Source organism: Diadema antillarum, unplaced genomic scaffold (genome assembly GCF_040938485.1).
Source record: "Diadema antillarum isolate AM-2024a unplaced genomic scaffold, OU_Dant_1.0 seq00000419_RagTag, whole genome shotgun sequence".
In the NCBI taxonomy this organism is placed as follows: domain Eukaryota; kingdom Metazoa; phylum Echinodermata; class Echinoidea; order Diadematoida; family Diadematidae; genus Diadema; species Diadema antillarum.
Window position 1 is genome coordinate 8,250 of NW_027271404.1, and position 72,089 is coordinate 80,338.

The 72,089-nt window shown below is 39.0% G+C and overlaps 2 protein-coding genes and 1 long non-coding RNA gene across 3 annotated transcripts; 2 read left to right on the forward strand and 1 right to left on the reverse strand.

Annotated features, from left to right (window-relative positions):
* Positions 1–11,234: 11,234 nt before the first annotated feature.
* LOC139732394 (uncharacterized) lies at positions 11,235–14,071 on the forward strand. The gene is made up of 4 exons (XR_011711021.1): positions 11,235–11,865; positions 12,319–12,465; positions 13,232–13,324; positions 13,962–14,071. It is a non-coding gene; the product is annotated as an uncharacterized lncRNA (long non-coding RNA).
* Positions 14,072–25,767: 11,696 nt separating this feature from the next.
* LOC139732397 (serine hydroxymethyltransferase, mitochondrial-like) lies at positions 25,768–48,842 on the forward strand. Its single transcript, XM_071643262.1, has 12 exons — positions 25,768–25,943; positions 26,880–27,041; positions 35,116–35,195; positions 37,083–37,283; positions 38,722–38,803; positions 39,885–40,007; positions 40,625–40,764; positions 43,832–43,997; positions 45,233–45,332; positions 46,665–46,820; positions 47,191–47,298; positions 48,599–48,842. Exons 1-12 carry the CDS (start codon positions 25,905–25,907, stop codon positions 48,718–48,720), a joined length of 1,479 nt encoding a protein of 492 aa, XP_071499363.1. The 5' UTR covers positions 25,768–25,904; the 3' UTR covers positions 48,721–48,842.
* A 10,513-nt stretch (positions 48,843–59,355) lies between these two features.
* On the reverse strand, positions 59,356–61,530 carry LOC139732395 (guanosine-3',5'-bis(diphosphate) 3'-pyrophosphohydrolase MESH1-like). The gene is made up of 3 exons (XM_071643259.1): positions 61,425–61,530; positions 60,440–60,495; positions 59,356–59,733 (listed from the first exon to the last, which is right to left on the reverse strand). Exons 1-3 carry the CDS (start codon positions 61,528–61,530, stop codon positions 59,356–59,358), a joined length of 540 nt encoding a protein of 179 aa, XP_071499360.1.
* Positions 61,531–72,089: the final 10,559 nt, after the last annotated feature.

Below are 72,089 nucleotides of genomic sequence, written 5' to 3' on the forward strand. Positions count from 1 at the left end.
AAGTTAGTGGTAAGACGGCTTTTCACAGAGAAGGGTTGCATTAAATTTGTCAGTCATGTTTGTGTGATTGTGACTGAGCTAGGAATCCGTAGAATTGCATGCAATGAACGTAAAAGCCAATTTATTCATGGCTGATTTAGCGGTTCAGCAAAATTTTTGTGGCCGCTATACGCAGGCAGATATTCACCCCCCCCCCCCATACAAAATGAGTGGCAGCTGGTCGCGTTAGGCAGGTGACCGCTATGTAAAGGGTCTATAATACAGCAATTTCATGCGGGGATTTTTTTTTTCAGTGGCAGCTATAAGCAGGTGACCGCTATAGACAGGTGGCCGCTAACAGGTTTGACTGTATGTTTAGATATTGTTTCTCCTAAATCTCACGCGTGTAGAGCAACATCACCCATCTTCATCTTTTATTCTGATGGTATAATGCACCGATCCTGCTATAGAATCACAGCTTATTCCTGAAATCTAAATTTCTTTTTGGCGGGCTAGACTGTGCTTCGTCGAAGCAGTGAGTATGAAAAAATCTAACATACGATATTGCAGTATACGAGTATAATAATATTGCCTACACTGTATAATCATTGATGAAACCGTGGTACATATAAACACACCAAAGTGAAATAAAAGTTCATGTAGACCACATAGAGTTTAAACTCGATTTCAGTGTATAATTGTATTATTATTTGGCTATTATTCGTACTTTGGAAAATATAGGGCCTATATATATATATATATATATATATATATATATATATATATTATACATATATATTTCAAATCATATTGCTTAGACTCTAAATTACAGGGTTGAAGTGGAACAGTAACGTTAAACTCGATTGCAACGCTGGAATCAAGGGCAGTGTCCATTATGCAAATAAGATGGGATATGTATGATTTTGGCACTTGTATAGCCCTATACATGTATATCTCATATAAATCGATTTATCTTGTCGAGTACGGAACCTGATTCGATGGAACCGGAAATCTGGGTGGCATATATAGCTATCATGACCTCTCAATTAAATTCGTAATACTTTTTACTGTTACTAATTAACCCCGTAAGTCCCATTTAGAATGCATTATTTCGCGGGTCTGGTGCTGTATTCCTCCTCATTATCATCACTGGAGATTAAAAAAAAATAACAACTTTAATACAATGGCCCTTTGTTCTCGTTTTCCGTTGCAGAGTTGTCAAAACTCTCTTTTGATTGTGAAAAAGGCCTTTATAAATGATTATCAAAATTGCCAACATAATTCAAAAGAACATACATACATCTCAATGCAGTATTTTTTCTGAGTTTGAGCATCGTAAGATGTCATTAATTCAGCTGTAGTTTTATCAATTATAATTTTCTCCAATGCAAGATATGCATGGAAATTTAAAGGTATTTCTGTCGCATCCACGGGCAGATCCTCATTTTGGTGGCTTCCTTAAATTCTAAACTTCGAAACACGTTTAAAAGGACATGGTGAAACAAATTGCTTTTAAACCTCCTCAAAACCAAACAATGTTTTTACTAAGTAGGCCCTAATTTACTTCCTAATAGTCTCTGAAATGATACAGTATTTTAATTGACACACCTATACCGACGGAGTTGCATCAACGGAGTTCTGGTTGCCCAGTTGAGAAAAAAAAAACACGTTCTTGAATTAAAGCCATCCGCACATTTGATCTTGTTTGTCACGCAATATCTCCTAATATTAGTGTCATCAACAAACTTAAATTCTACTTTCCCGACACCACGTTGTTAATGTTATATTCAGTTCAAATCACATACCCTACGTATATCTCAACTATATGGTATTATAACCTATACTATTTGGGGAAGTACTCATTCAAATTATCGGATAAATTTATGATTGTTTTGTCTCTAGGCAGGAAAATGAAAACCTTCATGCACAATACGCAACGTGTGTTTGAATTATTCTAATTTGTTACAAACTGTTTTATTTCCTTAAGTGAACTAAGAGATGACGACGGATATAATTGACCCTGACAGGTTTCATCGCTTTAGTAATGTTCACATTTATAGCTCATATGTAAGAAAATGTATACATCTACATTTTAAACGTTTCAGATTGCATAAGTATTTGTATTGAAACCATCAAGGTTATTGTAATTGGTGATGTTTGTCAGACTTGCCAAAGAAGTACACTTGTATATTGCCAAAAGTAATGCTGTCTCATAACAAGAAATAGGCACACAAAGTCATAATTAAATCTGAAAGACTTATTTACATTAAATAAAAATTACAATGCAAATTTCTCAATGAGAAAGAAAAAACTATAGTTCATTCATTTTATAACCAAAACATGAAGGGCATTATTATGGAAGGAGCTCTTTTCAAACCAAAGAAGGAAAATTCATAAACGCAATACAGGTTTATGAATAATAATGTGCAACATGTCTTTTATTCAACGAAAACCAGTCTTCATAAACATGGCAATGAATCATGTATATCTTATATCATGACAATGATAAGTTAGATAAATAACAAACTTCGAACACCTAACCCCCCCCCCCCCGAAAAAGAAGTTCTTATTGGTCTCCTTTTCACTCATGTCCTTATCATATACAATCATAACTGAACTCCACATGGCTGCAACATGTACATACTTTATTCAACAATAACCATATCTTTTTTTTTTATAAACATGGCAAAGAACATGTAAATAAAATTGATTTTATCATGACAACGATAGGTCTGATAAGAAATGAAATCCAAACCCCTAATACAAAAAAGAAGAAGTTTGTATTCCGTTTTCTATTCAGTCATGTACCGTATCAAGTCCCACCTCCTATACAAAAATCTAAAACATGGCAAAGATGGTAAAGATTATTATGTAGGCTCCCACATGTCACACAATGGCTCTGATCAGTATAAAATTTCTACACCTGAAAATGAACAATAATAATGTAAAAATGAAGTTATATTCGCGTCCTTTTCAGTCATGTATTCATGGGTGTTAATATGTCAAGGCCTAAACTACAAAATCTACAAATGGCTATCCTAAATTACTCCTCATTACTATGATGAATATAGTGTTCTAGGACCCTGGCTCGACATTTGGTACAATGTATTCTAATCGTCCTGGCACTGTGAAGACTTGGTTAATGCTGTTGCTGCTGGGACATCTCAAATGTCTCGTATTCCAGATGCCTAAAGAACAATTGAGCTTGTCATCCTCTAGTCACTTCAATCCCTGGTAGCTCAGCCTGCTGAGGGGAAGGGGAGAGCGTGCAATGTTGCAATCTGGCTGCAGGGTGGTTTAGGAGGGTGCCAGTCGGTCATTCATCCCAGGCACCCCTTCTGCCAAGTAGAAGTACTGCATGGAGTGCCAGACGCTGGTTGAGACCAGGTTGGTAGGCCAGAGGTGGGGAATGGCTGGCCATCCATCTCGACAGGGAATGTGATTGAAACTTGAACTGGTACCGGGCTGTGCTGGTGGAGGATTTAAATGAGCGGTCACAGTGCTGTGGGTCGGTGTCTCACGGACTGAGATTTTTGACGTCTGGTGCTGGCCTCATCTTGTATGTCCAGAAGCACGTTACTGAGAAGCCTGTTCGCCTTCCTATACAAGTCATCAGGGAGTTGCTGTAACACCGACCCCACATAGTTGGTGAAATGCTCGCGATCAGGGTGCTGTGGCTGAGGTCTGTCGAGCGTACGCAACACCTGGGCAGAAAGGGCCATCAGCTGCTCGCTGTTTTGCTGGTTCTTCAGAAGCTGGTTCAGCACATCTGTCTCCTGCTGTATCAAGGACCTCCGTGCTGCCCTACCCCTGCTACCTCCACCCCAGGGGACTGGAGTACAATCACTGCTAGCTCCATCAAAAGACTGTTCACTCATGGCAGCCACTTCTCGGTCCTCTGCCTGGACCTCTTGTTCAGCTCCTCCTTCCTGGTAATCCTCTTCCACCTCCTCCTGAAGTGTTTGTCCTCTGGCCTCACCTTCCAATAGCTGAAAATAGAACATGCAAAGAACTTATGAATCAAAGATAGTAAGATCAGTAAACAAAATTAATGAAAAATAAAATACGTATAATCTTTTCAACAATATATTAGCATGTATTTCATACATTCTTTTTAAGTACTTACACTAACCATGTTCCTCCTTTGAACCGCATACATGTGGGGGGTCAGGAAGTCAAAGAGCTGCAGCAGGCGCCTGTTGGCATCAGTAAGGACCTCAGCTCCAAACCCACTCTTCTGTGCTTTCTTTTTTAACCGACCAAGCTTTGTTCTCAGGCTCTCGTACCACTGCTGCAATTCCCCTCCCGTCCTGTTCATGACATGACCTTGCTGATCCCACAGACGTGTTCTTGCCTGGGTGTCTTTCCAAAGGTCTCTTGATTTGTTGTACAAGCTATCATTCTCTTTGAGGAATTCAGCCATCTCTGCCATTTCTTCTTCGGATAAGAGGACGGGAGGCCTCGGGGCTCTGCGTCTTCGCTTTGCTGGGGGCTGGGTGCTTTCAAATTCGTCATCAGTGATGTCTTTTTCTTGATCCGGCTCATCTCCATCGTCTTCGTCTGCTGCATTAGCAGAAGCTGCAGTTGTGGTGGTGGTTCTCGAGGTGGAAACGGCAGCAGAGGTGGTGGAAGTCGTGATGGTGGCAGCAACAGTCCTGTGAAAGCTGCCTAGCCTTAAGGTGCCTGAAAAAATGCAATGAAAGATGTACGAGTCTTGGGGCCAACATGGCCGACGGAAATGAGGGGTAAAACGGACCCCTGTGGTAAGACCAAAGAGATCTGACTGTCAAGTCTCTTTGTGTAAGACGGACGGACCCATCCCATATATAGTCTCAGTGAATCGGCGGCGCTGTATAGGCCGAAACGTGCCATTGCTCAATTTATTTTTGAAGGGAGAGGAGCGAGCAAAACGTACTTAAAATCATATCCATGTGAGAAAATATTGTCTCTACAATGGCAAAAACAAAAGAAAATGTACTTAGGACCATGATGTCTCATTGATTTGTGTGCTAACAAAGATCAAGGGTATAGGAATGGTGGAAGTTGGATGATCGTCGCGCAGGGTAATCCCTGTTAAATGTTAACTGTACTTGCATTGTTAGCGAAAAATATTTCAAATGAAGATGGAAGTAAACGTGTGACATCAAAAAGGCCGTTTGGAATATGTGGATATCTTCAACTTTGAGTGTCTTCCTGTCTTTGAAAATGGGAGTGATAATAATTATGATCAAAGTAATTGGACTGTGGGCATATTCTGAGATCATGTTTCGATCTGATGGTTTTGCAGCAGTTCCCAAAAACAATGTTGCAATAATTCAGATGCGGAAAAATAAAGGCATTGCATAGGACATTAAAAAATACTATACAGATATCAAATCTTAAAGGGAACGCAAACCCAGGCAATGTGGATTGAATGAAAGCAGGAACATTAGTAGAAAGCTCAGTGAAAGTTTGAATAAAATCGGACGATCGATGCAAAAGTTCATGAATTTTTTAAGTTTTGGTGTTGGAACCGCTGGATGAGGAGACTATATACTGTACTAGAGGCTATGACGTATGTGTGGACAACAATATAAAGAAAATATAAAGAAGATTGCACAAGAATTCACTTTTCTAGCATAATGAAAGAGCACTTGACTAACCGCTTTCAGAAAGCAGGGGGAATAATTTGCTACCCTTAACATAATTACATTACAGGGCCGGCGCAGTGTTTTCAAAAGTGTGGGGGCCCACTTCCGGGTTTCATGAGCTAACAAGCAAAAAAGCCCCCACGGCCCCCACGGCTGCGCCGCCCCTGTATTATGTCAGTATAAAGTTGATGAATTGTGTAATTTTCATGAAAAATGATTTTTTGTGGAATTCCCTTTATATTTTCTTTATATTGTTGTCCACACATTATTTTGTACGTCATAATCTCTAGTAGTTTCCTCACCCAGCTGTTCCAACATCAAAACTTTAAAAATTCATAACTTCTGCATCGATTGTCTGATTTTCCTCAAACTTCTACTGATGTGTTCTACTAATGTTGCTGCTTTCACTCAATCCACATTTCTCTTTGGGTTTGGGTTTCCTTTAATTTGTACAATATACCTATTATTGAGCTGGATACGTTGTTGACATGATCATACCAAGTCACATTCACATTTATAGTGTAGGCCTATATGTCTCCATTCCTTTTTTTATTTAATGGTATGCACCGATTGACCGCAAATGTGATTGTATAATACACGTGTATATACATTATTATACATGGTATATGTATCATTATCGGCATTTGAGCATCCACTTTTTTGATGGTATACATCGATTGCCCCTATGTGTATGTATTATGCATGTTTTTGGTTTTTTTTTTTATAATCGAGGTTTGAGTATCCACTGCGCAAGAACAAGGGTGAAACCTGTATTACCAGATTCTCAGCTTATCGTCCAAGCATATAGGTCCATGTCGATCCATTACAAATATACCTTGGGCCTTGAGCAGAAATTTTTGCAATCAGGTAAATCAGTCAATCACATCAGAATCAATGGAAAATCTGTGGTCCGTTTTGCCCATACACCTGACCCGCATGGGTCTCTTTTATGCACCATATTGCACCATAATTCGCTGTTTTCCTTTTTATCAAGAGTCATTCTTTTTTTATTAAAGAGAAAATAACTTGCCAAAGTTAGGTGGTCGTTTTAATCCACTTTTCCCTTAATGAAAAGCCAAAACCATGATCTTTGAAGTTTTGATTTAAGAAAGTTGTATCTAAAAAAAAAAAATCCAAAACAACAATATTTCTATCATAAGCAGATTTCATTTTCTTACTTTTCATTGTGATTTTCTGAACTCAACTTTACACTTATTATAGGCTTACCATTAACGCCGAGTGATCCCTGGGATTCAGCAGCAGTGGCACTATTTATAGGGGTGCAGAAGGGGGCGTGATCATCCTCCCTCTCTAAATCCTTGGGAGCTTTGGCCGCTGGTACTTGAGGTAGAGGCACAGGAGAGTCTGCTGGCTTGTGCGATGCTGGAAGGGGGCTTGAACACCGACTCCTCGAGGGGCTCTCTATCTTAAGTCCTCGACTTGTCTTGTTCTTCCTTTGATTCATCTTCACAATCAGTATCTTAAATGGTGAAACGCTAATTATTGCGCGGTTGTCAAGAAACTTGGCTCATGACCCTGAGATCAGTGCACGTGCACCCTTCTTTTACCCACCGTTCGCAGTCAGTTGTTGTTATAGGGTCACCACTCTTATGCGAGAAGCGTCGAGCTGCAGTTGAATTATGAGCTACAACCCTCCGATTTCACAACGGATACCAGACGGTTGAGAAGAATCATTAGCTCTCCGATGAGTGTTGAACTTGTGCTGGGCGGCTATTGAACATGTCGGGTAGACCTCAGATTATATTCACAATCACAATCATTAAGAGTCCGATGACTGCTATGCATCAGATCTAATAGACTGCATGCACTGTCATTGTACACACCCGATAGCAGCACAACACAAAGCTGACGCACATCAGACTGACTCGACACTTATCCACCGCTGACTGACTCGACTTCCGACCGAAAATGGCGTCTAATGGCGAACTGAACTTAGTTCCTTCATCGGACGCACTCGCCTTATTGGATATAGTCTGGCTTCCAGACCATCTGCCAGCCTTTCCATACTAATAAACCCTCTGTATATAAGTTAATGAGAGAATTAGCCGAGTAAGCAGCTGCTGGCTGGTCCCGCATGTACAGTATCAGACGCCTCAGCTCATGCTCTGAGCTGAGTTAAGTGGCGACTTCGTCGTTGCGGAGTGCGCATTTTGTTGAAGGGTCTGCAAACCAGACTACGTTGGATTACGCCCAGTGACCTGCTATTCGACCAACCCGAGTCGGATTCACTGGGCTGTGATACGATACTGGTACAATGAGGTCGTGGGTACGGGTGCCCTTTACAGAAAACAAAAACTTTACTTCCTTTGGAGATGAGTAAAAAGCTCTGTGGAAGGGGTTACTGGCAGATTTCTCTTGCATTGCTGGGATAGCATTCACTGCGCAGCACTGTAACTACTTGACAGTGCGTAAAATTAATCATCGCAACTCCAGAGAAAGCCTAATCGCCTATAATTCCCCCTGTCTGTAATTTGACTATGATATATATATATATATATATATATATATATATATATATATATAAGAATGCATTTCTCTGCCTCTGTCTCTGTTCTCTCTTCGATGTATGACGATCTAGAGTAAATTTCACGAATTGCTGTGTTTTAATACTAATCATTGATTTCATCGTGGGTTGCTATTATACTCTCACAATCCCCTTTTCTTTTGTGCGATCTCCAGTGATTTCTTCTCAACACAGTCGATCCTCATTCCCTAATTCACTATAGTGCCGATAAAATGAACTCCTCAAATGACCAGGGGTTAAAACAATCGTACAAACATATAGCATATACATATTTATACATGTATATTGTTACTCTGCTCTTCACACACATCATTGCACTTACCTGTTTTTAGGATACGCGGGATGTTTATAGGCCTATAGTATATACTTAATAAAATACGCAGACCGCAATGTTAAAATCGAAATCTGATTATGTAGGCCTAAACATGCAAATGACCATGAGGCGTATCAGACAAAGGCTGTTCGCTGAAATAGTAGGGCCTATAAGAGGTGCACGGAATTTTTAAAATTGCAAAGTTAAAAAACACTTGATATACCATTGGAACGGCACTATATGGGCATAAGTCATGTACATGAGACAGAGAAAGAGAGAGAGAGAGAAAAAAAAAGTATGTGAAGCTAGTCAAGGCAAGCACTGAGGGATCATCAGATAAATCTAAAACTTCTTCTTCTTCACCAGAAACTAATCACAAAAACGTGACAGACATAAACGATTGTAATATATTGGTGATGGGTATTAGAGTTACCCAGGCTTATCGCATCGTTTTAATCGTTCTTTCTCTTAATTTAGATCCTTACGACATAGAGCTGATGATAATCATGCCAAATTTAATTGACAGCCACCTTCTGTAAGATAATATTAACATTCAAGTCTTTTTTTTTTTTAAAGACACATTTCCACTTCTCCATCAGCACAGTGAAAGAGCGTACCCCTTGACTTACTTTACGTCTCCTTCAGAATCAACGTAGTTAGTGGGAGGACTTTTACATAATTGCTTTTGAAAATGATATCACATGTCAGTAGTAAATCTGACCTTTTCGGCTAAATTCCCATTTAATTAATCTACACTATTTGTATATGACTATCACTGCAGATTATAATATACAAAGATGAATTCTGGTTTGTTTGCGCTGTGCAGGAAGGAGTGTTATCATTCGAAAGTTAGGTGATGAAACGTATCCTGATGATGCGGCCAGGGGATTTGGGAATACGCAGGGAGGTGCTCTCTTCCCACCTCCCTGGAATATGACACGACACCTATAGCCTTGTATAGAGCAAAACCAACAAGCAGTCTGGTTCAATATAGGTTTCATCAAAATCGATCATCAAATATAAGGCGTAGCGTGGAATTTTTCGGTTTCACATGAATCATTACACACACACACACGCACACACACATATTTATATACACATATATACATATATATATATATATATATCACTATTATTATTATTATTATGATTATTACCATTATTACTATTATCATTGTTATTATTATTATCATTATTATTATTATTATTATTATCATTATTATTGTATACATTGTAGCGTGTGGTTACTAAAATTTGTAGGCCCTACTCATCTTATTGTATTTGAGAAGAATCTTCTGTACCCCCGAGCATATTAATAGTTTTTTTTTCTGTTTTTTTTTTTTTTTTTTTTTTTTTTTTTAGTTTAGTTTGGTCTAACGTTGTACCCGTGCTCTTCATCCTGTTGTTCACACTATAGGCTTTTGTTGGCACCTACTCTCTAAAAAATTTCGAGTGAATAATTCACTCCTCGCAAGGAGTGAATAAAATTTCACTCGATTAAGAGTGACTTTCACTCGTTGTCGAGTGAATTTCACTCTTGTAACGAGTGAAATTTGTGTGAAACTTATTCGCCGAGTGAATTCCGAGTGAAAATTAAGCCGAGTGAATTCCGAGTGAATACATAATTAAACGCATTTGGCTAGGCCAATAGGAATTGAGAATTCCCTTGTCATGTGTTTACTCTAAGCCAATCACCAGCCGCAATTTCCCCTGGCTTGGGCGCGGGCATGGTTTACCTGAAGAGCGACGCGTCGCCTGTGCGTGGACTGTGTGCAATTGCGTGCATGCTGTGTGTGTGCTAGCTGTGCGTGTATTATGCATAGGATCACAGATTTACGTGCGTGTGGTATTCGTGAGAATCAGAGCCTAGCTGGATGTCGTGATGGACGTGAGAAAATTTCTGTCTTCAAATTGAGTGGGGCGGGGATATCATTCACATTTTTGAAGGTAAGCAAACCATAAAAGACCGATCTAATTATAACTTGTTGAGTTTTTCCAGTATTACGGGCTAGTCTAACGTTATACCTCTCCGTAAACGAACATGTAAGTTGCCTTACGAATAACCCTGGGCCCGGGGCTTTCCTTACACAGTTAGCTATGGGGCTGGTCGAAGAACACCTTACGAACAGCTAGTTGTAGAATCCGAGGCCGAAACTCATATGGTGGGTGTTGGGATGTAATAATACGTTGAGTCTTTAATTGTACACGTTGGGATCTAGGGCTTGAACTATTCGCGGACTATGTAAAGTCTTTAACTTTTTTAGAAACTAATTTTCAAACAAAATAGACCAGTTAGTTTGAGTTCTGATTTCAAAAAAAAAAAAAAATGAGTGATGAGTGAAACGTTGGTCGTTATAGTCATTGAATTGACATTGTACAAGCATACTCATCACACAGAGATTAATGTAGTCGAGTGAAAATAAAGATAAAACTTATAAATACTATAACTGTTACTAAGCTGTGCTAAAGCAAGCACCTAGCGCTAGACACGTACTCTACATTGCTATTGTTGAGTTGACAGCCGAATCACTGACACTGTGTTGCCAGATGAGATGGTGATCTCGATCAGTACGGTAATGAAAAATGGTGAAATTTGGTGATTTATAATTATTGTTCATGATATACACTGTATGTAGTAAAAAGGACTTTTATTTGCCACTACATTCGAGTATCCAAACAGCTGGAAGAATATACTAGTACCACGTACACTCCCACGTCATGTGTGGTGATCATCTACTACTGACGTACTACTAGGTAAGAAGTACGATGCGTGTACTGTTCGTGTTAAGTGTTGGTCCACTGTGACATATCACACTTCTAGCTGAAGATCAGCGTGCTCATCACACGTCATGGAGATCGATCCCCCTTGTAGCAGACGATGACGGGTACTATGTTTCAACATTGTTTTTATGAAAGTTACAGGTGACCTTATTAGGTATTGAAATTTGGCAGAGATCATCTTTGGGTCTTTCTAACGTTAAATATGCTGATGTAGCTAAAAAAGTAATTAGGCCTACTAGCTTTTGTATTGGTGCTCACTTAGTATTTGTGTGGACAAAACAACTGCATATTGTCTTGTGGAAATGATCGAGTTCTAAATCCATTTCTGAACCTTGTGTTTTCATACTTTCCTCCAGCTTTAGATACATGACAGCTCTTTGGGAGTGGTGGTGATTTAAAGGAACTCGGTGTAGGGGTCATCATTTGGAGCACAAAGACGGATATTGATAGCTGTACAGTCTCTGTCACACGAAGAGGGTGCAGATCACCAGATTGCAAAGTACCAGATGTGGTCAACGACTAGCCATTGAATTCAGGGTTGACGAATGCTGGAAACACCGGGCCAACATCAGCGAAGGAGCCTCTGAGATATGGACTTCCATTGCATTAACCCTGCTGTAAGCTATTCTGTTGTTTTTCACGATGATTAATGAAGGGAGACTAGTTTGAAATTGATTGACATTTATTTTACATTCTAGAGTCTCAGTAATTACATAAGAGGCTACATTAAGAGACTGAATGCTTGGTTGGTTTTATTTTGTTTGAAGAAATGATTTTCAAGATACTTCATGGAGCAGTTTTGGAGCTGTCCTTCCCTCTGAAAATGGATTTCTTGACAGGTTAGTACTTGTATTTAAGAAAAAAATGTGTACTGGGTACTTGCCGTATCGACAGAAGTGAAAACCATGTTATGGTCAGTCTTGAGTTGTGTAAGTAGAGCTGTTGCTTATGTCAAATATGTATGTTGAATGATTTTGCACTTCAAGTTTATAATGTAAACTAGAGGGACCTACTATCCTCATGCCATTTGTATGATTCATAAAACCATTAAATTTTACTTATTTGCCCAGGAATTCAACACACACACATCACTTCAAGGGGGAGGAGATACTTCAAAAGCTGAGGGAAGGAGTTCTGACTGTTCCGAGGAGACATCTGCACATCCAGATCATTGTAGCATATTTATTGTTGAAAATGGAAGCAGAAAACTGTACAGCGTAAGTTCAATTATTTAAGATATTATTATTATAATTATTGAAAATTGGTCTGGAATACCAGTTTCCCATTGTCATGTCTTGTACTACATTTCCATCCAATATATAACAATGTAATTTGCCTGTTCATTTTTTTTTTAATTGTCTTCTCAAGTATAGAGAACAACAGACTAAAATTTGCCCCCCCCCCCAAAAAAAAAAAAGAAAAAAAAAAGAAAGAAAGAAAGAAAGAAAGAAAGAAAGAAAGTAGAAGGGACCGGTAAGTATAACATTGTTAATGAAGTGATGGTTATAGATTTAAAAATAAAGACTGATATACTTGTATGAAACATGTAAACAGAGTTAACGTACAAGACTCCACGCTGACTTATTTTCTTGGTAGCCCCATCAGGCCACATGTATATTGATTTGGTAATAGTCCTAATACTTATGATATGATCATCACAATGATGAATAAAAAAGTTGGAGTTGATGTGCCATGAAGTTCAATGGATAATCACATCTTGTATAAGTTTTTCTACTAACTGTGCACATTCACACTTAACCTATATGCATGAAATTTTCATATGTATTAACTGATATCTGGCTCAAGTAGCAATAAATGTACTTGAAACAGTGGTACTGAATAGCAATAGAAATTAATGCCAAGAAAAAAACATAAAAATAGTTCAGTCCCTTAAAAGATTAAGATGAGGGCCAAATTTTTGATGTTATATATTTGCGTCGTATAATATGATTAACATTCTTCTTGCTTTCTTTTTAAATTCAGATACCCAAGTAGTGAGCAAAAGACGTTGTAGCCAAGGCAGTTGCAATGCAGTACCCCACTTTGTGAGACGCCACACAAGGTGCAAAAGGACATGTAAGTTTATACTCATAAGTTTATGTGATCTACAACTTTTTTTAGCCCTTTTTAGCAGAAAGCTTAAGTGACATACATGGTATCTTATTCATCTAGCTTGCAAAAACTTCAATATTTTCAACTTTTCTCCAGAGCTAGTGGACAGAATTAAGCAGCCAAACTAGGAGTTGATCATCCTTGTTTAGTTAGGGGGCAAGGACCCAAAGGTTTTCAGGTCATGGGCATGACCCCCCCCCCAAAAAAAAAAAAAAAAAAAAATGGCCTTTACAGGGAAATTGCATCTATTTCTTAATTAAATCATTGTGCAAATATACAGGCAATGTGGGGACTTTTTATGATCTTTGATGTACCTTCTCATAGATGTCTAAAAAGTTTGTGTGCAGATTGGCCTGATTCCATGACTTAGGTTCAATGAACGATAACTTTAACGTAACGTAATGTAACTTGATAACCTCCAACATGCCAGTTGTGCCGTTCATTTATGATAAACCTGTTCTCGTTTTCTTCCATAAGAGTGCCACTACATGTATTTCTACTGCTACCAGATCTTCATCAGTTATAGTCAACTCTGTGCCAAAGTCAAATTTGTTGAGACTCAAGAAAAAACTTTGACTTACAATGCATTCTTATATTTCAGGAGTATACCTGTATGGCAAGGATCATGGATTCATTGAGTATCGTTTGAAGACCTTGAGGAGCTATGACACCACTCATCACCTCAGGCAGAGAGAGAGAGAGAGAGAGAGAGTAGTTGCAGCTCCCACCAATCCCCTGACCGAGCACCATTCCAACGTAAGATTAGAAGCCCAATGAGAAGAGACAGCTACCATCGGTGTATAGGTCTAAATACCCTTGCTCTTTTTCCTCTTTTGAGATACAGTATATGCTCCTCTGACGTTGGAACTTACATTCTTGTTGAAGAGTCAGCCTCATCAGGCTCAGCGGTAGTTTAGCATGAAGCTGTTACCAGGATGTACTGCAGCACTTCAACATAAAAAGTAGAACAGGACTCGCCGATGAAAAGAGTTTCTTAATGCTTTAAATTGTTGATTGTTGTACTAGTAACTGAAAATAGTTTTGACTTATATTGTCAAGAAAAAATCTCCTCTTCATGGCCACATGTTAATCAATACATTCATCTGTGAGGTGTTCCAAGCATATCAAAGAATGTTTGGCTTGGCATTCCGCATGATACGAACCTGGCTGCGCTCATGATTAAGCACCCCCTTCTCTCCAGGCAATTCTGACTTGCTTGAATAAAATCTTTTTATGGTCTCATGTTCAAGAGAGAAGTTAACTGTTGACAGACACTTGCATGTAATTTTTTCGATCTTATTAATTATCATTATTTTTTTTTTTTGGGGGGGGGGGGATGCTACAAATAGCAGCTAAATAGTAGAATCTTCCAATGGTCATCCATGCTCTTGGGATGAAGATCATGTCTCCATGTTGTGATTAAGTTACCACATACATTTGCAGCACAATATGCATGTGCTCAAATTTATTGCATCCATCTTCTTTGGAGTAGGGGGAAAAAAATAAACAAAATTGATGGGAATCATTGATCCCTAGGGTTACGGGACCCAGAGTTATTTTGTACATTTTCACCTCTATGTAATTGATGTACTGTACTTTGAAAAACTTGAGGGTAGAAGCTCAACTGGTTCAACTTCTTTTTCCACAAAACATCTGCAGCCCATCATTGATAAATATATGGCGTTGGAGTAGATGGAGCCAAATAGATTAGTTCACTAATGTGCCAAGTCAAACTTATGGATAATTCTTCCCTTGACCTCGTAACAAATTATTAAGATAACCTGCAACTGACAATCATATTTTGATGTGGGTAATTCCATGAAGTTGGGGCAGTGTCCATGTAGCATCATGATATTTAAAAAATACATTTCAGCATAACTCAATATTAATTATGCTATACATTTTTTGTTTGTAGGCTTTGCATTTGCATTGAGGCCACACATTTTCCTGGAAATTTTGTGCCATTCAGACTCGATTTTGATGAAGTTATTAAACAATATGAAACAGTGTCCTGTAGCATCGTGATATTTTAAAATTTGGTCCTAAGAGACAAATAATGGCAATTAGCTTGACCAAAATTTGATGCAATATGCATTTACAAGATATGAATGAGATAGCTAAATATCTCAAATTTGCTGTACACAGTTTGAATTTTAAAAGAAAATCACAAAATGTATCATGATGCTATGCGGTGTCCTTTTTTGCAACATTTGGTGGCCACCGCTTAGCATAGTGACACATTGTGTAATTTTCTTGTAAAAGTAAAACGGTGGAAAGGAGGGTTAAGATATTTAGCTGTCTGACTAATCTAGTAATTATGCATATATCAAATTTTGGTCAAGCTAATTGCATTAATTTGTCTTTTAGGATCAGATTTTAACTATCACGATGCTACATGGACGCGTCACGATGCTACAGAACACCGTTACATATCGTTTTAATAACTTCATCAAAATTGAGTCTGAATGGCACAAAATTTCCAGGAAAATGTATATTCTCAATACAAATGTAAAGCCTATAAACAATATATGTATAGCATAATTAGTATTGAGTTATGCTAAAATGTAACACTTTGTGCCCCAACTTCACGGAATTACTCTATAGAGTGTTTGCAGTGATGTCACAATTGCCCACCATAATGAAGTCAATTGCCTAAACTGACTAGAAATCAAGCCTGCATACAAAAGCTGCAGCAATGTTTACTTCAGGGAAACCTAAGGCAAAAGAACACCTTTGTTAGAGAGGCATGCATGAGTGAATATTGATCGCCTTTGCTATGGAAGCCACCATTATGGTGGCCAACATGACGTCACATGAAATCACTCTATAAGAAATTCAGTTTGCATGCATTAGTTGTTGCTACATCTGGCAAAACTCAGAAGGATTACAAGTGTTCAATATTGTACAATGATGCCTTATGTAAGTGAAGAAGATCAATGATATGATGCATGTTGTGTCAACTGTATTGATTGCAATTCTTTTTCCATAAATAGTAGGCCCGGTTGAGGGGGGGGGGGGAGGGGGGAGGGGCTACGAGCCCTCCTCCCCCTTTGACATTCCATGCCAAATTTCATGAAGGTATGATTATTTTGGGGGGTTATTGATTGTAATCAATAACATAAATATTTTCATGCTGAACGTGTCGCTGACAAATTTCATTGAAAAGGCAGCGAAAATCAAAAAGTAAAAAACAGAGAAATACATGAGCAAATAGAAAAAATAGATACTTCAGAATTTTTTGATGGCACATTTTTTTTTTCTCTTACATTTGCTATGGATACTAAAAAGAATATTTACACCAAAAAAATGTGCCTTTTTGGAACTTTACAGTAAATGGTCTGATTCATGCTCAAATTAGCATAATTTAGCCAAGTGACTTTTTTTTTTGAAAATCAATATTACCTTTTTATAAATTGTGTCACAGGCAATTTGTGTGTGGATTTTGTAATGATCGCACAGTTGATGGCCGAGGTCTGGGGGGGGGGGGGGGGTTCCAGGGAGGCCCCCCTCTGGCTCTATCATCTACATAAATACTCCACCTAAAGACTTAAAGTCAAGACCATGCTTCTCTGATCGAGTATGTTTAGGTGTTTGTACAATGTACTTGTAGAGCATAATATAGATAATGGTGACTCTACTTTGCAAGTCTTTTGTAGCTTATCATTGAACATGCCATATTGACTTGTAGTCGAAAATTGAACATGTTCAGGAAGGGTACTTGTAAAATTTGTCACTTTTGCACAAACTTTATGAATTTGGCATATTTTCAGGGAAATGTGTGATGTTAATATTTCAAGAGTTTGTTCACAAAAACTGATAAGTCCATTTTTTGAGATTTTGAAGTACAGTCTCTGTCATAAAGTACAAAATAATACATTTTAAATGATATATTGGTCACTACATATAAAGGTACATTTTTGAAGTTATGATCAAAAGAAGCAAACATTTTCTTATTATTCTCTACATTTTTCTTGACCTTAAATCACAAATATCTCCATTTGGCACATATGGACTTATCAGTTTTTGCAAACAAACTCTTCATTTGTAGAGCTTTGGGAATGACAGCTAGAATAGCATATTTACAGGGACTTTGTGATGATTATGGTGACAGTTGTTCTTAAATGATAAAAATATGTAAAATTATTATTGGCCACATAATTCATGGAAAACCAGATACTCAGCACATGAAGACTGTTTGTAATGGTGTACTGCTCTGTAGTTGAAGTGTAGATATTTCAAGAGGTATATTCCTTTCTTTTTTTCAGGTGATCCAGTGGACATCACACATTTATGAAATATAGAGAATCAGCTCATAAAAAAAGCATAACATGCGTAGCATTTAGTACATTATCTTCTTATATCCCCCTCAATGCTACTTAAAGAAAGAATAAATTAATAAGAAAGAATGAAACTACAGCCATTTGGATTACTAGCTTATATTTATTCAGTTTCATGTATTGATCCAGCTCGGGTAGGAATGACTTTCAAAACTGGAACACAAAGTTGGCAATGCACTGGGCTACCAGTGGTGGATGGTTTGCTTCAAAATACATGCATTAATATTAACAAATATCTATATTATGAACGTTACTTTTTGTTTTTGTTTGTATTAGTTTGATTGGTATTCATTATCCAGAAATGGCTCCAGACCACCTACATTATTCCCAAATCCATCACCATATTGTCACTTTTTCTTCCAGGGTTGAATAACTAGTGCACTGAGTGCTGTGATAGAGATGTGTGCTCATGTAGAGTGTAATTCCGTTTGGGATTGAAAAAAGAATGAAAAAGGAGTGAAAAACCTCCTGAGTAACAAAAGAAGAGGGAAATACAATAGGAGTGAATTGAGAGTGAGAAAGGAGTGAATATCCAAGCAGAAATATTTCCGTCTTTTTTCACTCCTGGAGTGAAAAAGGAGTGAATATCCAACCAGAAATATTTCCGTCTTTTTTCACTCCGGAGTGAAAAACGACTGACAAAAGAGTGAAATACGACAGGAGTGAATTTAGAGTGAGAAAGGAGTGAACATCCCACCAAAAAAATTTCCGTCTTTTTTCACTCTCTTTTGGAGTGAAATTTCTGTTCACTCGAAATTCACTCCACTTCTAGTGATCCTTGACGTCACTACCAAGGGGAGTGAAAATCGAGTGAAAATTCACTCTTTCTTTTTTAGAGAGTACACTGAACAAGCTTTACTTTTTAGCATAAGTTCCATCGTATTTCTCTATAGCATTCTTTTACTTTGATTGAAACTGACACATGCAGTGTCCTAAGTTTTTTTTTTTTTTGTATACAATTATATATTATCTATAAGCTGAACATTATGTATCATCATACCTGTATTTATTATATTTCATGTATTTTCCATCGAGAAATACCGAAATAAGATTGAAATTGAAATCGATATGATCGCATGCAGTTAAATTTCAAACATTTTATTCATCAATATTCGTTAAAGTTAACTTTAGCTTGGTGCGGAATTGCACTTAGTGAATTCGAGGAGAGAACATCGCTGCGTGCAAAGGCGGATGTAGGCTATTATCGACGTTATTTCCTCCTGGTTTACTTTACATTGAAACCGTTCAGTATAATTTGCTGTTGTTGTTTTTTAATCCATGGTTAATCCGCGTGCTGTATATAGTCTACCAAAGGATGTTACTCTTCAGCTGATCGTCTAAAATTCACGCTGTTTGATTTTTAAAGTCTGTATCCTTTCCACTTCGTCTATAGAGTATCGCCTGTGATTATTATGCCTCCTTGGTCTGGCATGTGATAATTATAATGGAGCTGTGCGTGCGTGCAGGGATTATGCGGCCATCAGCATTTTCTAACCGCTACTCATTACATGTATATATACATGTTCTTCAATAATGCAAGCATGACAAATCAGATTTATTTACATAAATTGTATTTTACAATGAGTCAAGTAACAGCAGAAGAATTTAGTGATTAGTATTTTGTGAATAATATAGGTCTCCATTTGGCTAATAGAATCGCGCCCCCTCCAAAGCCGTTTCATATTTCTTTTTTTCTTTCTTTTTTTTTTGGGCATGATCCCATATACAATCACGTACCTGAAGCTATATTTTTGACCCCACGAATGAACATGAAGTATTGAACAATAATAAAACAGCTTTAAAAAATAACAGGCATGGTTTTTGTTTTGATATAATTTTTTGAAAGATGTTGCTCCTAAAAATAATCTATGCTTTGATATATATTTTCAAACTATCAATTATACTGCCACTGCGTATATACCATTGAAATGAAAATTGCTATATGTATTAGGATTAAACTATATACAAAATAAATGAATGCCAATTTTCAAAATGGGGATCCTTTAACCGTCTCTGTAATCTAAAGCTCCTATACTTGCATCTTTTTCGAAGATAATACTTGACAAAATAAGATAATAAGAACAGCTATGTTTATAAAAAGAAAGACAAAATATGTTACTTAAAACACAATTTGATTTTCGTGAGAATCACTCAACCTATCAATTTTCTTCTGCTCTATATACATGGATAATCATGAGGACACCGTGGGTATTCTTCTGGACTTCTCCAATAAGCCTTCGACACTCTGAACCATTGATGTGGTATTGTGGGAGGGCCATGGAGTGGTTCAGAAGTTACCTGTCGGGCAAACAGCAGTATGGATAGGTATTTGTTTTGATTTTTTTTTTAAATGAGTTTTCTTCCAAATACATTTTATTTGGTGTATGCCCTTATCATTGATCCGAATCTTATCCTTATGGTGAAATCATCAGGTTGTATCTAATCGAAAACGAATTGATTAGATTCAACGAAGTTTTGGTGACTTTTCATTAATTTATAAACTTTAATAAACTTATTTCGAGATTTTGAGGGGTTACTTACAAACTATAACAATCTTCAAAAATATCAAAATATTATTGATATCATATTTAACTATGATATGAATATCATGCATGCTTGAATTAGTGAGTAGCCTACTTTAGGCCTACATGGGAAAGCTAGGCCAGCTCTAGGATCAACATTGATAAGATATTGATATCCAAAAAAGAAAGGTTTATGTGTACATGTAAGGCATTTGATGGTTGTAATTTACTTGTGCACACTGATTTTTTTTTTCTTTTTTTGTGAGAAAGTAAAATTCTTCAAATAGATTATGAATATCAATGAACGTGGGAGTTTTGATGTATGAATTGAATAAGAGTGTAAAATGCCTGAAATTTTAGAGTCCTAAAAATAAAAAAATACAAAAACACGTATTATCATCAGAGTGATATGTACACATATCGTACCATGCATACCACATGAGTGCGAATATTGCCAAGTTGGTTTATGGCCCCAAACTTTATATGAACTCCCATAATAAACACATTTTTTGTGCATATACAGTATAGTCAGGTAACAGCATAAATCAATGGATGATTTGAAGTGAGTTCGATTAGACTGCTCGACATGGTGCAATAAAAGATAATAGATACTCTGTATAGAATGGTTGTTGAACAGGTCCACAGGATTTTATCTACAATGTCTAAGTTTATGTTATTGTTTTTTCCCTCGCAGCTACAGGCACCCATTTATATAGCTGTCCCTTGTCTCATTGGTACAGGGGCGTCACCAGCTTTTTTTCAAGGGGGGTGCGTTTTGACACTAAATGTTTACGAGATTTTTTTGACAGACATTTGGAATATAGGAAGCTCTCTATCCCTAGACTTTTACTGTTTTTTGAGGGAAACCAAGCGGGGAAAGGGCACCGGCGTAGCTAAGATTTCATCTTGGGGGGGGGGGGGGGGGGGGGGGTGTTAGTATGCGAGGGAGCGAGCAAGGGTGGGGGAGGGTGTGGAAGTGCCGGAGGGGCTTGTCCCCCCTATAAATGGATTATGGAATGACGGTGTGAAACGACAAATTACTGGCAGCGATATCAGGAGAATGGCATAACGACTACATGCGAGCGAGCGGAGCGAGCGAGCTTGAAAATTTTGACAGTTCACAGTCCAAAAACTGCCGTTTGTAGCCATATTTCTTTGCTTTGTAAATTAAGGGGGGGGGGGGGAGGGACGCACCGGGCACAACTGCTGGCAATTACTGGCAGCAACATCAGGAGAATGGCATAATAATTAAATGCGAGCGAGCAAAGACAGCGAGCTTGAAAATTTTGACATTTTACAGTCCAAGAACTGCCGTTTGTAGCCATATTTTTTTGCTTTGGAAATTAAAGGGGGCGCACCGGGCGCAATTGCTGGCAATTACTGGCAGCAACATCAGGAGAATTGCATAACTTTCTATTAAATGCGAGCGAGCGAAGAGAGCGAGCTTGAAAATTTTGACATTTTACAGTCCAAAAACTGCCATTTGGAGCCATATTTTTTCGCTTTGGAAATAAAGGGGGGGGGGGAGGGGGTGTGCACCGGGCGCAACTGCCGGCAATTACTGGCAGCAACATCAGGAGAATTGCATAACAATTAAATGCGAGCGAGCGAGCGAGCGAGCTTGAAAATTTTGACATTTTACAGTAAAAAACAAACAAACTGCCGTTTGTAGCTATATTTCTTCGCTTTAGAATTTAAGGGGGGCATCGGGCGCAACTGCTGGCAAATACTGGCAGCAATATCAGGAGAGCATAATGATTACATTCGAGCGAGCGGAACGAGCGAGCTTGAAAATGTTGACATCTTACAGTAAAAAAAAACAAAAAAAAAAACTGCCGTTTGTAGCTATATTTTTTCCGGTTTGGAAATTAAGGGGGCGCACCGGGCGCAACTGCTGGCAATTGCTAGCAGCAATATCAGGAGAATTTAAATGCGAGCGAGCGGAGCGAGCGAACTTGAAAAATTTGACATTTTACAGTCCCCAAACTGCCGTTTGTAGCTTTATTTTTTCGCTTTGGAAATCGAGGGGGGCGCACCAGGCGCAACTGCCGGCAATTACTGGCAGCTACTTCAGGAAAATGGCATTACGACTAAATGCGAGCGAGCGAGCTTGAAAATTTTGACATTTTACTGTCCAAAAACTGCCGTTTGAAGCTATATTTTTTTTTTTCGCTTTGGAAATTAAAGGGGGGGGGGGGGGAGACGCCCGGTGCGCCCTTCCCCTGGATCCGCCACTGGTAGTCAAGGGTGTGGGTTTATGTTCATGACTGGGGGAGGTATGACCAGCGAGGTGGCGTCGAAGTGACCAAGCGGGGGAAGGATGTCCAAAATCTGCACTTTAGAGCATCCCCTAAACTAATTGTGCGTGTTTGTTTGTGTGTGTGTATTATATACATGGAAAAGTTAGGAATTAGCCCAGGTCAAGTCTTTTTATTGGCAATGCAACACATTTTTATATAGACTAGTATGTAAAGCAACACTGCAAAATCAATGATCTAGCTTTAAACGAAGCGTAAGGTACAAAGGACAGTGGTGTACATTCTACATCACATTGCGCAACATTGTAGCGACTCTTCGTTCGGATGTACTGAGTACACTGCGCATATCCTGCTTATATGCAGAATGCCAACCAGGAATCACGTTGAATCACAATCTTTTGTCGGGTCCCGGGTTTTTGAACAATGTTTCACGCTATATATACCTATTTAATTATGGTTAAAAGAAATCATAGAAAAATATCCTATTTCTTGATCATCCTTTCATTCAAAAGCAGTTTACAAACACTTGAATTACTATTTCGGTAAGTCTTTTTTTTTTTTTACCAGCGGATTGGGAGGGGGGCGCACCCCCCCCCCTCCCCTCTAAGTAGTTACGCCACTGCTTTTGGGTGAAATGATTGGACAGATTTCTTGAATTCTAACAAAAAAGCAAGAAAATCTTTTCATCGCGGGAATTATGATTATGTGGGGTGGGGCAAATGGTGCGCTTGCTTTCCAATATTTTTATGGGGGCAACATTTTTGTTTTCTTTCAAAAGCAAGAAAATCTTCTCATTTAATTATGGGGGGGGGGGGCAAAATTAAAATATGCTTGCCCCTCCAATATTTTTATGGGTTAACTTTTTGTTTTCTGTCAAAAAAAAAAAGATAAGAAAATCTTCTCTGGAATTATGGAGGGGGGGTGGGCAAAATGATATGCTTGCCCCTTCATTTCTTTTTTTTTCCATTTTTTTTTTCTAATGAGGCTAAGGCTCGCTCTTGGGCTGGCAATATGGATTGGTCAGAAGTAACGTACATAGACCCTACATACTTGTAAGTAGCACACGTACATGCAAACGTGTATAAGTGCTCCGTATCGTACGGATGTACAGTACGGTCGATATTAATAGTAAACACTGTAGAATACTAGCAGATATGTATAAAATCAGTGCTGCGAGAACCAGGGGTGCGAATTGTTTTTGCCGACGATTTCTTTTTATTTATTTTTTTTTTTAGGCCCTGGTGCAAAAAAAAAAGAAAAAAGAAAAGAATAATTATTTAGCGTCCGGCGTTGAGGTCGCTCGCAGACTGATTTTTTTTTTTTTTTTTTTTTAAGGATCTGAAGGGGGGTGCGTTCGCACCCAACGCACCCCCCCTGGTGACGCCCATGTTGGTACTAGTATTTTCTCTTATTTTTCTTTGGTGTGTGTGTATGTGTGTGTGTGTGTGTGTGTGTGTGTATGTATGTGTGTGTTTGTGTGTGTGTGTGTGTGTGCATGCTTGGCCAGATGCACCGCGTATGCGTGACCGTGCGGTGTGTGTATGTGCGTAATCTGGTAATGTGCCCATTGCCTTGAGCAAACTACAGTATACTCGCAGTATCGTGTCCTCGTTTGAGGTCACTTCGCGAGAATACTAGTAGCTATGTGTGTTAAAAAAGAAAGAAACAAAAACCGGATTTCGTTCTTGGTGAAATGAGTCATAATGAAAGATTTACATATAGTAATTCTGTACAATGTTTGTGTAGGCCCTATAATGCATTTTGTCTTTGTAAAATGTTTTGTTTTGTTTTTGTGAATGCGAATTTTGTGGCATTGAACGAAATGCGAATATAAAAGAATGAAAAAAAGGAAGTGTGAAGAGCAGGGAGGGGGAAGGCTCTCTTCCACCTCCCTCTTCCACCTCCCTGGTAAGAGTGAGTTATGTGTTTGACTTCTTTTCCGAGGTCCTATAATTGAAGCATCTGCTTTTCTGAAATCCCCGCGCATCACCTTAATTTTCCGATTGAAATATACTTTAGACCGCGATTTAGACTCATTCTGTATTTATGAAATACATGTATATTGTTACGTTAAGTCTGCGGTATACACTCGATTTTCGCATATTTGATTCTATCGATCTGTAGATGAATATTACAAAAGTAAGTCGTGTGGAAAACTTAATAACTGAATGAATTAATTAATTGATATGGTATATTTTATTTCATTTGCTTTGATCATGTTGTTGGCAAATTCTTAGTTGTAATGTGTCAGGTATCACATACGGATGTAAAGAGAAGTAACCCCTCCCAAAAAAAAATAACAACAACAAACAAACAAAAAACAAAAACAAAAACAAAAACAAAAACAAAAACAAAACGGAGTCAAATAAAGAAAAATTCAGAAACTCTTCTGGATGTGTCGATGCCTGTTCCGCTCTAAATCCAATACCCCCAAGCTGTTGATTATTATTATTTGATTTATGCAATCCGTCCAACTCAGTTGATGTCATCCAGAGCGCATATTCCTCTCCTCCCTACGAATTCGGGAGTTTTGTGCGAGGATTTGTTACTTTTCATCTGCAACTTCCTTTCCCAGTCCCAAATAGTCTATAAGGGGACCCTGTGAAGGGCCAAAGCCGGTTTTAGTTTTGTCGTCACGATGTGTTGTCACTTCTATATAGGCCTACTAGGGCCTATGCGTTTCTCTGCCCGAACACGGTAAAATTTTTTGTACCTTACTATTAAATTATGGTTTTAAGGGGATTGGCTACAAGATCTGCTTTTTAGCTTCCCCTCCATTTTTTCAGTTAGTAACAGCCTAGAAACTGAATATTGTTGTTGTTATTTTGGTTTTAATGGCTTGATAGGCTCCTATCACTCAGAATTGAGTAGTTAGTAAGTTACGCCTTGTTTTACAGCTCTGTAGCCCTGCCTTATCATCACAGACGTCTCCCCGTACGCCAGCTGTCGCGACACTTGTGCTTTTCAGTAGGAAAATGTGTGAGCACTGATGTATTTTTATAAGGCTATGGTTTGAATCGGAACGCATAACTTGGCATGCAACGACAGCTGTGCTGAGTATACCGAGCCTTTGTGAAAAGCCTATCGTTGCGTCAGAAAAGGGGTTCAGTTTGGGCCTGGCGCCGGCGGTGTGCTGCATGCGCGTGCGGCGCCGAGACTCGCGTGCAAAATCAAGTGCGGCTGAGCTTCGACTTGTGCAACGGTTTTTCACGCAGAGGCTGATCCACCTACGACTTGTAGAGTCGACTGTGTATGTACGTGTGCACATGTGTGACACGCACAACCGACGAACGAGCCATCCGGATCCCGCTGGTGAAACGTCAACGTCAGCTGTTCATTCCCGATCATCCCCACGGACGATAAAGGCACAAAAGAACAGATCTTCGTTCTAAATCTCCATTACGTCACCTGTCAATAGTTCAACAAAATGTTGTCAAGACAATTCATTCGTTCCGCTCTTAGACAGGTATGGTTACACTTCTTAAAATCGTTTTCACATATCGATGACCTCAATCTGTAGTCCGTAGTAAGTAGGCTGTTATGGTGTACACGGTGTGGAGTACGAGTAGCTCCGACCAGCCCGATCCGTGCCCATCATACCCGAAGCGCTCCGGCCGGTGTCGGGGTTACTAAATACAAAGAAAGTAGTAGGCTGGTTGGGTTGCTAGCTAAATTGCACTGTTTAACCATATGGAGGTCTACCTCCATGGTTTAAATTTGTACCAATATGTAGACTGCAAACTTCACGTCTAAAAATCCAGTTCTGTGCCATATTGGAGAGAGAATTAAGGAAAAAATAATGAAGCAACAGCAGCAGTCGGCACTCTCTGATGTCAATACGAATTACGATGTATTTCCTTCCTACAATCCTAGTCTTCTAGACTACAAACAATGTGTAATCTGAAGTCCACATACACACTATACAAAATATGTTAATTTTAATTCTACCTCTTGTCTAGGTGCCGTATAGGCCTACACTGTAATTTACTTACTATGGACATGGTAAGCATGGTAAGTAAAACACCAGTAAAACACAGGTGTAGATTAGGTTGGCCTTTTATACCCAGCCACATTTTTTTTTTCCTATATAGTAGAGAAATTGTACATTCAGGCAAAGTTCAAAGAGACTACTTTGGGAACAATCCAAGATCAAGCTTCCAAAGTTTTGATTATTTATACATGCACTAGTTGTACCTTGGTAGTACTTGTACAGATTACAGATTTTGGAACAATCAATCTGTTGTGTTGTCAGACTGATTGGATGCGCATGGCTTTAAACAGAAAACATCAGTGAGCCTACAAGATGCTTGCAATGCTTGGAATTGCCTTGCTGTAAAGAGTTCCATAATTCTCTCGATCATGACTTTGTTTCTCTGCTCATGTCTTAACAATGAATCTCAAGTTGAGCACCGCCACCTCGCAGTCACCCAAAGCAGCTGCAACGCAAGCAGCATCAGATTGGGGAGGAAATGACCCACTGGTGGATGTGGATCCAGAAATTTACAACATCATTCAGCAGGAAAAAGATCGGCAAGTCCGTGGCTTGGAGCTGATTGCATCAGAGGTATTTCAAAACTGACTTTAAAAAAAAAAGTATTTGCATGTTAGTTGGATGTGTATCTATGTGTTTGTCAGTAATGATGTTGTTTGTTTGTTTGTGTGTGTGTTGCTGTGGGTGTTTTTTTTTTTGGGGGGGGGTAGTTGTGTTGTGATGGGGTATCGTATGGAAAGGTGAGATATTGATAAGCACACAACACAGGTACCATTTACACAGGACCCTTTGATCAATAATTTGTACAGTCTACATAGTATCACCAGATGATACAGTAAATCTGTCAGCTGCCAGCTTTATTGGTTCTTACTCACCCTTACTGTGCTTTGTAAACAGCCAATTGGCATGCAGGCTGGAGTGTTTTCTTCAGCCAGGCCATTGGCATAGATTGTCTGGGAACTACTTGTCAATGAGTAGAGATTACCTACAGTGTAATCCCTCTTAAAAGTCTTATCTTCTAATTTAGCATAGTCCTCCTGTTTAGACTGCTACACCTGAGTTGGCATGCTACGCAATGTTAAACTATTAGCAGGTCCAGATATGATATATTAATTCTAATTTATACTTGTGAAAAAGCTTGGTAAGTTGAGATACAAGTATGTTATATAGGTTATTATGGCAAGGTGAGATGAGATGAGCACACAGGTACCATTTACACAGCAACCTTTGATCGATGATTTATATATTTATATAGTCTACAAAGTATTGATCACCAGATGGTAGAGTAATGTGTCCAAGCCAAGCTTGGACACATACAAATGTAAAGGGGTAACGATAAGCAAGACTGGAGGGCTCTATCAGTGAGCACCATTGATTTAATGTGAAGTCAGTTGTACATTCATAGAGTGTGTAGCTTGAGATGACCCCAGTTTTCACACATGGTGCATTCATGTGGAAATGCTGTTCTGATACTGTGAAGTGGACGGTGCAGTAGCCTTTTGTCAAGCCTCTCTCGCTGTAATGGGTGAGTGAAATGAGCCCAGCCAAGCACAACATCGCAAGGGCCTTTTGAGATCTTCTTCACACATTAATATTAATAACACATGAACCCTACTGAATACTCATATTAATGAGTTCTGGTCGACCAATGGAATGGCGTGCTCCCCACATCCTCAATCTTGGTGTTGTCATGCTTGTTTGCATACGCTGATTGGTTGACTTTTGCTCCCGAAATCAGGGAGCAAAAGTCGGTAATTCAAAGGTTTAACAAAAGGATGGAAGCAAATCTCAAAAGGCCCCTCGCGCAACCCCATGGAGCTGGGCTCTCTTCGCCATACAGGGAGTTAGAGTTTATTTATAAAAACAACATAATGTTTAAGAAAGTCTGAATACACAGTGAATGGTAATGTATCAATAAAAACAACAATGTCTAAGAAAGTTTGAATACACAATGGTAATGTAACACTTCACTTTTGTGTTGACATCAGTATTAATAAATAGCACACATAACTGTCTAAACAATCTAAGAAACATCAATATATATTATATAATAGATAAATGATTACATTCTAAAAAGTATTTATCAAAAAAGAAATATATTGAACATACAATTGATGGTAATAATGTAAACAGTGATGTTGCTAAAGAACCAAGAGCTAGCATACAATGTAGGTACTAATAGGGTAGTCATGATATTCTTCAGTTAGTCTCTTGTGATGAGATGTTTATTCACCTGTCTATGGTTAGTATATAAGACAAAATATTCTAAGTTTAATCGGTATATTTTTCTCTGTTGCCTGCCATATCATTTTTTCATTTATATCGTATGCACACTTTTGAACATTCCAGGTCAGTGAATTGTAGGCCTACATGATAAAGTGCACTTCACTTCAGGAATAATCTTTTATGTGATGTTTTAAACTTGTGTTTGCTTGGATTCATGTTGTAGGAACACCAATCTTTATGTGGTAAAGATGTGGTGAATCACAACATTCATGGTGTGCTCCTAGTTTTGTATGCATAGTTTCAGCTGCTATCAGCTCACAGACCATAAACAGAATGTTTTTGTCCATGCTATCAAAGAGCTCATTGATACACTATGCACTGTCTACCCCTGCGAGATATGCAGTCTTGCACTAAAAAGGCTTGTTGTAAGACTAATCGAACAGCTGACCAGCTTGGTCTCACTAGTCTAGTCATTCAGACAGTATTTGTCCATTCAGAGTATGACCAGCATTTATTAGTACTAGAGTACTGATCTATTGTTTCAATAAAGTCTGAGTACAAATCACTTCCAGTGTGCAGATTTATTATGAGGCCCACAAGTCAAAGTGGGAACCATGGTAATTGGAATTGGACACCAACCCCCCCTCCCCTTCAACAAAGCTCATCAAAGGGTCTGCAAGATTAATTCTAAGTTTATTATGTCAATGGGACTTTCCATCATGCTCCAAGGTGTGCAGCGTGGCCGAGAATTTTTCCATGAATTCAATTGGATGAATGCTGGTCACTACCAAACGTACAGTATGGGGGTAGGGTAGGACAGGGGTCAGAGTAGAGAGCTATGGAAGGGAGCTTCATGTACTAGTACCTCCCAGTTCAGCAGAATAACAAGACATGTTCCTGATTGTTACACTGTTCTATGTGGGCATCATCATCACATTCTTTGTGATGCAGTGGTACTGGCTATTTACATAGCACAGTCTACCTCTTGGAAAGTATCCTGCAAGTGACAAAGCAAAAGACATCAAATGAACAAAAACAAAAAACAAAAAAACACACAAATTAATGGCAATAACAAATAAAAGAATGTATTCATATACTGTATATATATATATATAGGCCCACATACACATTTTATGACGGATAAAACAATTGCAGGATAGAGAAAATGATGCACAATTAAGAAATATGGGAAAGATTTGATGTAGGACCTACCTGTTTTTCAATCAAGTCAGCAAATCTATAGCATTTTACAATTTATAGACCGAACTCTCATTGTTTGCACCTACACACCCAAACAACGGGACAGATACACACATACACACACACACACACACACACATACACACACACACACACACACACAGGTAAATATGCACACTACACTCTGTATACAGTGTACATCTCTCTTTATCTCTTCCCGTCATCACTTGGATTCAATACCCATGATGTTATGAAATCATTCCTTATCTTTTGACTGTTTTCATGGTTTCCGTTAATGAAAATAAATTGTAGGCCCATGTAATAGAGAGTGAGAAAGATGTGAATTAAAGTCATATTTCCCTTTTAAAAAGTCTGGACATTGTACTAAGTGATAATTGATTCAAAGGACGGACAAAGAAACAATATTGGCATACGTGACTTCTGAATCTATGATTATTCAGTCTCAAATCTAAGTTTGCAATTCATACAGTGTACAAAAAATAGAATATAGCTGTGATCACTGATAAAGCAGAGAACATGCACTGCACCTAACAATTAAGAGTTCCATGGGTCTACACTCAACAAATAAACTATAATTCATAGTACAGTACTCTCCGCGTAATCGGGTATCGCTTAAACGGGTACTCCGTTTAATTGGGTAGTAATGTCAAAATCAATTCCAATGCACATTAAAATTACCTGATAATCGGGTTGCCTCTCCGCATAAATGGGTAAACAATTTCTTCTAATCTAATTTCTACCCATATTTTATCGCAGATATAACACTTTAAGAAATCATGAATGTCAAATTTTCCACTGCTAATCGCATTCCCTGCTTAATTTGCAAAGAAGACCGATCATTTGGGGAGTGATTAAACATGAAAACTCATGTACCAGTACCGGTACCGTCTTTCCACACGTAAACGAACATAGCTGGCACTCACAACTGCTAGACAGACAGGAGTTGAACACACTTGCGCTCCTCCCTTGCTTCGCAACAACATTCACAATATGAGAAGTTTGCAAAGAAAATCAGGCCATGCACCAGCTCCATAATTTTGCTTTTCTTCAGTGACTTCTCGAAAAGTGACTCAACGTTCTACGTGGCCAGTGCACGCAAAGAGACGTGTTCAACGCCTGCGTGTTAGCGAGGAGTCTATAGTCAAATGACAAAGTTGTCTAAAGACATTTGTCCATAAAAAGAGTGTAAATTATTGCTCATGACTGAGCAAGTGTAAGGTATGTATAATGTGCTGTGCAAGCACGCGTAATTATGCATACAGTGTAGGTGTTTGGTGCAGTGCACAATGCATGTACATACACATTGTGTATGTCAATTGTGAATGAGACGTGTTCTGCTGTTAATCGGGTACTCCGCTTAATCGGGTAAGAAATGCTCTGCTAGAGCCTACCCGATTATGCGGAGAGTACTGTATTTCAGAAAGAGACTGAAAAGATTTCACAATCTGATGACATTTTGAAAGGACTTTTTCATGTGCTGGTAACTAGAATCTGATCATATCTGAAAAGAATTCCATCATGTCAGTCAAAAAACTTAGCATTCGTCACGGTGATATAAAGAAATGTCTCCATATTCATAAGGATACTTCAAGACAACTCAGTACAGTACTGCCTACAAGGCCAAATTGTGGTTTATGTTACCGCTTTACTCTTGCTTCGTCCTTATGTACAATGTTCCCCCTATTCAGACGCATGCCATTTTATACCAAAACTCGATAACGTAACAACGTATAAAGAATCGTCGTACAGCCGACAGACCGTTCAGACACTAATTTTGACCATTCTGGGACACATCGTATAGATGTGCAGTTTCCCACTGCGCATGCTGTTATTTAGTCACGAGTGACAGCTGTGGGGTCACCTTTTGTGCGCGCTCCCATTAAGCCCCACCCAGTTATAAAGTTCTATGGTCGGCATACGTTCAGACGCACACGAAATGCTGATTCGATTCTCTGACCATCGTTTCGCTATACGTCGTTTAGTTAGTCAGCGTTCAGTCGTATAAATTAATCGTATCTAGCTATACCGTTTTGGTATAGCTATACTGTTCTAGTATAGATTTTTTTGTGTGTCTGAATGCCCTGGTTGTCTGTGAAGGTACATACACACTGTGGCAACTAGCATGAGCTAGTTGTCACCAGCAGTGATGAAATGAGTAGAGACAGAAACCACAATATCAATGCCGATAACAATGATGTCAAGATCTCCAGATAAAACAAGAAGGACCAGTTGTCATCCATGATTCGACTAAGCAACTTTCGTCGCACATACTAGGTGTCACAAAAACATTTCCCACTTTTGATCCTTGATAACAGTCCGAAAATTATATATATCACATAACACTGCCATTGATATGAGTAATAGCTGAATAGTGTACAATTTACATGTACATGTAGTTGGAGGTGATTTGAACATAAAAGCATGAGTCAGTTTCATTACAACCATGATTAATTTTAAAGTTGAGTTGAAGATTTTGGTTAAATTTGAACCCTGTGTACAAATTGAACGTAACACAGGAACCAATGATGCGTATATGACTGTGTGCTTACAGTACAATGACCTTGAACAATAGACATGAATACAACAAATACCACCTTTTCAGAGCTCTGCTGACTACACTTCTGGGCCCTGTTTTATGAAGAGTTATAATTGATTATATAGTTGATTGATTATATCTTTTGATATTACGGAACCCTGGTCTCTTGCTTCAAGGCACATGAATGCTCTATTATGATGGATTGCCCTTGGCACTGCTAGTCTGAATTCATGGTAAAAGGGTAAAGTACATGCACATGAAAAAAGGCATACACTACAATTCAGGATGAATAAAGACTAGCTGTGATAGTGGAATTTCTCATGTGATATAGCATTCAAACCCTGGTCATTGTTCAGGACCATTATCTGGGTGTTAAACCACGCACTCCTATCCCCCTATTCAGACGCAAGCCAGTTTATACCAAAACTCGATAAAGAAACGACGTATAAAGAATCATCGTATAGCCGATAGACCGTTCAGACGCTAATTTCGACCATTCTGGAAAAACGTCGCATAGATGGGCATTTTCTCACTGCGCATGTTGTTATGGCCATGAGTGACAGGTACAAGGTCACCTTTCGTGCTCGCTCCCATTAAGCCCCGCCCAGTTATACCGTTCTATAGTCACCATACGTTCAGACGCACAATGGACATGGTGGAATGCTGATTCGTTACCGAGTTCTAGTTCGAAACGATGCTCTGACCGTCGTTTCGCTATACGTCGTTTCGTTATACGTGGTTTCGTTAGTCAGCGTTCAGATGTATAAATTCATCGTATAGCTATACCGTTTTGGTATAGCTATACCGTTCTAGTATCAATTTTTTGCGTCTGAATGCCCTGTTAAACACACCAATTCACCCTGGTGCAAAGTTAAAGTTTTGTACAGAGGGTTGAAAATAGAACAAAATCTGAACCCTTAAACTATGTGTTTATACTTTCATTTTTAAATGAGCTGTTTCTCATATCAATGTCAGTGTTACTTGATAGATTTGGAAATATGAAGGATCATGTAAGTTGGAAATGTTTTTTGTTACGCCTAGTACATGGATGGCTGTTCACACATAATACCTGCATTGCTTCATTGCACGTGAGTGCATCTCTATGCAACGTACTGTGTATGCGCGGGGAACATTGAGCTGTACTGTGTTGCTAGCCTTCAGGGCTGCCAACATTGACTGACAGGTGAGAGTGAGATATTGCGAGGGAGCGGAGCGGGGGTGGGGGGGGGAGTTTAAAATTGGTGATAAAACCTGTGTGGGTCACTTACCAGTTCTCCGTAATCAGTAAGTTAAAAACTGCATTTTAAAAAAGTTGCAGACTTGCTACACCTTCCTAGAGTACATAGTAAAAAGTTTTTCTGACCATTTACAAGTATTCCAGAGTTGACGATACTTCCACAGCTAGTCAATCCTGCTTAACTCTGCCTCTACATGTAGTAAGAAAGTGGAATGTGCACTTCAATCTCAATCCAAAGGATAGGACTTAAAAACAAGAGTATGAATGATGACATTCATCCTTCAGCAAGACAATATACACTGTAAGTCATAATTTATTAAATTTTGAGGAGTCGGTAACAGATACAGAAGTCAGGAATATATTGGCAAAAAGGGAGGGAGCTTTTGCATTTTATATCTTAAAATGTGGCCATTTGGTGCAGACTGAAATGATTTTTTTTACAGCATACTTAGATATGAGCATTAATTTATATCAATTGGTGATAAAACCTCAGTTGGCTAATCAAACAATTCATTAAGTCATACATTCAGTAACTGATAAAATGTATGTTGTATACAACTACAAAATTCTCTTATCCAAAGTACATTGGGTAGCCTATGTACACAGCATGCACATATCCAAATATGTAAACAAGTGACGGCTGATTCAACCATTTTTCTGCTGACATGTCAATATATGGCAAATTCAGAGATAAGTAGTGCAATAATAAAGCCATATTTGGCTCATTCAGAGATAAGTAGTACAATAATAAAGCCATATTTGGCTCATGCTCTATGATGTTAATGACTGACAAGCTTATAAAATAATCATGGTACCAGGTTGTACCTGTGTGTAACTTTACACTGATTAGTCAGCAGAACCGAGAAAGAGATAGGAAGGAGATATTGTCCTTGAAGAAATGTGAGATATATCTTTTTCTCTCCATCCAGTGTTATAAAATGTGGATTTATGGAATTGAATGAAATTAAGGATCAGTCTTGAGTTGAACACCAATTCTGCCAAGGGACCCACCCAACCTGTTGTGAGCCTGTTATCATTTCATTATTGGAAATATTTTCTTCCAAGGTCGGTGCATTGCTTCACATTCTTTGTCAAAAAACAAAAATAAAAACAAAGCAAAACAAGCAAGACTAACATTGCAAATGTTGTGTTTCAAGGTCTTGTAGAAAACAGTGTGCAAAACAGAGCAAACACTTTTCGTTATGATTTATACACCAAGGTTTTTTTCCAAAGGAGCAAATTATTTGTGATGAAAATCATTTCATGCAAATGCTCAAACTACGTGTTGACAACATGAAAGTCAGTAAATTGTCAAAAGAAAATCTTATGAAACGATAGACATTGTCATGCACTGCATGCACTGAAGGCTAGCTCACTGGGCAACAGCCATTGTACAGTTTAAATAACATTGTTCTTTCCAATTTCAGAACTTCACCAGCAGGGCAGTGATGGAGTCATCGGGATCATGCCTGACAAACAAATATTCAGAAGGCTACCCAGGTCGAAGGTGAGCACGAAAGAGAGAGAGAGAGAGATGGGTGTTCAGTGGCAGATGGGGGGGGGGGGGGGGGGCGCACTGGGCATGCCCCCTAATCGCACGATGACCAACATAAAGACATAATGTATAAAAACAAAAAAATCTCCCTACTGTTGGGGGGGAAGACACCCCCCTCCCCCCCCCCCCCCCACACACACACACACTGACACACGGATTCCTGGATCTGCCCTGGTGTTGCATACAGATCTGAGATTCCAATGAGTTTCACACAGCAAATGCAGTAATCAACAAAATATTCAGGACAGATTTGAGCTTGTAAAGTGCAGGACATCACTTTTATGTATTGCAAGGATCCTGGCTTCCTGAACCTGTTGAAGATGAGTCCAAGTATATTCTGGCAAGTATCTACATTTTGTATGGGAAATGCATGTGGCAGGAAGTCAGCCCATCCTCAACGGGTTAAAGAACCCAACCAACCCAAAACAGACTTAAGAGAATTAAAAAATTCAAAGGGCATGCTACGTGTATTATTAACAGTATTACCATTACCTGTAACACCCACCTGTCTAGTTCAAACCCGACTGTGGGAAAATGAGGGGAACATTAATTTCCACAGTAGATTTTGTTTTGTGATTGTCATTATTGAATTGAATTGAATTGAATTGTTTTTTGCTAAAAACAAAGCAAAGCAAACAAATATATATAGTATTAGTAAAGCATAGCAGCCAACAGACTTAATTGCTGTTACTTAACAGTGAGGTGAAATCACACACTAAAAACTCTGGAATACAAATCTGGAAGTCTTGATCGGGTCAATGTAAACATAGCTGTATGTACTTGTTAAAATGAGATAAAATTAGATTACCATAAAAAGTATGTACTCACTAAAATTAGAGGGACATAAAAATTTTTGAGATAATGTTTATGATAGTGAAACATGAATATGGGTTCTAGAAATCCTGTACAATAAGAAAAGCAGAAAACATATAAATCATTTTTATGAACAGTGATGATGGAACTGATTGATACGTCAACACACTTAAATGTCATATCAGCTCCCCTTTATCTTGGAATTTGCCCACATGCATTTTAGTAATTACGTGCCAACATTATCCTGAACAGTAGACCAGCATGCCCTGCCAGTTTCAAAGTGATAAGCGATCATTTTTCCTACTTGTCTTTGTACTGGTGCTCTCTTGTAACCCGCAGCTTACTTGTACAGTATTGATTATACCCCTGCTGTATGCCTGTTTAAAGGGATGATACAGTTTTGGTTGATATGGAGCTTCAGGTTTTGAACTTATTTGTGAGATAATGAGAAACCTCTTATGAAATGTAAAAGAGCATACAGTTACTAGTAATTCAAAATTTACTTGTTCAGAATTGGTTTTGAAATAGGTGAGATATCCAAAGAAAAGGAAAGAAAAGCATTGTACAATAAGGGGAAAAATGCTGCCTATCCGACACGTGGAGTAGGATAGGAATGAGGATTATGGTTGCCTTTCAGTTTGTGGATTCTGAATGCATGTCTTGATATCAAGCAGAGTGGCAAAATCTTGAGGTTGTTTCAATGCCCTGTGGATTTAGTTTTAATGTGTTTTAGGTGGTGTATATCCATCATTGATGCATGTGCACTTGTTTGTCTGACCTGCTGTTAAATAACAACAACTGATGTACCACACTGAAGCTGTATTTGAATGCCTCTCCCCTTGCAGTTTGCTTGAGGCATGAAATCTTGTTTTGAATTTTGCTCGCATTCACGCTGTTTGCTGTCTTCCCCTGAGGCTGTTGTAAAAACAAGCAAAGTGGTGGAGAGTTGTTAGCACTAGTGCTTTAAGAATTTACACAGTGTATTCAAGCCTTGAAACTTTTGTCTCTTATTCCTTTGTGATACAGGTATTACGGTGGCGCGTATATGATCGATGAGCTCGAAAGAGTCTGCCAGCAGAGGGCGCTAGATGTATATGACCTTGACCCAGAAAAGTGGGGTGTGAATGTGCAGCCGTATTCTGGATCTCCTGCGAACTTTGCTGTGTACACTGGACTGTTGAAGCCACATGAGAGAGTGATGGGACTTGATCTTCCACATGGTGGACAGTGAGTTACCATGAATAGATGGGAAAGGGGGGGGGGCAGAGAGGGTGGGAAGGAGTCAAGGGAGGGTGGCGAAGAGGCATGAAGAGGGTGGGATAGAGGCATGGAGAAGGTGGGGGAAGCGGCATGGAAAGAGTGGGTCAGAGACATGGAGAGGGTGGGGAAGAGGCATGGAGGGTTGGGAAAGAGACAAAGCGGGGTGGGGGACAGGATGGGGAAAAGTAATGGAGAGGATGGGTTAGAGGCATATAGTGGGTGGGGGAAGAGGCATGGTGAGGGTGGGGGAGAGTCATGGAGAGGGTGGGGAAGAGGCATGGAGAGGGTGGGGAAGAGGCATGGAGAGGGTGGGGAAGAGGCATGGAGGGGTGGGAAAGAGACAGAAGGGTGGGGGAGAGGATGGGGAAAAGTAATGGAGAGGATGGGTTAGAGGTATATAGAGGGTGGGGAGAGGCATTTTGAGGGTGGGGAAGAGGCATGGAGAGGGTAGAAAAGAGGCATGGAAAGGGTGGGGAAGAGGCATGGAGAGGGTGGGGAAGAGTCATGGAGAGGGTGGGGAAGAGTCATGGAGAGGGTGGGGAAGAGTCATGGAAGGGTGGGGAAGAGTCGTGAAGGGTTCGGTAGAGGCATGGAGGGGTGGGGAAGAGTCATGTAGGGGTGGGGAAGAGTCATGGAGAGGGTGGGAAGAGTCATGGAGGGGGTGGGGAAGAGACATGGAGAGGGTGGGGATGAGGCATGAAGAGGGTGGGGAAGAGGCATGGAGAAGGTGGGGAAGAGTCAGAGAGAATGGGGAAGAGGCATGGAAAGGGTGGGGAAGAGTCATGGAGATGCTGGGAAAGAGGCATGGAGAGGGTGGGGAAGAGTCATGGAGAGGGTGGGGAAGAGTCATTGAGGGGTGGGGAAGAGTCAGAGAGGATGGCGAAAAGACATGGAGGGGTAAGGAAGAATCATAGAGAGGGTGGGGAAGAGGCATGGAGGGGTAGGAAAAGTCATAGAGAGGGTGGGGAAGAGTCATAAAGAGGGTGGGGAATTGTCATAAAGAGGGTTGGGAAGAGTCATGGAGAGGGTGGGAAGATACATGGAGAGGGTTGGGAAGAGTCAGAGAGGGTGGGGAAGAGTCATTGAGGGGTGGGGAAGAGTCAAGAGGGGTGGGGAAGAGTCATGGAGGGGTGGGAAGAGTCAGAGAGGATGGGGAAAAGGCATGGAGGGGTGAGGAAGAATCATAGGGTGGGGAAGAATCAGAGGGTGGGGAAGAGGCATTTAGAGGATGAGGAAGAGGCATGGAGGGGTGGGGGAAGAGTCATGGAGGGGTGGGAAAAGTCATAGAGAGGGTGGGGGAGAGGCAGTATAACATTTCAAATCTTGCATATTTCTATTTAACTTCCTGCAGATGCATATGTATGTTACATTTATTGGACTCCAATGTTTCTTCTTTTATTTTCAGTTTGACCCATGGCTTCATGACCCCAACCAAAAGAATCTCGGCTACATCGATTTATTTTGAGTCCATGCCATACAGGCTAAATGTGAGTTATCATTTTGAAAAGTGGTTGTGCTTTTGTTTTATTGCACTTTTTCAAGCTGTTGTGTATCTTGAAACTCTCAATTCCTATGGAGTGTGTTACTTTAATACTTGACTGTACCTTCACACAACACATGCACACACACACCCACACAAAAATATATTATTGGAGTCATAAGCAGAAATAGATCTTTCTAGCATGTAGTGTCAAAATATCTTCATGTAAACCAGTTTTGAATTTCAACCAAATTAGCTAATACTTTAGAGTTTAAGATTGGTCATTTACTTCCGTATCTGGCTTCATGTAATGAAGTGGATTAACAAATATTTATTGTGAACACTTAAGAAAATAGAAATGATGTTATAGTTGTCTATTATAGTCACGAAAAATGACTTATTCAAACAAAATGCAAAGTTTAACATCTTATACGAGTTGATGAGTTGACTAACTCATGCCGCACAACATTCTCTGCTTGCTAGCATGCATGTTCTTGTAGCATAGAATGAAGACTCATCTGCTCTATCACATATTGAAGATTCTAGATGAAACAAAACAAGATGAAACAAAGAAATCATGGTGCATTACCATCTTGATGCAGTATGAAAAATTCCTCCAGCATTCAGAGGTAGATCTGGATATATTCACAGCAAGGTGCTGGTCATGAACTGCTGTAGAGATGATGTTGCTTGCTCAATGAAAGATTTGCCTGTTTTAGAAGGGAAATTACTTCTTGTGAATGTCTTTGTATGCTGGAGTTGCCTCATGAAATGGTCATCTTTAGCAGTGATGTAATTCAAATCTTTCCAAGCAACCCATGAGTAAATATCATGCTGTATCGTATGTCTACTGAATTAGCCATTAGTTTACAGGTATTCTACAAGGAGCCTATGCTAATTCAAGATCCCTCATTACAGTGTATGTAACAACTTTGACTTTGCATACTTGTATGCAGTATTAAATCACTCAAAAACCTAAATTTAAAATTTGATATCCCAAGTGGCCTCCACATGCAGCTTGTTATCTTTTTTGTCTTTGAGGAGGTTGAGTTGTTGTAATCGATATTGAATCCATGTCTTTTTCACAGGAAGAGACTGGCCTGATAGACTATGACAAACTGGCTGAGACTGCCCGTCTGTTCCGCCCTCAGATGATCATCGCTGGATACTCCGCCTACCCAAGGATGTTGGAGTATGACAGATACCGATCTGTAAGTGGACGCAAGTGGGCAGAGGCAGCCATAACCAGGCTCACATTTCATAAAAGATGTTAGGATTGAAACTCTTGCTAGAATAGCAACTTCCCATAGCAACAGCCAATCAGGAAGCAGGATTCTTTTATCATTACCATGACACTTTTCCATTGCAGCTAAAAATTGTTACCGTGACAACTTTTAATGACATGAGGCCCTGCATGAAGTCTTCACTGTTACTCCTTTGATTATTGTCCTGCGTGTTCACTTAAGCATTTGACAAAACTTGTGGTTTCAGTACCAGAGGAAAAGTTTGCTCAGAACTCGTTAGCCCAATATCTTCGATTGATTAAGTGTTGATGTTGCACATTTCTTTCAAAGAAGTTGAATGTAATATAATAGGGTGGAGACAACAAGAGTTGTCTTTGAATTGTATGTGCCAAAGTATATGAAAATTGTGTACAAGCATGTGTACAAAAGAATGTGCCAACTTGAGCTTTCCTGTAAAAGGTGCAGAATAAACCCTAATGCAGTAATATTACTGTCTGTTGGTATAATCACCCACAATTACCCATGGTTGTAAGGAATTCATTGCATAGAGTTGATGACTTCTTGTCCCCCCCCCCCCATTCTAGATCTGTGATGATGTTGGTGCAGTCTTGTTGGCAGACATGGCGCACATTAGCGGCCTTGTGGCAGCAAAGGTCACGCCATCTCCCTTTGACTACGCTGACGTTGTCACCACAACAACCCACAAGACTCTGAGAGGTGCAAGGTAATGTGCTCTCCCGTTTACATTTTTGCCTCCACCATAGAGGTTATCTTTCAAATACATGAAATTCTTCCGTCGAGGTGTTTTCATTGCAACTGATTGACAAATCGCCCTGCATGGACGTAAATTTTACGTCTATGTAGGGCAATTTGTCAATCAGTTCCAAAGAGGTTGTCTTTGTTCTTTTTTTTTCTTGTTGTTTTTTGTCTGTTTGCAATATTACTTGAAAAGTTATGAAGGGATTTTGATGATATTTTGATAAAATGAGGTCATTGTGGTATTAAAGGAACAGGTAATTACCCTTCACTGGTTATCATGATGCAGATTCAGAATTATTTTGAAAGAATGCCTTCACAGTTGTGTGGCATTAGTGACCATAATATGACAGCAATTTATGCTCTCTGAGTGTTTCTAGTTTAGAAGCATTTACTTTCTGGCAGATGAGACAGCATCAATATTCCTTGATAATTTTTTTTTCTGTTTGTTAGATTTCTCTCTCTTTTACTCTGAAATACTCCATGTCTGTCATTCCCATCAGCCATGTTCAATCCTGGGTCCGAATACCAGTGCTCAGCCCGATACGAAAATGCATTCAGTGTATTAACCCTAAACGGCCTGGGCTATTAAGATCTCAGCCATGGAATGTCGATTGTTGAAAAAATTTGGCATGCATGTAGTTTATGACCATGATGCCCTCCCTAATCTTTTTAGGGTTAAGAGATTAAACGTGCCACTTGTGAGTTTGCCTTTGATTGATTCTTGCATGCACAAGAAATTCCAAGGAAATATTGTAGAAAAATCTTGCAGTCACTATCCTTTTGCCTATTATATTCCAAGATAATAATGAAGAGAGGTGCTGCAGTCGTTATTGAGATTTATAAGGCAGGTCTGCCCATGAAAATGGATAATTACTCCTTGCTGTGTGGTGATGTAGGAAGTGTAAAAACCCTGGATAGTTTTATATCTCATCTATCAGGCTGCATGTCTGCTTATCAGAATTTTAAGGAAGCTGAACTCCAGGAAGTGTTTGATTAGCATATCAGTCGCACTTTGGACAATAATGAACTGTGATGTATGGAGCTTACATTTTGATTCATTAAGTTATATCCTTTAAAGGCCCAACTCAGGCTGAATTTGAATACTTTCAACTTATGGCTGAGATAGAGTGATTTGAGTTGTGTTATGATTCAATTGAAAAATTTCAAGAAATCATACAAAGTAATTCCTGGGATCATTGTTTTTTTTTTTATCGTTGATATCAATTCCAGACTTTCATTAAATTTGACAATAAATAGTACAATCTGACAAAAAAGTTTATCAATCTTAATGTTTATCTTGGAGGCTACCACATCTGAACATCAGCAATCTTTACCCATATCTGCTGGTTGTGTAATGTAGTTTAAAGGCTGTTGCTGCCGGAGGCTATTTCCCGAACGTTCACTGAACTGTGCCATCTCAAATTCAAGGTGATGTCACCGACACTTATGAAAACAAAACTATTGAGAAATATGTATCATTTGAAAGAGAAAGTAATGGCTTTTCATATAAGATGTAAATCAGCGCCATGTCATGAATTATGTGACGTCATATGGTTTTAGTATTTTTGTATGATTTACATATTTATGAATAATAACATCACTTATTCAAAAGAAACCACAAATGAAAAATATCCATAGCCTTTATGCAGAAAAACAACTACTGTACAAGCTGAAATTTTCGTGTGCAGATATTTTTGCGAATTGCTTCTTGGCGGACATTTTCACGTGTTGTTCATTTTGCGGTTTCGAGCGTCTAACTGTATGTAGTTATTCACGCATTGTTATTTTCACGTGTTGTAATTTTCGCAGTTCAAAGGCGATTCGCAAAATTCGTGAAAATAAAACCACCGCGAAAATTTCAGTTCATACAGTATCAATATTGAAATCTTCATAGTGTAAGCTTTCCGATGGTAAATAACCCATAGGGTATAATGCCTACAAATATGAAGACATATAGAACTAGAAAAGCACTCTGAGAGCGCAGACCTCCGCCAAGCATGCAAATAATTTTCACCACTGATCTTGTTCTTCCGTAGACATATTAGTGATTTCCACCCATACGTACTGCATTTGGTGCTGAAAGTTGCCAGATTTCCCTATATAGAAGCCTTTGTTACGTCATAAACACTCAGCTGCACGGCGGCCTCACCCCAGCAGAAACTAGAGCACGCGCTTTAGTGCGCGCAGGCAAACCTCAAATGCACGCAGGCAAACCTCACATACGCGCAGCCTGAACTCCCAAGTTCATTGACCCTACCTGCCAAAATGTCAAAAATCCTTCATAAATTCCCCCAAAATTCTTGGATCACTACCAAAAGTTAATCGTTTGGTACTTGTGTCATTCTCAACCTTTCCTGCAAGTTTCATCCCAATCCGTTAACTACTTTTTGAGTTATTTTGCACACGGACAAACTAACTAACGAACGAACTAACTAACGAACAAACCAACGGTAACGAAAACATAACCTCCTCCCTTGGCGGAGGTAATAATAACTCAAAGATCTGTGCTCTGCGGACCACAGTGAAATAGGCCTATATGTTTGCGTACAGTAGTATTCGATCTCACATAGATGTAGACCCATTCTGTCAGCAGCCTTCTGTAAACCTCTGAAGTGAGTACAAATCCAAATGAAAATATCAGTAACAGGAAGTGATGCAAAGGACTGTGGGATATCAGGTCAGAGTTCACAGGCTATAATAAGCTATATAAATGACATCATCGTCCAAGCCATTTCTGCTATGGATTAATCCTGTAGATTGGCATTCGCAGCGTTTGCGCGAACCATGGGATATCCCGTAGATACGGCGGATGTGTTTGTTTGTTTGTTTGTTTGTTTGTTTGTTTGTTTGTTTTTAATCAATGGTTTAGAAAAAATGCGGGAGACATGATTGTACTCGACATGTAGACTAAAAATATATTCACTAGGAATGTGAAATACTGTATGTTTTGCTATAATCCTGTAATTTTGTTGTTGAATCAACAAGAACAAAAAAGAAGAGGAAATTGAATAAATGAAACAAACCTTTGGCAGGGCTGGACTGATCTTCTACCGCGTTGGCAAGAAGGGGACAAATGAAAAGACAGGCAAGGACATCATGTACAACTACAAGAGTAGGATTGATGAGGCCCTCTTCCCAGGGCTCCAGGGGGGTCCTCACAACATGCAGATTGCTGGAGTGGCCGTAGCACTCAAGCAGGTGAGCCAAGGGCAGCATTGGTGGTAGTGACATAGTCACAAAGTCTTTGTAACTGTAGCCACTGATGGAGTGATGTTAGATTCTGAATGCAGCACTTGCAGAGCTGCCAAGTCTCCCTGATTCTGCAGGAGTCTCCCTGAAAATCTAAAAATCTGTTCATGTCTGAATAAGAGAAGATTAAAGTCTCCCTGATCTGGGAATTATTTTTGCCCATTGAAATGTGTGTAGCACACAGATATCTCCCTTTATATTGCTATGTGGAATCTCCCTGATTTGGATGTGGGATCTCCCTGATTTGGATGTGGGAATGTTGGGAGACCTGCACTTGACTTCACATGCAGAGACAAAAATTTGTGACTGTAAAACCATAAGTTCTGGTAATAAAAGAGTTAAATATTTGTTTCATTGCAATTGTATCTCTGGTTGTATGACAGCATCAGATCAAAAATTTTACATTCGTCATAGTTGATGTGCCAACATGTGTATGATTGTAATAATGTCAGTTCTGGGTTGAGTGCCAAGCTTTGGGTTTTGGCAGCACCTTATTCATGGTCTAAATGTCAGTTCAAGAATTAACAGTTGGCCCTGGTTGACATAGCAAAGTAAGTGTGGTTATAAAAACATTGATTCGGATATGAAAAGTCCTGTTTACCTTTCGGAGAAGTGATTTAAAAAATGTTCAACATATCACATTTGATGCATATGCGTAGGTTTGCTGTACCACAAAACATTCTACTGTACCATATAAAATTTTTGCAATGAAGCCTTAAATATAAGGAGATATCAGTATTTTTCTCAATAAACCATAACTGTAGACGGTTTAGTCTGGAAGCAGTTTTATTATAACTGTTGTTCACATTTTGTTTATTTGATTCAAAGTTTTACAGTGGTTGTTTCTATCCCTAACTCATATTTTAGAACTATTTTAAAGCACTAATGCTGGGTTTTTGTTTCAACTGGAAATGGTAAATTATGCCTAGTTAACATACATCATTTATTTTTTCATCCATTACTGCTATTAAATGCGAACACTAAATCTTGGGTACAGTGACAATGTATGCAAGTAAAATTCATTCCTAGTTAATGAAGCAGGGTTGAAAGAAGCAAGTCAACATAAGACTGAAACAAAACAGAAAAATTCTTTGTCAGCTCACTGTCAGTACTAGGGATATCCATGAATTTGAAGGAGGCAGTGGAAGAGTAATCCATTTTGTGTGTGGATGATGCTATGTCAGGCCAAGTCCCAGATGTTCCGGGATTACCAGGTGCAAGTCATCAAGAACGCACAGGCTCTTGGTGCCAGGCTGGTGGAGAAAGGATTCACTCTGCTTACAGGTTTGGATTCCATCTCCCCATTCCTTATGCCCACCCCAACCTCATCACATTCCTCTGCTTACTCTCTCTCTTTTTCATGCCACTTTAAATTCACGTTTTGACAAAGTACTGTATACGCCATATATTTCGTGAGTCTAAATTTTCGCGAATCGGGAATTCCCGACAATTTCGCGAGTGGTTAAATTCACAATCGTGAACTCCTGTACTTGATGGAGAAGAGTACATGCGTACGTCACATTCACATTGGAATCGGAGTCAATATTTTTCGCGCGTCTTTAATTTCTTGAATATCACCTGACTCGCGAAAATAAAAACCTCGCGAAATATTTGGCGTATACAGTAATAAATTATCACCCACATTGAGGAATTTGTGTTTTTACATGTGGAAATGTCAATATGTGTAAGACACAATTCCCCCTAGTTGCTCTCTAGAATATCCTTGCCTCTGATGTGTAATTGTAAGCAGCCCTACACATTGAACAGAAACTCAGGTGCATCCTTTACATTTTGAAGTAAAAGCCTGGCTGCTCCATGCCCAGGAAGCATCAGCTTTGGTGATATGTTTTTAGATTTTATCATTCAAGTTCTAAAAGGGATAACTTGTGTGGTCACTAGCTGGTAGCATATAAGGTCAATTTTGGTCAGTTTTAGTTGCAGCAATCTATTCATACATCTGTAATATTCTGCATAATGCTTATCTCATATACATGTAGCTGTGAACACTTTGAGATAAATGTCTGAGGAACAGTACCGTATACGCCATATATTTTGCGAGTCTAAAGTTTCGCGAATCGGGATTTCCCAACAATTTCGCGAGTGGTTCAATTTGCGATCATGGAGTCCTGTACTGAATGGAGAAATGTATACCCGTAGTCGCATTCATATGGGCATTAGAGTCAATATTTTCTTGTGTTTTTAATTTCACGAATAGCAGCTGACTCGCGAAAATAAAAACCTCTCGAAATATTCTGTGTATACAGTATCTTTGTTTATCAGTAGTGATGCCTCCAGAGCATCACTTTGCATACGTAGAAATGGAATCTTCTCATGTTTTGGTGCAGCAGATGTGTTTGTGGTGTTATAGTCTTTTCAGCTTCTTCTAGGAACTGCCATAGTTATGTAAAAGGGAAACTTCAAACATCATGGGCACTTTACCTGTGGCATCAGAGGTGGGGTTGCCCCTTGGCTAGCAGTAGCCACCATGGTAGTGGGTGGAGCTTGACCCCTGTATACAGGAGCATGTCTCAAGTCATGTAATTCTATTCCACATAATGTTTGCAAGGTCTTATTATTCATTCTCATTTTGATAATCTTTCTCTGTTCATTTCCCAGGTGGCACTGACAATCACCTTCTTCTTGTCGACCTTCGACCCATGGGCCTCGACGGAACCAAGGTGGAACTGATTCTGGAGAAGATCTCTGTCACAGTCAACAAGAACACGTGTCCGGGCGACAAAAATGCCTTCACGCCTGGCGGCATGCGACTTGGTGAGTTTTTCTTTAATGGTCTTTAGCAGGCTAAAGTAACCTGCGGCTTTGACATGTTTCAGTTTTTAAATGATGAACACTCCTTCACGTAAAAAGCAAAAAACAAAACAAAAAAAGGAATAAATGAACAGATGTACAGAGCTGCAGAATGTGCTCAGTGCTTTTGTCAATCAACGTCATGACATAAAATTTAGAGTTGTGTGAATACATGATGTCACACTACAATGCAGTTTTGAAAAGGATGAATACCCATGGACTTGATACATTGATATATTCAGTCTGACTATGTTGTCAACTGATGACTACTTTTCTGTGACTTTCGATCCACCTGAATGAAGATTGTTTTCATCGTTTGTTGCTTTGGTATCAGGTACCCCTGCTCTGACGACGAGGAATTTCAAGGAAGAAGAATTTGTGAAGGTTGCTGATTTCATCGCTGAGGCAGTCGATCTCTCACAGGACATTGTCAGCAAAGTCGGTGAGTAATAGCAAAAGAAAAGTCTCTATTTTGGTGACATTTGACGCTGGGTATTTCCTTTTGAATGGAAAGTCAGCTGCCACCATTGCAACAGTCAAAATTACGAACTGATCATGTCTGTCAGTGATTACCTTTGCCCAAAGTGCCTTTTGATTTGACAGAAAATTATATTAATCAGACAGCTCTTCTGAAGGAGATGGCTGTATAAAAGTGTATGTCTCCCAATGGAAAGAAATCTCTCAATAGGCATGTCTCTATCAGACCAAAGTTCAAACTAGCAGAACTTTTTTTTTTTTTTTTTTTGCGGTTTTAGGAGAAGAACTCTATAGAGCTCTGTGGGCTCAGTGTGGGCTCAGCAAGAAAATTTCAGGCTGATGGAGATGCAACCATAATAGCGTGCTAATTTTTGAATTCGCGCGCTATTTCACAAGCTAAGCTAAACCGAGAATTTGGGGAAAATTTTCCCAATCAAATAGTGTTCTATTTGCGTCTTCTTTGCACAAATAGCGGGTTATTTTGACATTGCGCTAATTTCTTAACTGCAAAATAATGCATTGTTTTGAAACTTCAGTCTGATGAAGACAGACCTAATGGCTTACTTTTGCAGAGATGAAAACTGTTATTTTTTTTTACAGCATTTTGTTTTGCATTTTTGTTTCGCACAAAATGCTTCAGGTTTCACAGAAATGTATGTCTCCTGCAGGAATGTAAAAATACTGTTTGTTTTTTTTTCACTGAAAATACACTTTTCACAGCCTTCAGAATGCAACAATGCTTTTTACAAGGTTGGCATTCCTACTTTAAATCCAGAACAACAAAGTCAGAATGTCTTTGCAAAATTGATGAGTCATAATTTGTCCACTGTATCATTAAACCGAGATGGATGATGTATTGGTGCGGTCCTCTCGACCAAGACAGGAAGTTTCTGTCATAGGAGTGTCACTGAACCTATGTGTCCAGCGAGAAGTTGTAGTTACCTTGCAAGAAGTTGTAGTTACCTTACGAGAAGAGCACTCTTTTTTTGTTCAACACGCCAAGCAGTTAGAATGAGGTGAAACTGAAAGTATGAATGAAATTTTCCAATTAGAAAATATGCAAATTAGGTATGATCCGAGATATTAAGATATCAAAATTCATCATGAAAGCAGCAGTTCATTTTGTCTTTAACATTTCATTTGCTCTTAATTTATTCATTTATTTGTTTATTTATTATTGCTCTGTTTTGAAAAATATAATTAGGTTTTATTTGTTTTTTCCTTCCTATTTTATTATAATTATTTTTTTCCCCTCACATTTCCAGGCAAGAAGCAGAAGGATTTTAGGGAGCACCTGGCCAATGATGCAGACACAGCCAGCAAGATTGCTGATCTGAAATCGCGTGTGGAGAGCTTCGCCCGCCAGTACCCCATGCCTGGATTGTAAGGTCACACCTCTCCAGACCTGGTGCAAACACTGCAGCAATCACTCAAGGCAAGATACCCTCACACCTTATTGCGTTGGACATTGCTAAACCACAGCCATACTCCGTGAGCAAATCATCTGATTTCCAGACCGCCCGTAGTGAATATATCACCACAGTCTCGTCATTGTCACTTTGTCTCATTTGCATGGTCTAGCAAACATTTTCGTATAAAAGCACCTTAAAGATATGCTTAGCTTTTTGTATTAAAAAAGAAAAGAAGAAAAGATGAAAATTCAAAAGCTGTGAAGTTTCTAAGTGCCACACAGAATAGGAGGTGGATGTCAAAATTTTGTCACGCAAATGCTGGCTCATTTTCCAGTCACACCCGAAGATAATGTGGTGGATTTGTCAGAGAGACTTGTAAAGTCTGCTCCGTGTACCACAATTTGCTGTCAGCAATTTAAGATGATGTATACTTTTGTTTTAATGTCATCAAGTTGCGATGGACTCTTGTGTGATTTTTTGTTTTCCTGATCTCTTGGATGACTGTGAAGCCAACCTTTTGAGAGTATGTCTGAAACTATTTTTGTAGATTTTGTGTAAAGGCAAACATCTATTTAAAGCCTCGGGAAAGATGAATGCAAAAATGTATTTAAAAGCTTATCTTAGGTCTAGCTCTTTTTTCTGCACATGTGCTATATCTGTATCAAAGTAATTGTGGTTAGTGTGTAGCACATTGCTTGCTGTGGTGCGATGCTCGCCAATTTTCCAGAAAAAAAATTGCAATCGTTTTGCTGGTCTGTTTGACTCTGAGGAGATGTTTCTCTGGGTTTTGAGCTTCTTGAATATGATACTTGGCTTTTAATGATCCATGTCATATGGGATATGTATGTAGACTGTGATTTGATTATACTATTGTGTCATGGAACATAGGAATCCTGACTGAAACAGTCCAGAATCCCGCCATGTTTAAAAAGCCCTCCATATTTAGAATTGGAGGTGTGACTTTTATCCAGAAATTGTAATTAACATTATGACACAAAGAGCATTGAATAGTAGCCTTTTATAGAAAGGTCTAACACATTGTAGGATGAATATGTAAAATATGTTATAGACCATTGGTGCCGCAGGATGAACTCTTTAATATGGGTGATGGCCCACTCTTTTTTCATTCTTTCAAAGTAGAGAACCGTACACTTTCCTCAGTACTATTAAACACTTCGGAATCATCTTGTACCACTTAATAGTTATAGGAGTTTGTGGTTGGTGCCTGTTAGTCATCACTTTTTATCTTCCTTTCCTTAAAAATGATAGATTTATTTGCTTTTACTTTAAGTAGCTTTATATTCAGTAACGAAAATATAACCATTGACTCTTTTTGCTCTACTTTCTGTACTCATGTTGTAAATTTGAACTCCTTTTATGCTTTACTTTTCCCAAAATTAATATGTGACATGTTTCAACTACAAATTTGACACACCTGCTTCAACCCAGCATGTCACTTTGATACTCTGGTTTATCCTGTGAAAGAATTAGCTGAAGCATTTATGGACTGAAACAGGGATGGTTTATGAATTACAGTTGCCCAGTTGGACAACTCGTTATGCTGCAACACATTGCTGCAAGTGTTCTGAGGCTCTCAGAAAGCTTGAAGGATGTGAAACAATTTTCCATTCCTGTGTCTGTCTATGTAGGAGAAAGTTGAACATGGCAGCATATTTGTGCTCAACATCTTGGGATGTAGCCAATCAGAAGCACTGAAATTGAGTCATGCATATCCTCTTTATTTTTGTACCAACATGCACGGGTGGTAAAAAAAAATGTGTAGCAAGAAAGCATAACTGCACGGCATTCTATCCTAGGTGTACATGAATAGCAGATATCCGAATGCTCCAGTACCTGTACCTTTACGTTGCATGTGCAGCTAGCTGTTTGCACTGCACCAACCAAAACATCACTTTGATTCACATGGTCATCTGCACGACCAGTCAGAGAGTGGCCCCATTGTATTGAAATACTAAGTTTTACTACTTGATATCGCAGTTCATTGACCCATTTCATAAAACAAATAATGCACAGGTTTATGTTTGTAACGTTTGTGGAGACTTAGGTCACTCTCAGGTATTGACAATGCATTTCCACTAACGCACTCTAGCCTGTGCATTATTTGGATGATAAGGTGCAAGTTTGCACGGCACTTCAGAAAATTTGCATTACCTTTGATCATAAACATGTATGTGAGTCCACAGTGATGTGACATTGGAGTCACCGCATGTGTGTTTGGTGTTCAAAAGTCTCAGATGAAGAGTCAAAAGTTATGGTGGCACTCTGTTTACCAGAATATGAAGACTTTTCACTGAAAAGTCTAAGTAAAGGAAAAAGAAATTGTTGGAGGATTAGGAAGGCCATTTCACAGTGATCTTGGGTTTGTACAGTAGAGAAAGGATGGAAGCTAAGTTGGAGAAAAAAATATAACCTTTGAATCTGTATTTCTGCAGAGATACATTTTTATCTTGTACTGTTTTCAGATTCAAAGGAAGGTATTTTCTGAAATAGATGTCTCAGGGTATTTCAAAGTGTAATGCCTCCTTGGTTTAGAAAGATTTTGATAAATGGACAAATGAAAACTTTCCATAACTAAGGAACTCACTCTTGCCAGAGGATTAGTAATGCTAGATTTTATCCCTCAAGTGATACCACACTGTGTATTGATCAAGGGTTATTATGTCATGAAGGTTGTTGTATTTGTCACAGTCTGGAATAGTTGAAATGCAATATGACAATGTTTTTGCTTTTTAAGTCTCCAAATTGTACATTCTAGCAGATAAATGATGTGGATCATATGAATGATCATCGATTTTAATAGCTTGTACTACTTTTACATAGCACCATTGCCTCATATTTATCATATTTAATCAAACTGTCTGGTTACTTACACTTTCTTGTGTAGTTTGTAACCCAGTCAGATGAAGTAGATTTATATAATATATATGTGTGTGTTTGTGCGTTGCAATAATGAAACAATAGTACCATGTGATAGGAGCGAATATGTCACCATTGTGGGATGTAGTGTCTCTTTTTTGCAATGAATAGCCACATATTCCTTGTTAGAACTATCAAATAGCTTGAAATAGATATTTTGCTGTATTTATATGATAGAAAAATATATGGAAGAAAAAGAAAAAAACAAACGAGATAACTCAAGATAGAGTAGGATGTTTCATGGTTGCCAAGGATTACTCCCGAGTGTCATATAGTGTGTATCCCGGGAGCCAAATGTTTCAAGTTTTGTACTCCTCATGGATCAAAGGAATGTGAGAGCCCGGAACAGGGAGGTGGAATGATCATCGACCTTTCTGATGAGAGTGAGAGAGAAGCAAGCATAGAGAGAACGAGAGGGAGAAAAAGTGTCACCGACATTCTTATTACCAAATCAACTTCGCCCTACAACATATGTAGCTTTTCTGCTGAAGTATTGAAGACCTAAAAGCCAATTTTTTGAACGGCAATCAGTCTTGTAAAATCTTCATTATATCAACAGACATTCACACTGTACATCATCTTGCATAAATTCTTGCATACAGCCTTTTGTGTTGGACAAATGAAGAAAGTTGCGCTTTAGAAGGAAAGTCATTCCATGTGATTTGATTAATTTACTATTCATCGCTTGAAATTACTCGTACCGGCACTCTGTTCAGCTAAGTCTGCCAGATTGATAATCACTGTCTGAAATGTAATTTGTACTACTCTGTAGCAATTCTTGCCCAAATGGTAAATTGATTTTTTCTAACTGGGATTGAGAATCAAAAGTATTTGACAAAATTTTATAGTAATTTGTTTGTTTGTCTGTGTGTAGTTCTTGTTGTTGCACACTATGAATTATTTTCTTTCTCTTTATAAAACAGTTCTGCTACTGTAATTGTCCCGTTATTACACTGTGAAGAACCCTTGTGCATTGTGAATGTACTATGTGATTGCTAGTGGAGTTTCTTAAGTGGATTTTACACTTTAAACATGAAATGTGTGTGTGTATGCTTCAATCCATTTAACTTCACTAGATGTTTCAAGCTGTCATTTACATGTTTGCTGATGCATTGTACAATCAGAAATCAGGCATTTGTTATGGGAACATCTGTGTGAGTGTGGTATACTGTAAAAGTATAAATTTATCAGTATTTTTTTTATTTATGATTATTTTTCACTTCTAATCTTTTTTTTTTTTACGGTGTGGTTGGGTAAGATGAATTTTTTATGTTTTCCATTCTGCAAAACTTAAAATATAAAATGGTATGTGGGAACCACAAGCAAAAACTGTGTTTTTAAAAATTTTTGTGCCAGTTTCATGTTGCATGAAATGCACTAAAATTTCCACACTGCGAAAATGTCTGTGTCCGCAGTAATCTGTTGGCTACCTAGTCTATGTGTGTCGTTGATAGTTCTTTGTGTCTATTTGCTTGTAGTCTGTAGGGTACAGTATACTGTATATTATTTGTAGAATAAGGGTAGGGTATTCTGTATATTATTTGTAGAGTAAGGGTAGGGTATTCTGTATATTATTTGTAGAGTAAGGATAGTCTTTGCAATTTTGCTTCTTGTTGAGCCAATCTCAACTTGTTCTCATCACCCACCCAGCAAGCACTCAATTCCTCAGTCTCACTGCTGCAGCCCTATCCAACCTTGCTGTCATTAAATAAAGCCCATGTTTACATCCCTCATGTTTACCTTTAAATCATTTTACATGTACGCTTGTTAAAACTAGGATAGGAAGTGCCAGCTTTGCTGTCGTGGACCAAATGGTACTTTAAATTTGCTTTGCCCATTGCGTGTAGTATTATGGTATGTGAATATGAGGTGTTTCATTATAGGGAGCTTTAGATTTTGATGCGTGGACGTTCAGAGGGGAAAAAAAACATGTTCTGAGCATGCGCAGAAGTGCCCATTAAGTTGATCTATTTTTAGCTTGCGTCGCCTGAGTTTTTCACTACGCGTACTGGGCTATTTTTCCATCCACACAGTTGCAACGTAGAGAACTACTTCATGCACCGATCATGTGGGGGCGCGATTGTTTTTTTATACGTTGCGTCCCAGCGTAATCTAAAGCTACTTTTCAGCACGACGCAGGGGAGAGGAGAACGTCCAGCGCACTCGTCTCAAACGTCTGCGCGTCAAAATTTAAAGCTCCCTAATGATGCAGACCAGCAGAGCCAGAAGAGAAGAGGGCAAGGGTTAATCCTCCTACAATGTATGAGAAATTTATTGAAATTCTTCTATTTCTAGTAATGATAGTTGTTGTTTTGCATCATAACAACACTTGTGCCAAAAAAAACCCCACACACACACCAAAAATAGTCTCACGTCAAGAATAGTGGGATGTAAGATGATGAATTGGGGTCAATGTCATTGTTCATAGTTCATTAACTGTTAGTCTGTGGTACAGTGTGTAGTTATGTGAAATTGTCACATGTGGCCATCCTCTTAAAGAGTGACAAATGTGAAAAAAAAGGAGGAAGGAATGTGTTTTTATGTCATGTTACGTATGGTTGTAGATACCCAGTATGTCTTGGTAAAGCACTTTCCCTTCACATTACAGGATGTGAGCCACATTTTGTTTGGTCTGTGCCCTGCTGGTCTTAGGATTTTGTATTCCACTTGCAAGCCCTGGCAAATAAAAACCAAAAACTACCTAAGCAGTATTTTGCCAGTATTCAACCCAAATATGTGAAAATCTGCCATTTGTAGATATTCTTCAGAGAAAAATTAGTTATTTTTGGGTGGATGCATGCAAACCAAAAATTCTAGAAGCAAGATGGATTCCGTATGTGTACCGGTAATGTCGATTATGCCAGTGCATCTAGGAATTTGCAGTGCGCAATGTCAAGTTTTCCAGGTCGAAGCTTTAAATATTTACTCGAGAGGTTTGGCAGCAATGTTTTTGCACATATGCATGTGTTTGGGCAAGAAAGGGGAGTGCTGGTTCACACTCTGTAGGTAACAAGTACCTACTCTTCACTGTCATATATGACCTGAATATTGATGTTTTTCCTTTTAATCACTCAAAAGGAAAGTATATATTGGGTATTTCCTGACTCTTGGTATTAGACTATAGCAATGTCAGAGGCATTGCAGGGTCTCTTTGAGGGAGTGATGGAAGTGTTTCAACTGTTCAAAGTGTGAAAGCATATCACAGAATTATTTTATACAAAACAATTGAATATCCTAAACAAAGTTTAAGAGTTTAAAATGTATTAATTTAAAAAAAGTTATCTCTTTATTTTCCCCGTGTCCTGTCATGTTGGTATTTATATACTGGTGGTGCTTGGATTGTGATACAACACACAAGGCTATGAATGTGTCCATTTAGATACAGGTTTTCTAAATATCTTTCTTATCGCAAATATATATTGTGTGGCAGATCAGACTGCATAATGCACTAGCAATGCCAGACATTTCTACCAGACTGTAAGGCAAAATATTTGTGGAGAAAACATGGAGTGTGAATACCAAATAAATGCAAAACGATTGTAATGAAAGTTCTGTATTGTGTGTTTTCTTCTCAGAATGAATTTTTCTCATGCATGTGTTTCATGTATTAAACCATCCAACTACTCACTGTGAGATATGTAGTCATATAGAGTTTGTTCGCAAAAACCAATAAGTCCATATTTGCCAAATGGAGATATTTGCGATTAAAGGTCAAGAAAAATAAAGAGAATAATAAGAAAATTTTTGCTTCTTTTGACCATAACTTCAAAAATGTACCTTTATATGAAGTGACCAATATACGTGTATCATTTAAAAGGTATTATTTTGTACATTATGACAGAGACCGTACTTCAAAAACTTATCGGTTTTTGCGAACAAACTCTTTTATATATTTCATATATATATATATATATATATATATATATATATATATATATATATATATATATATATATATATATATATATATATATATATATATATGTATATATCTATATATATATATGTATATATCTATATATATATATATATATATATATATATATATATATATATATATATATATATCTCCATATATATATATATATATATATATCCATATAGTGGAGAGAGAGAGAGAGAGATATGAGTAGGTAGATGCGGTGTACATAGTAGAATAGTGAAATAACTTTCAGTACTAAACCTAAAGTTTATTGCCTTCACACACTATATGAACAAAAAACTCTAGTGCATGTACATCAGCTTTCACATAAATCAGAACCACATGAATACATTTAAAAAAGAATGCAGTAATATCTCACCAACAGACATCAATGTGTACTTTAAATCGGTGTGTTTATAGAAAGATGCAGCACCTGTTTCTACAGTCTAAACATGTGTATAAAAAGGAATTTGGAGGGCATACTTGTGTAAAAGCTACGTTAGAGTTCAAGTTACTGTCTATTGGGAATCTTTATCAGTCTCTCAAACCGCCAGGATTGTGTGAACTCCTATGTACCTTGCAGGCTTTAATATTTTCGTGAATTTCGCAAGTTGCCCGACATTTGCAAAACTGACAACTTGCAAAAATATTGCCTGTTCTAACATAAACATGTAGGCTGCATATCTTCTCCATAATGGGAAAGTGGCAACTTTCCTCCTGACAAGGGATAAAAGAACTTTTCCATTCTGTCAATGTGGTCTTTAATTGAATACAATGTACCTACAAAGTACCTGCAAAGCATGCATTCCAATTTGCACGCTTTCTGTGGTACGATGTATTTAGCAAACATGCTGGCCACACCATCATATTCACTTATAGAGACATCATACCACTAATAGTATCTACAGTACTGTAGAGGGAGAAATTTTCACATATATCACTCAACCAGAAGCTAGCGCAAAAATAAAAGCATGCAAATATTTTTGCATGCCATATACTCAAGTAAATGTCCTGATTACATGGAATTAAAAACACACGAGGTTCATCTTACCCAGCCGAGCGCAAAGAAATTACTCGAGTGAAATATCCACATTTACAGTAACCAACTGCAGGATATTTAGTCTGGTGCATTCTAATTGGTGTATTAAAGCATATTTTTTCTATTTGACAAAGAAATGAAAAGACAGAAACTGCTTGCCTAGAGTTGCTGCAGCTCATGAGAGAAGTGTTGAACTCCCATCATATTAATTTGTCTTTTATGCCTCTCGTAAGAAAAGTTGCACTTAACCTGTTGAGGACAAGTCCCGAGTATACTCGGGCAAGTGTTCATGGGAAATGCGTATTGTAGCAAAATCAGCCCGTCCTCAATGGGTTAATATCCAATGACAAGAGGATAAAACAGTATACTGTATACGCCATACATTTAATAGCGAGTCTAAATTTTTGTGAATAGGATCTTCCAGATGATTTCGCGGATGGTTAAATTCGCGATCCTGTACCGGATGGAGAAATGTACATGTATACGCATACGTCACATTCATAGCGTGATCAGAGTCAATATTTTTGCGTGTCTTTAATTTTGTGAATAGCACCTGACTCGCAAAATTCGCAAAAATGAAAACCTCGTGAAATATTTGGCATATACTGTACTGTAGTGCTGAAGGGATGGCATTTTATAGAACGATTGTACCAGGAGAGAGATGTGCTATAAATGAAATTGTCACCAAGTAACTTGTCTTCAGAATGCTGACATCAGCTTGGTTACTGTATCTACACAAAGATATCAACTACAACAAACCGTCTGATGAAGTTTCTCTATCACCTCCTTGAGGAGATGCCTACAAACTCCCTCCCAATTGTGATGTCACTTCCCTTTTTTGTTTACAATTCAGTAACCTGTGGCCATCAGAGTTCAACAATTGCACCGATTGATATAAGAGCGCAAACATTCCGTGGTTTTTAATTGTCAGATATTTTACAGCACAAAACAAATATTGACTGTTACATAAAAAAATGTCTGTTTGTTCACCAGAGGATGAGTAACCTATGGTCAAATATTGACACTCTGACCCCCTCTTGTGATCGCTCAGCACTGAATGTCTAATTAGTATTACCCTGACAGATGAGTAGTACAGTCGTTGACATAATTTTGCTTGAGGTCTTGGTAGCATAAGTAAGGTATAAACATTGCTGGTGAATTAAAGGTGCATGGTCCCGGTGTTTTAGTCAAATGCGTACGCGGGCGCACGGTGCAAGTTTCCTATAGAGACCTACGCTATCGACTCCTCTTTAGCCCTTACGCTTTGGCCCACTTCCCCGAGTCCGAAGAAGTCCAATCCACTGTAGTCAGTGGTCCGATCACAGTTCGGCTCATGATTCGGCTGAGGGGATGACAGCTTTAGCAAACTTCTTTTGTGATGTCATAATAACAAGCACATATGCACGCACCCTGGCATTACTACAGACTGCGCGATGCGCAGAGAAGACAACGAAGGCAACGTTACTTAGCAACACCTACACACTTTACTCTTGATGACAGCTCAACTTCGGTAATCTTCGTATCAATGCTAACGGTGATCGGCAGTATCATCAACAGCGCCCTCTACACTACCGGGACTATGCCCCTTTAACTGACTTGACTTTTCTTTGGTTTGGAAGAATTTGGCTGAATTCATCCTAGCACACATGCTAAAACATAAAACAATCAAGCTCAATTTCTAATAAATATAATCACTAATCACAGTGGCAAAGTGTGACTTGGTTTCATCTCATTCTGCATAATTATGGTAAACTAGGATAGAACTTCATGATTTGATCTAAAATTAGAGAAATGTGGACCATGCTTTTGACGATACTCAATTAACATCAACATTCACAACATAATTCCATATCACTGACCTGTGGAGAAAAAAGTTTGATCGCCCAAAATTTGATGAATTTGGTCCATTATGTGTGATGTCCATGAATATCCTCATCTAGTTTGCATAAAGCAATCTAGTTCTTGAGACACAACATGTACTCAGGGCGGACTCTTGCAAAGTATTGCTTACAAATGCAGTGAAAGACATGGTTGTCAGGCAATATTCACAGATGAGACTTTTACTAAAGACCTATTAACAGTTCAGTCTCATGCCAATTCATTGCATTTTCTGAAGGGCAATCATGAAAATGACTCAAACTACTTCACAAGGAAAATAGAAACCCAGACTGCACAAAAAAGCAATAGACTATGGAGTGCCATTCATGTTAGCCACAGACATTATGTTAAATAGATTTTCATTAAATCAACATAGCTTTCCATTCATCCAAGTAACATGACAATAACACAGAATTAAATCTGTTCCACTAGAATTACTTTTGAAAATTGAGGTGAGACAGTTCCTCTACAGCTATTACATGTATAAAACAATGACATCACCCATTCACCCGTCAGGGGTGAATGCCTACCAACCAGACTAGAGTTGAAGAAGTGACTCGGACAAGTCATGAAACTGGTCTCTCTGTGATATTCTCAAGTAAATCTAGTCACTCAGATTTACCGGGTAATTACGTGGAATTGTAAATGTTATGATAAGGCAGTTTCCCTTCTATCTTACCCAAAAAACAAAAACAAAACAAAACAAGGTATCATGTCTGTATTTGCGGAGCACTATGGTCCTCTGTCCAAGAATATGAATGAATCCTCCTTGTAATGTCATATGGACCACATCGCCAACTTGAGACATTATCATTCACTCTCATGCAGCTGTTTCTATGTTTCTACAATGACGTCGTGTTTCTTAAAAAGCTCATCCAGTCTCCTCTCCATGGCCTGGTTGGACCCGCGGAGACCCCGGACCACCTGTGAGGCCCACTGGAAGTACTCCTGGGCCCTCTCCTGGGTCCAGCCCTGCGGCACCTCTCGGTCAAGGTCCCTGAGGTTGTAGAGCTTGTCCGCTAACTTGACCAGTTTGGCCTTGGGGCTGCAGTGGGGGGCGTGCTCCACCTGGCGACGCTTGCGCTCCATCTTGGGCAGGGATTTGTCATCAGTGACATCGGCGACAATGTCGCGTACCTCCTTCCCAAAGAGCTTCTCGATCTCGTCGAAGGTCGTATCAGTGTCCTCTACTGTGTCATGTAAGAGTGCAGCCTGTGAGAAATAAATGCAGTGTGATTGCTTGTTAAACTCAAAATTTCAAAAGGCCTCATTCACACTTGTCATTTGAAAAAAAAAAATATCTTCAAACAATGCAGCATTCTGATTTTCATTAGAAATTGTCCGCAGATTCACAAACAAAAGAAAACAAAATGGATCACTCCAGTTGAAAAACATCAGAATTTCAGCCAGGGCCCCGTTTCATAAAACAGTGACAAGTTGTGATAGTTGTTACAAGCTACTGCAATCCTTGCATCTGATTGTCCGAGAACAAATTCGTCATAAAAATGTGGCAGTTGTCACAGGTAACAAGTTTCATATGACGCCGCCCAAAAACTGTTTTTTAACAGAGGTATGAGCCTTTCAAATTAGAGTTACTGCCACAATGTACGGGTAGCGTCTGGGTAATCTTTATTTACCCTGCCTGGAATACGGTAAGCGTTCGCGTTCCCTGCAAAATGTTTCTCAGATGTTGTCGTGGTAATTTTTGCCAAATTCTACCCTAGCCAGCTGTTAGATGTTATCCAAAGCTACACATGTGGTATCACAAATAATCATAACACATGCATATTGGTATTAAAATCTCCATGTATTGTATGCTTTTGCCTCCTGCACAAGATATATAAATGCATACAGAGTGGGTATCAAGAGGTATATACTGTATTAACAGCACTGCTAATGTGGCCTACACTCACTTTACCTGTAATGTTGCCAGGTCTGTTACATCTGCCTCTTTGGCCAATATCCTTGCCACTCCTGCAGAGAAAATATTTCATTGTTAAATCTAAATGAAATACACAACTTTGGAAAATTATATGGTAATCCTGATGGATCTACTGCTAGTAATTTAATTAGTATTTGTATACATGTACTAAAATTGATGAAAATTGGTTTTGAAATGACTGGGATATCTAAAAACAAGGTAAAACAAAGAGATCCTAATAAAAGCTGTGGCCTAGGTAGAATCACCTTTTTGGCAAGACTTCCATATGTACCCCCCGCTATGCATCATGATTCTAATGTCATCAATCGCTAACATGAATAAGTTTAGGTGGCTTTGGGATTAGGATTAGATAGAGTTTACTCAGTTTAGGATTAGGGTTAGGGTTAGAGTTAGGGTATAGTCATTGATCTCAGTGTCCTAGGGAAATGCAGACTTTAGAGGAAGCTCATACAACAATGTACAATGTAGGTGTATAATAGTGGGGGGTACATATGGAAGTCTTTCCACTTTTTTTTTTGGATACCTTTTAAGAGTTCTATCAGCCATCTTAAGGCCAATTTTTATCAAATAAACACTGAATCCTTTGTGTTGACATACATGCTCCTGCATATCCAATTGAGTTTCTCATTATCTCACCAAAAATGTTATAATAAACCTGAATTTTCACCTCAACCAGTACTGCACAGTCCCTTTAGGCTTTAACGCCACACATGCTATTATTTAGACTCTTCTGTATGTATTGTTTTGAAGTGTTGTGAAAGAAACCAAAGCCGGGTGCATACTACAATGCGGGCATGATGGGCACGTCCGGCACCATACTTCCGTATGTATTGTATGCAACCAGCGCGCAGCCTCGGGGTTTCTGCTGGAGCGGCTCTCAAAAACACGGGACCGCCGGGCTTTCGGCGAGAATGATTAAGAGAGTTTGGGGTGAGGCTAGGGGATTAGTACCGGTACCTACCAATTGGGTGATTGATGTACGGAGTTGCAGCTGCATTCTTGCGGCGTTGATCCTTGTGTTTCCTCGCAGCAAAATCTGCACATTCAACAAGCTCTACAAGATCCATGACAGTGTAATCAAGCCCTCCTAACTAACCACTAAATGCTTTAATTGTTCCAAGTCATGTCAGGATCTTTGCGTAAATGAAATCTGCGAATTTTCCGCTGTCTCTGTGTCGTGAGGATTGCGTCAGGTCTGGTAAACAGGAAGCGGCGCGAAACAAGGACATGGCAATGAATGGGCTCACCGCATAGATCCAAGGCACACTATACACCTCCCCCGCCCCGCCCCCTCATACACTCCCTCCCCCCCCCCCCCCACCACCCCCCCCCCCCATCGCCCCGCCACCGGGGAGAGAGTGGGGAGAAGTGGGACAAAAATTGTGATTGGATGAATTTTATCGCATACGAGTACTGTAACTTTTCTGATACTAGTATTCAAAACGGGGCACTCATGTCTCAGACTAAAGGACAATTGATGCTAGATTCCTATATACTAGAAGTCGCATACATGTTTGTGTTATTGATTGAAAAAAAAAAAAAAAAAAGCTTCTGAACGGGGCCTAAGACTCTATGGGCCACCCCTGGGAGAAGTGAGACATTGGTTGGGGTAAAGTGCAAGTGGACAAACATTATAGCCAGACTATATATAGGCATATATCATGTTGTAATAGTATGTGTCGACCCTTTTTATGTGAGTTTGTGAATATAAACACATGAAGAGATTTATAACAGAACATATAGGGCCTATCCATTATGGTCCATAACAAAAAGTTGCATTTAAAGTATCTGAAATCTAAACAAAGTACTTGATAAGAAAATCTTTAATTTTTTTCAAATCATAACTTTCAATACAGGAAGAATTGAGCTAATTTTTGCAAAATCTTTTAATTCAAATCAGAATTTTAACACAATTAAGGCCTACATAAAGTGGCGACTGGGCTGTGACAGTCATTGTAGTCAGCACTGCTGTATGGACTACTATAATACTTATAGTAGCTAACGAGAGTACACAGCCCAGTCATTATTATGATGTCATAAATTCAAGTCGTTATGTCTCCTCATCCAGGGGTTTAAAAACCAAAACTTTTAGAATTCATAACTCCTGCATTGATTGTCCAATTTTCCTCAATCTTTCACTGATGTGTTCTGCTAACGTTGCTGCTTTCGCTCAATCCACATTTAGCTTTGGGTTTTGGTTTCCTTTTGATATTCCTTGCCTTCTTAGGGTCCAACACGGTATAATTGTGCTTTGGGGATTTGATACTAATAACATTGAATATTTCATCATAATTGTATTGTGCTAATCAGCTGAACAAGCTAATTTCACCAATGAAAATAATTGTCAAAGGTTATCAATTTCAATTCAATTTCAATTTATTTTCATATTTCTCGATGAAAAAGTACATCAAATATAACTGGGACCCCAAACCTGCATTATAGAAGAATTTGCAAACAAACACGCCCTTGTGCTTGACAATTAACCTTTTTTTTTTCAGGTTGTAATCATAGAAGGCCTATATCATTATCAAATCTACTGATGGACTATATACTGTACATAATCATGCATGTAGGGCCTATTCACTCGTTAAGGCAATAATGATAAGTGGATTCTTATTCATTATAGAAATCACTTATAAAAGGTGGAATTTTCTGTGTTTTCAGGCTTCCTGTATTAGAATTGCAATATATTTCACATTTTTATTTCATGGATATAGGATCTGCATTTACCGGTACCTGAAACTGAATGGATATGTAATAAGTATATGTATTGTTTCTCTTCTATTCTCGTTTCATTGTGACTTCCACCTCTGTTTTATCATTTGAATTTGCTCACTATTATTTAATGCCCTTATTTGTAGGGGATCATTTCCTACAATTTTATGCTCCCTCCGTTCAAAATGTATAAATTGTTTGAATGTAACAAGGTAACTGTATTTTGATTTTTTGTAATATAAATGTTATTTGATGTTTTGAAATGGAAGTAAAAGAATGCCCCCATTTAAAAGGAAACTGAAATTTGTTCTATCTGCAATCTTATAATTCTACTGATTTAAATTAACCAGCTGTCATAACCTTTTATCTAAGAAAAGAATCACGTATTGATTGCTACATGTACAAAGCTAGGATATTTCTTCGATAATATATATCTCTATACCGTATAGGCCTACATTGTTCTTTATCGCGTCACTCTCTCTCTCTCTCCCCCTCTCTCTTTCTCTCCCTCGACATACTTCCGACGAGATCGCTGTTTCTGCTAAACATTTTTGTTTGTTTTGTTTGTTCCGTTCTGTTCTCGCACTGTTATGTTAGTTTTGTCTCATCTCGTAGTCAACTGTCTGTTGTATACTGTTACTACTATTCGGTCCCGTTTCATGTTTTTTACGTGTGTACACGTGTCTGTTTTGTTTATCTGTCTCTCTATATGGGCTTCCAGACCATCTCTTTGCTCATCCAACTGATTTTTTTCGTTTGAGTGGCCCACATTCTACAAGACTTGTCTTTTTAGTGGGTCCCTCCATTTTTCGAATTATCCACAATGTTTACTTACTTCAAATCACTTGAGTTTTATGAATGTGTAATTATTGCAATGTGCTACAATTATTGTATATTCTTTTCATCCTATATAGTTTTCCGCACCTGATTTTCTGTTACCAAAAAAGAAGTGATGTTTATATGTTCTTGTCGAAAAAATGAAATAAAACATTGAATTGAAATTGAATTGAATGGACATTAAATCTTTGTAAGTGTACTACCAAACGGTGCCAGGTAGAAATGGCAGAGGTAAAAATGGCAGAGGTAAAAATGGCAGAGGTAAAAATGGCAGGGGTAAAAATGGCAGAGGTAAAAATGGCAGAGGTAAAAATGGCAGGGGTAAAAATGGCAGAGGTAAATGGCAGAGGTAAAAATGGCAGAGGTAAAAATGGCAGAGGTAAAATGTTAGAAGTAATGAGAGCGATTTCGTCAGAGATAAGCGTATGAAGAGGTTTTGAATGATAACCTAGCCAGAGCAAACTGTATTTATCGAATTATCAAATCCAAACAGCAGATTTGAAGAATGTTTATTGAATTATGTTTTAAAAAGATTAGAGCACTCTCATTCTGAGTTTGATTCAAGTGCAGTGGCGTAATCTGTCTGTTCAGAGGAATGATAAAGCAGCTAAGAGCCTAGTAGGGCTAAGGGAAATTATTTTCATTATTCATTATCATCATTATTATTATTTTTATTATTATTATTATTATTATTATTATTATTATTATTAATGTTATCTATTATTATAAGGGGGTTCCAACAATGCTGCAAAGCCCTTAAACTGTATAATCCTACGTATTTTGGCCCAATGAAGTTATCACACACACACACACACACACGCATCTTGCATTTCAACGACTAAATTTTTATCAATGGCATTTTTATCTCTAGCATTTTGACCATTGACATTTCGACCACTGACAACTTTACCTCTGTTATCTTTACCACTGACATAATTATTTACCTCTGACATTACCCCTGCCATTTTTACCTCTACCATTTTTACCTCTGCCATTTTTACCCCTGCCATTTTTACCTCTGCCATTTCATGGGCGTCACCAGGGGGGGGTGCGTTGGGTGCGAACGCACCCCCCTTCAGATCCTTAAAAAAAAAAAAAAAAAAAAAAAAAAAAAAAAAAAAAAAAAAAAAAAAAAATCAGTCAGTGAGCGACCTCAACGCCGGACGCTAAATAATTATTCTTTTCTATGTTTTTTTTTTTTTTTTTTTTTTTTTTTTTACAGTTTGCACCAGGGACTAAAAAAAGAAATAAAAAATTCGTGGGCAAAAACAATTCGCACCCCTGGTTCTGGCAGCAATGATTTTATACATATCTACTGTACTAGTATTCTATTTTATCGACCGTACTGTACATCCGTACGATACGGAGCAGGGGATGCTCTAAAGTGCAGATTTTAGACATCCTTCCCCCGCTTGGTCACTTCGACGCCACCTCGCTGGTCATACCTCCCCAAGTCATGGACATAAACCGACACCCTTGACTACCAGTGGCGGATCCAGGGGGAGGGGCGCATCGGGCGTCCCCTCCCCCCCCCCCTCCTCTTAATTTCCAAAGCGAAAAAATATAGCTTCAAACGGCAGTTCTTGGAATGTAAAATGTCAAAATTTTTAAGCTCGCTCGCTCGCATTTGGTCGTAATGCCATTCTCCTGAAGTTGCTGCCAATAATTGCCGGCAGTTGCGCCCGGTGCGCCCCCCCCCTTAATTTCCAAAGCGAAAAATATACCTACAAACGGCAGTTTGGGGACTGTAAAATGTCAAAATTTTCAAGCTCGCTCGCATTTAAATTCTCTTTATATTGCTGCCAGTAATTGTCAACAGTTGCGCCCGATGCGTCCCCCTTAATTTCTAAAGCAAAAAAAAAAAAAAAAAAAAACAACCCAGATATAGCTTCAAACGGCAGTTTTTCAAAATTTTCAAGCTCGCTCGCATTTAATCTTTATGCAATTCTTTTGATGTTACTGCCAGTAATTGTCAGCAGTTGCGCCCGGTGCGCCCCCCCCCCCTTAATTTCCAAAGCGAAATATAGCTACAATAACTTTTTACTGTAAAATGTCAGAATTTTCAAGCTCGCTCTCTTCGCTCGCATTGAATCGTTACCGGTATGCAGTTCACCTGATGTTGCTGCCAGTAATTGCCAGCAGTTGCGCCCGGTGCGCCCCCCCCCCCTTGATTTCCAAAGCGAAAAATTATAGCTAAGAATGGCAGTTTTTGGACTGTAAAATGTAAAATTTTCAAGCTCGCTCTCTTCGCTCGCTCGCATTTAATCGTTATGCAGTTCACCTGATGTTGCTGCCAATAATTGCCAGCAGTTGCGTCCGGTGCTCCCCCTTGATTTCCAAAGCGAAAAAATATGGCTAAGAACGGCAGTTTTTGGACTGTAAAATGTAAAATTTTCAAGCTCGCTCTCTTCGCTCGCTCGCATTTAATCGTTATGCAGTTCACCTGATGTTGCTGCCAATAATTGCCAGCAGTTGCGCCCGGTGCGCCCCACCCCCCCTTGATTTCCAAAGCGAAAAAATATGGCTAAGAACGGCAGTTTTTGGACTGTAAAATGTAAAATTTTCAAGCTCGCTCTCTTCGCTCGCTCGCATTTAATCGTTATGCAATTCACCTGATGTTGCTGTTAGTAATTGCCAGCAGTTCCGCCCGGTGTTCCCCCCCCCCCTTAATTTCCAAAGCGAAAAAATATGGCTAAGAACGGCAGTTTTTGGACTGTAAAATGTAAAATTTTTGAGCTCGCTCGTTCCGCTCGCTCGCATGTAATCGTTATGCTCTCCTGATATTGCTGCCAGTAATTGCCAACAGTTGCGCCCGATGTGTCCCCCCCCCCCTTAAATTCCAAAGCGAAAAAGTATAGCTACAGACGGCAGTTTTTTTTTTACTGTAAAATGTCCAAATTTTCAAGCTCGCTCGCTCCGCTCGCTCGCATTTAATTGTTATGCAATTCTCCTGATGTTGCTGCCAGTAATTGCCGGCAGTTGCGCAAAATATAGCTCCAAATGGCAGTTTTAGGACTGTAAAATGTCACAATTTTCGAGCTCGCTCTCTTCGCTCGCTCGCATTTAATTGTTATGCCATTCGCCTGATGTTGCTGCCTGTAATTGTCAGTAGTTGCGCCCGGTGCGCCTCCCCCCCCCCCCCCTAATTTCCAAATCGAAAAAATATGGCTACAAACGGCATTTTTGGACTGTAAAATGTCAAAATTTTCAAGCTCGCTCGCTCCGCTCGCTCGCATGTAGTCGTTACGCCATTCTCCTGATATTGCTGCCAGTAATTTGTCGTTTCACACCGTCATTCCATAATCCATTGTGGACAACTCCCTCCCACAACCTCCCCCCCCCCCCCCCCCCTTGCTCGTTCCGCTTGCTCGGGCTCGGTCGCGTTCATGACATCAGTGTAAGAATTATTACTATAAGTTTATTTAGATTATACCATTTATATAGTAGGCAAATTGTTCAATAACAATTTACTTCAAAATGTACTGATACCTTAAACAAGTGGGACTGTTTCAAGTCGATAAAACACGCAAAAAATTTGCATCAAATTGCACTATTTACAACATCAAAATGCAAAAAGTGCTCACCGTGGGAGGGGGACACTCCCTCCCACATCCTCCCCCTTGCTCACTCCTCTCGCTCTTGCTTGGCCGCGTTCATGACATTCAGTGTAAATATTAAAACAGGAAGTTTATTTGGATGATACTATTCTAGAGGCAAATTGTTCAATAATAATCTTCATCAAAATATAGTGCTACCTCAAACAAGTGGGACTGTTTCAAGTCGATAAAACAAGCAAAACATGCATCAAATTGCACCATTTACAACATCAAAATGCAATTTCAGTTCTAACCGTGGGAGGGGGTTGGCCCCCTCCCACACCCTCCCCCCTCGCTCGCTCCGCTTGCTCGGGCTCGGTCGCGTTCATGACATCAGTGTAAGAATCAATGCAAGAAGTTTAATGAAATGATATAGTTTATAGGCACATTGTTCAACAACAATTTCCATCAAAATATACTGCTACCTTAAACAAGTGGGACTGTTTCAAGTCGATGAAAACACGCAAAAAGCCTTCATCAAATTACACCATTTACAACATCGAAATGCAAAAAGTTCTCACCGTGGGAGGGGGGGGGGGTGCTAGTATGCGGCGAGGGAGCGAGCAAGGGGGGGGGGGGAGGTGTGGAAGGGCATGTTGCTTTAACATGCACTTCCACCCCCCCCCCCTTGCTCGCTCCCTCGCATACTAACACCCCCCCCCCCCCCCAAGATGAAATCCTAGATACGCCGGTGCCCTTTCCCTGCTTGGCTTCCCTCAAAAAAACCGTAAAAGTCTAGGGATTGAGAGCTTCCTATGTTCCAAATGTCTGTCCAAAAAATCTCGTTACATCAAGGAGGTAGTACCTCCTTGGTTACATTTAGTGTCAAAACGCACCCCCCTTGAAAAAAAGCTGGTGACGCCCCTGCATTTTTACCTCTGCCATTTTTACCTCTGCCATTTTTACCTCTGCCATTTGAAACCTCTGCCATTTTTACCCCTGCCATTTTTACCCCTGCCATTTTTACCTCTGCCATTTTTACCTCTGCCATTTTTACCTCTGCCATTTTTACCTCTGCCATTTTTACCCCTGCCATTTTTACCTCTGCCATTTTTACACCGAACCTAACAAACTACATGTACCCGTCTATTTCCGGGTAAAAACCATTATGATTTTTGATGAAGTGCGAGGCAACCACTGAACGGGCGACTGCACGCTGATTGGCCTTTCGGAAATGATGAGGCAACGAAGGGTAAACTGACACCAAAGAGGTTCTTTATGTAAAACCTCTTTGGCTGACACTTCAGTCGAAACTAAAAGCTATGGGGCGCATAGGCCTAGTGTTGATTTATGCTGAAATGAAATATCTTCATACGGTTTACAGAGCAAGAAGCAATTAACCTATACAACTCAATTTCAAGAACTTATTTTAACAACAGCAACTGAACCTTGATGCAACTATATACGAATATATTACTGACGGTTGACATTACTTTGTATGTCAAATAAATATATTCTCCGTGACACATTTGGTACTTCATACTCTATCTACGTCTTTTGGGTACTAGTAAATCAATTATTTAATTGTCAAAAGAAAACAGTCCTTTCCAATTTATCCAAGTTTTGTAATTATAGGGGAGAGCGGGGTGAGTTGGGACGCGGGTCAAGTGGGACACGTTCTCTGAATCAAAAACTGTTCAACCAATCAGCGATTGGCTTATATCTACAATAAGCCCCTAGCAACCATACATCACACTAAGAAAGCCATGCAGCTCGGCAAATTCTAAGTATGTATAAATTGCTATTGAAAATTTTCCCCAAAATATGACATTTTTTTGAAATCAGGCTAATTAACCTGTTGTCTTTGTATTCATGATTTCAAGGACACAATTGAAGCTGGTGGTGAGCCTTATTGATATGCAACTAATATAACTTGTTTTTGAAAAATGCCTGCGTGGTTACTGAGCAGTCGTACATATTCATGTATATGCCATGTGAGGGACAGTTGGGACAACGTGTCCCATTTGTCCCTAATAATAGTATTACATGTAAAACAGTTCAGATTTTCAAACATGTTGTTCAAACTTGTTTTGTTAAAATAAAGATCATTTTAAAGCATGTTTGACTGTTTTCATTACCAATGTTTCATTACGCCTTCCAACTTTGGCATTTCCGACATTTCTATAGGATGTCACACTTTACAAACACCGTCCCATTTCTCCCTTGCCGTTGTCCCACTTGACCCACGGGTGGGTCAACTTCTCCCCCAAAATAAGGTTTTTTCTTTTTATTAACTGCAGAAAATTGAAAACAGTGCCACCCCCAGTTTATAGCTCTTTATGTTACCTACCATATGAACCTTCATGCAAGCCCGAAAGGAAGTGTAATCATCTCTTCTATAAAAAGATATAAGAAGAAAATCGGCGAACTTGAAATAATGTCCCACTTCTCCCCGCTCTCCCCTATAATGACACATAGATTATTAGTATTTTTATCTTTTTTTTTGCAAATACTACATGCCTTTTTTTACAGGCTGTACCTTCTTTACAATTGATATGTAACTTATTTGTCTTTTCATTCTCTCCTCCTTTTTTCTACCCCTCTCTACTTCTTCTTCTCGTCCATATTATTTCCTTCATTCTTGTTCACTTAGCGTATGAATTCATTTCCGTATATCTTTGCGTTTTTCTTTTTTGTTTCTATTTTTTCTTTTTTTTCTGAACCAAAAGTCACTCGTATATCTTTTGTTAATTCACCAGTCTTGTGTCCTTCTCACTCTCCCTCTTCACCTCCATATCCCTTCTTTCTCTCTTCTCTCTCTCTCTCGTCATATTTCCCTTTCTTTGTTTTTTTTTCCCCATAATATCGTGTATATATTGTATATTTTTGTACATTTTTTTCTTTTCATCAATCGCATTTCATTCTTATTTTGTTTGTTATAGTTGTTTTGTACACTTCTCAGAGTTATTTGCAATTATTATTCATTGATATATTATAATGTGCTATATGTTTTTCATTGGACTCCGATACCCAGAGTTTGGGTTATGAGTAAATATTAAAACGTTCAAACTTTCAAACTTTCAATGGTCACATGATAACGGTAGCGACCGGTGTGTTGTTTTGATGATTGTGCGCAGTGCACGGCGGCGCTGCGGCGCGCGGCATGGACAACAAGCAATCAGCTGGCATGCATGACATGTCGATACACCATGCATGTACAGTGTACGTACATACTACACACACACGTCGATCACTGAGGAAATGTCCAGCTAAAATGCAGAGATCCTCTTCGCCACAACTCTAGTAGAGCCAGCTTGGCATTCGTGAGTCCAGAGAAAAAAAGGGAAGGAATGTGGTAAATGCTCGCCGGCAAAGATAAAAGTCGGACGCGAACGCAGACGATACAGTAGGTAGGTTGACGCGGAAGTTCTATCTATTTTGCCAATTCTGTGAATTGCCCAAGTCCATACAGCAGCAGGTCAGCTCAACTCAGCTCAGTCAGACCAGGGTCAGGGAGCCCGGAGGTGGGTGCCTCTGGGCCCGGGCGCTTCTTGTACACAGTTTGGCCTACTGTGTCTGTGGGAGCCAACGCGTTGGGGCTGGTGCCGCTGGTCGCACTTAAAGTTTTAGGTGGAAAGAGCTTCAAAGGGTCGAGTGAGAAGCTGTCATCACTCTCCTCTCCGCCATTGCCACAAAGAAACAGCTTCGCTTCAGAAGTGATTGTCGGTGATTGGCAGTAATTTTCAGAGTCACTTTTCGATGCTGGATTTTTGTCCAACGGCAACGAGACGATCGACATCATCATCATCATCATCATCATCATCATCGATCATCATCATCATCATCATTAATTATCAGAATCAGTTCCTCTAGGTAGTGCATTCCTACATTTTCGTGACCTTGTGTGACCATAACAGAGTTGCAGCTAATATAACCGCAGCAGCGACCCCATACGGACAAATACGTACTGTGTTACAGCGCCCCACGACGGGGTTAAGTTGCAGCATAACGTAACTGGTCGTAAAGAACGGTAAGAATGTTTGGGCTAACGTTAGGATTATTGATTACTTCTATAGGGTATTACTATTAACAGTGACCAATTCTATTTTATTCTATCAAGTTTTAATCAAAACAAATGGATTTAATTTTATCTTCCTCTCATCATGGAGAATGATATGTGTGTGTAACAAAAAATCAGTGTGAATTTGCGACCAAATCAAATATCAGATGTCAGATGGATGAGAAGTGAAGAGGAGCAGGCCTCATGATTGACCGAAAGATCGGTCTGTATCAGGTCGTCAGGGATATTTTCCGTGGAGACTGTGTCTAGCTTCAGGGATCCCCTTTACGGAGGAGAGTGATAATGTCAAAAAAAAAGAAAGAATAAAAGACTCCTCTGGACAGACGGGTCTTCCTTTCTAGCCTCGTGAGCGCTGTGTGGTACGTGGGGAGGGAGCCTCTGAGTACCCCATCCAGAGGTGCTCATGAGGGTCTAAGGGAGAGTGCTGTGTGAGACGGAGCCCCCCTCATGAGTGGAT

Excerpts from the sequence above, each read along its gene's own strand:
- LOC139732395 (XM_071643259.1), bottom strand. The coding sequence starts at position 61,530 with ATGGATCTTGTAGAGCTTGTTGAATGTGCAGATTTTGCTGCGAGGAAA. Across the intron at positions 60,496-61,424 it reads GTACATCAATCACCCAATTG|GAGTGGCAAGGATATTGGCC; the intron begins GTAGGTACCGGT and ends TTTTCTCTGCAG. Across the intron at positions 59,734-60,439 it reads CAGACCTGGCAACATTACAG|GCTGCACTCTTACATGACAC; the intron begins GTAAAGTGAGTG and ends TATTTCTCACAG.
- LOC139732397 (XM_071643262.1), top strand. The coding sequence starts at position 25,905 with ATGTTGTCAAGACAATTCATTCGTTCCGCTCTTAGACAG. Across the intron at positions 25,944-26,879 it reads TTCGTTCCGCTCTTAGACAG|TTGAGCACCGCCACCTCGCA; the intron begins GTATGGTTACAC and ends ATGAATCTCAAG. Across the intron at positions 43,998-45,232 it reads TGGCCGTAGCACTCAAGCAG|GCCAAGTCCCAGATGTTCCG; the intron begins GTGAGCCAAGGG and ends ATGCTATGTCAG.